At 39.9% G+C, this 55,333-nt stretch overlaps 4 protein-coding genes across 6 annotated transcripts; 3 read left to right on the top strand and 1 right to left on the bottom strand.

The window, feature by feature from the left end:
- Positions 1-29,590: 29,590 nt before the first annotated feature.
- Positions 29,591-32,794, top strand: LOC147328423 (transcription factor JunB-like). 2 transcript variants are annotated; one of them, XM_086296783.1, is made up of 2 exons: positions 29,592-30,059; positions 30,320-32,794. In XM_086296783.1, the coding sequence occupies exon 2, from the start codon at positions 30,358-30,360 to the stop codon at positions 31,246-31,248; it is 891 nt and encodes a 296-aa protein (XP_086152909.1). In that variant the 5' UTR covers positions 29,592-30,059; positions 30,320-30,357; the 3' UTR covers positions 31,249-32,794. The 2 variants fall into 2 exon arrangements, with proteins under 2 accessions (XP_086152908.1, XP_086152909.1); XM_086296782.1 differs by having other exon boundaries at positions 29,591-32,794.
- prdx2 (peroxiredoxin 2) lies at positions 32,611-39,656 on the bottom strand. Its single transcript, XM_086296784.1, has 6 exons — positions 39,510-39,656; positions 38,468-38,588; positions 38,194-38,347; positions 36,039-36,161; positions 35,781-35,911; positions 32,611-33,016 (listed from the first exon to the last, which is right to left on the bottom strand). Exons 2-6 carry the CDS (start codon positions 38,568-38,570, stop codon positions 32,934-32,936), a joined length of 594 nt encoding a protein of 197 aa, XP_086152910.1. The 5' UTR covers positions 38,571-38,588; positions 39,510-39,656; the 3' UTR covers positions 32,611-32,933.
- LOC147328422 (uncharacterized) lies at positions 33,566-35,695 on the top strand. Its single transcript, XM_086296785.1, has 3 exons — positions 33,566-33,880; positions 34,137-34,413; positions 34,556-35,695. The coding sequence occupies exons 1-3, from the start codon at positions 33,675-33,677 to the stop codon at positions 34,919-34,921; spliced, it is 849 nt and encodes a 282-aa protein (XP_086152911.1). The 5' UTR covers positions 33,566-33,674; the 3' UTR covers positions 34,922-35,695.
- A 4,027-nt stretch (positions 39,657-43,683) lies between the features above and the next one.
- wiza (WIZ zinc finger a) lies at positions 43,684-51,924 on the top strand. 2 transcript variants are annotated; one of them, XM_086296779.1, is made up of 9 exons: positions 43,684-43,823; positions 44,348-44,441; positions 44,600-45,088; positions 45,691-46,500; positions 46,672-47,028; positions 48,631-48,845; positions 48,924-49,065; positions 49,164-49,323; positions 51,098-51,924. In XM_086296779.1, the coding sequence occupies exons 2-9, from the start codon at positions 44,429-44,431 to the stop codon at positions 51,252-51,254; spliced, it is 2,343 nt and encodes a 780-aa protein (XP_086152905.1). In that variant the 5' UTR covers positions 43,684-43,823; positions 44,348-44,428; the 3' UTR covers positions 51,255-51,924. The 2 variants fall into 2 exon arrangements, with proteins under 2 accessions (XP_086152905.1, XP_086152906.1); XM_086296780.1 differs by lacking the exon at positions 43,684-43,823 and adding an exon at positions 43,942-44,184.
- Positions 51,925-55,333: the final 3,409 nt, after the last annotated feature.

Raw genomic sequence — 55,333 nt, 5'->3', positions numbered from 1 at the left:
TGTTTCTACAAAGAGCTGGCACTTACTACGGTTACACAGACAAACATGTTTGTTTGTCTGTGTAACTGAAGTTTCAGTGACCCAAAAATTCTGTAATTCCCCTCATTATCACTTGACCAGCATCAAAGGCCAGCAGTATCTGCATATCAGGGAACATCAAGAAACACAGAAACTGTCCGGCCACATGTGGCTATACTTTTGTACTGAAGCCCTCTTTTGTCAGTCTCCCAGAGTCAGTTTTTACAAAGGTCAACCCATTCCAGTCTTTGTGCTGGCTTCAGGGGAAATGTGGTTGATGCTTCTGTCATTAAGTGTGAAAACATGAGTGTGGGGGAGGATTTCAAAGAAGTGTGCATTTCTCTGGAACCAGGAGAACTGAGGTCAGCAAGCAGGCTTACTGAAACTATCTCAGTAAGCCTAAGACTCAGAGCTGCTCTGCCGTCCAACAATCAGCCCATATTTACCACATAGTAGTGTGTGTTTGCACACTTCAGTACTCACACTGTTTATATGTGTTTGACACTGTGTAGTTTCAGTTTATGGACTTTGTGGAAAAAGAAGCGTGTTCCTGAAACAGAAAAAAGCAAAAGAAACAAAAAATGTGGGAAGAAAGGAAACTTTCACAAGATAAGCTTCTTGGAATATGAAACCTGTGAATGTTTACTTTGTTATGACAGATGTGGATCACAAGACCACAACAGACACAAGAAATGCTGCAGATTCCTGTTAGTTAGCATTGCTTGAACATCAGTTGTGAAAGCTTCCTCCTACTTACTTCAATTTCTGCTTCATCACAGTCAGTTTCCTCGCATCAGCTTACCCATACCAAAACCTATAAATATAAAAACACTCAAGTTAACGGAAATTCTTATTTATTCCATCTATATTTATAGCTTTCACTATAACTCGATCGGGAATGATACACCGATACACTTTAGTCCTGGGAACACAACACACAAGTCCAGCAGGTGTATTAAATATGAGTGGGTGGATGATCAGTGAGGCCAACCACAAGAAGACGGAGCTCCTAAACCGCTTTATTTCAAACTAAAACTGAAAGTGAGCACGCCCAAAATGTCAGTAATACGTTTACATTGCTCAGGAAAACGGTGTGTGTGAGCAAATATACTGTAAGTACAGTAGAGCAACTCTGGATCAGGAAATGTGGCAGCTTACAACAGACACTCATTGTCTGTGTTTTGTTTTCAAGTACTTGGGAAACCTGTCTGTCCACCGGACTGCTTGTGTTTCCTGTCCTGTTAGACTTTCCTGTAATTTTGGCAAAATCTCGGGGAGGAAATCGCTTTTGTGTTAAATGAAAACAACACAAGACAACACTAATAAAAAAAACTGTTTAAATACAAAGAGAATATTAAATACACGTTATTGCCACTGAAAGAACTTAGAGCTGCAGTGTCTTCATGATTATAATAGATAGTAAAACACACACACACAGACACGTGAATGCATGCACACATTAAAAACAAGTTGTTAATATGGCAGCAACAATATTTTTATTGATTTGATTTTCCAGTGAACTGTGCAGACACTCCGTTTACTACCTCAGCAAAGTCTAACGTCCTCTTTCAACTGCGTAAACACACATGTGACTGCAGTCAGTGTTTGTTGTACCGTTTCTACCCTGTACTTTCACATTTGTTTTTGTCTGGTGTGCATGTGTGTGTGTGTGTGTTTCGGGGCACTCCCTGTCTTACACGCCCTGCCTCGTGAAGCGGTAGCTTCTGTGCTTAAGGACTCGTCTGTCTCGTTCTCCCTGTGTGTGTCTGTCTATCAGCCCTGTCTGTTACAGACTGGTTGTCTCTCTCGTATCTTTTTGCTCTGTACCAACTTTGTTTAAACAGAACCACTCTATCAGTATCGTCTGTCAGAACAGAATGAACCTACTGTTTCTGAATGGTCTCCTTGACAGTGTGATGTTATCAAGATGAATGGCAGAACAAAGACTTGATTTAAGACAAAGACTTAAAGCTTTGCTAAGTGTGTCTACAGGAATCTTAAGTGTGTATTAAACCCAGCATGTAGCTTATTTCCTTATTGCGCTTTTTTCAGCTGGTCAACAGTCTTCTTATCTTTCAAAGGTAATATTTGATGCAACGTATTAATTAAAGTGCCTCGCTCGTGGGTGGATCTTGTTACCTTCAGACACAATCAAGCTTCTCGTTTCCAATATTTATGCAAAGCTAAGCAAACCAGCTTAGCTCCTGTTTGAAAACATACACTGATTATCTGGTCACCCACATACGCTGACAAATATTTCATCACAGCAGGGTGCAGGAGACCCCAGGGGGCCCAGGGTTGAATATCAGGATTCCAGATTCAGTATAAGCATGTCTTAATGCCTAAGCAAAATATGTAAATATGTGGACTATTCTCTTGATGGTGCTTGTTCTTCAGTCTGCTGGCATCAGATGACACTTATATAATTCTCTGCCAATTTATATTTAACAACAACAACAACCTTCTCAGATGTACTTCCAAAGGATCATTTTTAAAAAATCTAATTAAACAGGGTCCATGGTATAATCCGAATCAGTTTTTTTTCCCTTTTGGCAAAGGGTGAGCTGTGGGTGGAGGTGAAGAGACTTTGATATGAAAAGGTTTGAAATCCCTACACCCAGTGTGCTCGCTACAGATTCACTTTTCAAGTGTTGGCATGCCAAATGACAGCTCCCCAACAAAATGACTCTGTTTCCAGAGCGTGTTTTAAATTTGGTGAGTTTGCACCTGAGTGTCTCCGTCTGGCTGCCAACCTTCATCCGCAGCAGCAGCGGCGGCCTCAGAGCTTCCTCTGCCCGGCCACATCGATGTTTATGTCTGGGCTGCAGCCCTTCAGAAGTGGCCAGAAGCAACAAAACATGTTTTTTCCCCTTTAGGGTCTGAAAATTGGGCAGACAATGTCTCCACAGTCGGACTGCAGCTTATTATCCAAGTCAACCTGAGCATGCACCTGACATTAAATAACCAGTCATGCAGGGGTTTCCCTTTAAAATCTACTGGTGGCAGTTCTTAAAAATATTCCATTTTATAAAAGTACTTTGCTTTTTTCTCAAAAAAACTGACAGTACTGGTTTTAACTCCCCAAAAATAACTAACAGAGCTTAATTTGAGGTAGAATTTAACCTAAAGATTTTGGACGCAGAGATTAGATTTAGGAACTGGCAGTTTAAACCTTAAAAAAATCACCTAAAAGTCTGCTGACTGCTGTCAACAGTAAAAAACAAGACAAAAAACTTTCCTTAAACACTCCATCATCAAGTACAGTTGTCCAAATCACAGACAAGAGTTTATTCTATTTTTAAAGAAGTGAAAACCAAAAACTGGTGTCCATTCAATGGTTTATTAATCATGTAGTGACAGCATATCTTTATCAGGACTGGTTTAAATAGCTTATCTTTTGTTTTCACTGGTGAATACCTATCTAAATCAGCCCTCTGAGCCGTTATGCACCTGAAGGGGTTATGCTGAGTCCTCTGTTTTCACTATACACATTGCTTCTTCTGTCTATTTTTAAAACACACAACACGTCTCTGACGACACTCATGTTTGCTGAATCCGGCCACTTGCTCTCACTTTTTGTCAGTTTTCTAGCATTTAAGCTGATCGCGGTTCTGTGAGGTAGTATTGCAGAAATCATGGAAGGGATCTAGTCGTTCTTTCTTCTATTCTGTTTAAAATGAAAATGAAATCTATCCTTAACTGTTTGTCAGGCACATAAAGCCAATCAGGCGTTCTCCCTGTGAGCCCTGAGAGTTTGAAATAACCTTCAGATCAGGCTTTATTACTATTAATTAGTTTTAATTTCTGAACTGAATAGCCTAAGTTGTGTTGTTTTTTTTTAAATGTGCACCACTGTATTTGTTGTGTGTTACATGTACAGTAAGTGTATTATCTAGATTCTAGATAATATTACTAGTAAGACTGATCTGATTTGTTTAGTGGGCTTGTTAAGTATTTACCGTCACAATATTTGAGTCATAAAGTGACCAACAGATAATGTCTTCTTTAATCTAGATATTAATGAGCGGTTAATACAAATATGCTTATCTCACTGACACTTGCATGAGAAAGTTGATACCATGGGAGACTGAAAAAATCCTTAAATAAGGGAGAAATCTTCAGCAGCAAAGATGGTGGTGCAAATATAACTTGTAGGGGGAAAAGATCACGTGATATCAAAACAATCTGAAAACAATGATTGCTGGAATGTTTGGCGCAGATAGTGTTAAAAATCAGTCTGGTTTTTATACTCATTAAGCAATCAGCCCAGCTATTGCATGTCTCCCACAAAATCGCCTGAATTGGTTGCTTTATTTTTCACTTATTCTGATTTTCTACTCTCCCAACTATAAATGGTATGTTGCCAGTTAACATCAGTAGCGTGTCTGAATTATTTCTAGTTAAATGCATTTGGATGCGAAACAAAACTATCATGGCCCTGTGAAGAATATCTTGATAAATCCAGCAGCTGGAGGGCTGCACATCTGCACTGTGAACAGATGGTAAGGGCAGAACAAACAAGGCTGCTCCAAGAGCTGAGGGATGACTAGTCGAAGGCCGACTCCCTGCCCCGACCTCTACCCCCCTCCTCCTCCTCCTCCGTTTATTCTTCCTCTTTTGCCTGCTCCCATGTCACCCCTTGGCTCCCTGATGGATGCTGACAGTAACGGCTGTCCTCCGTTCCCTAACCCATCACCCCAACCCTTCCACTCCCATCTCTCCCACCCCCTTTCCTCATCCCTCCTTCACTCTTCCCTTTTTCCTCTTGCCCATTCTGGTCTGACCATGGTGACCTCGCTTTTTGAAGATGTCATCCTGTGGCTTGGCTTTGAGCTTCTCGAGGGACAATAATGCCTGAGCTCGGCTGTCAAAAGCACATCGAGAGCAGGATGTGCTGCCCATCCATGACTATTAATCTCTGGTGTTCAGTTAGATTTGCTAAGACTGCAAGCAAATCACTGCATACGTCTCTGAAATACCAAAAATGTAGTTTTACAGCAGGTATCAACACTTGTCTCAACTCAAATGAAACACAGAAATATTTTTTGAGGTGAGTCATTTTGACATCTGTGTTAAGACGAAACGGTTACTCAACGTGTCACAAGTGAGCTGATCACCATATGTCAATTGTTTCTTAAAACTAGGGTGTGGCATAGCCTTAAAAAAAACCCTCGCACTCAGTCAGACACATGCACGCGTTCTTCTTCACTTCCTGTTGTGCAATTTCATAAACCTCCGACAGCAAACTTGTTGAACTGGATAAAAGATGGCAAGATAATGGGCACAGAAGCCCGAAATAAAAGTGGGGCAAACTTACACACAAACACTCCACATTTCCCGCTGACATGGGTCAGTAATGATGAAGTAAACTTTATGAAACAGCACATGAGAGGGAGGGGAAAGTGGGAGATGTCATCTTTCGGTGAGGACATGCATTATTCATGCTGTCAGAGGAGACGTTGGTGAAATCACAAGAGTGTAAGTAACAGCGTGTGTCACATATATCAACAGCAATGATGACCTCATTTTTAGCGCATAACTATGCCCGCCCACACAATCTTTAAGGAGCCCCAGATGCACGAGGGTGCACACACCTTAAAAACACGTGTGTGCTGTTTTTTTCTTTTCTTTTTTTAATCATTAAATTATAATAAGTCTAAAATAATAACATTAACTTGTGTTGATAACAGGGAGTAGACATTCTGTAGACTTTCTTAAAATGTAATTACTCTGAAGCATTTTTATCTTTCTCTCGCCTGCATATAGATACACACACTCTTATAGGCACAGCCAGCGGTGCAAGAAGAACCCTTACTCTTTGCAGCACCACAGCTACATAAAATAGCACTCTTTTATTTAGTATGCCAGTTAATATGTCCCAATACTTATGGTATGATAACAGTAACTGGTCACATTTTGCAGGATGAAAGCCAGCACGCTTTTCTGCCTAATCTGACCTCCTGTGCAGGAAACTACAAGACATATATCAAGAGGGAGCACAGATGCTTTAAGTTATATATCACATGGTCATGTTGCGTACCTTTTATTTCAGTTATTATGCTATATTATATTTAACATAATATTTAGGCAGACAAATGTATACCCACACTCATTTAAGGTTCACAGCTGGAGCGTTTTCCTCCATTGGGATATATGTTTTCTATCGCTGCATGCCAGGCAGCATATGACTTACAGCTGTGCAGAAAAAATGCACATATACTTTATAAGTAAAGTCATGTGAAAAGAAAGTTTTCATGCACTAAGTACTCTCTTATTTCTTCAGTGGGAAATTAGAGAGTAAGTAGCAGCCAGGTGCTGATAATCAAATCCATTTGATCAACTGATCATTGACAAGTGTGAAAAGCTCTATAAAAGCAGTTTGCTGGTCTAGAGGATTCAGGTGTGTGTTAACACAATGCCACAGCCTCAGGACTGGGGTGAAAAAAAAAAAAACCCTCAAGAGCTACATCTCAGACTCTAAGTTAAATCTTAAAGTTCATGACAGTTGGAAAGACTGAAGCCGGGCGCGGCAGCAAATCTGCAACACAATGACAGGAAAAGAAAAGAAACAAGGTGTTGCAAAGTTTAGACCTCAGCTTAATAGAAGTAGTGTGGTGAGATATTATGACTTTTGCATAAACAAATGACTGCAAACCTCAATGAAGTGAATCAACATTATAAAGAAGAGTGAGCCTAAATTACTCCCCAATGATGTGGGAGACTGATAAAGTCATACAGAAAACAGTTACTTTGAGCTATTGCTGCTGAAGGTGCAGCAACTGAATCTTGGAGTGTATTTTGGTTTTTCTGCTCATAAATTGGTGGTTCATGATGATAAATGAACTTCTGAACTGGTTTAACCATAAGTGCAGTGGCTGTTACATTCTTTGACGTATATGTCAAAGTTCAAAATGATTAAGACGGTCACATTGGTACAATTCAATTTTATAAAGAAATCCTTGTCTCATTCTGCGCTTTCATAGTATGACATGCACTTTCTTTCTTTGCCGCACTCGTGGGCGTATTAAATGCGATAATCTTCCCAGGAGTGGACCGTTGTGGGCACAGCCACACTTTGGGAGTCCATGATTTAGAGCCACCAATTAACTGAGCAAACATGGAGAAAACACACCCTTTGTTTAGAGGCCAACAGAAAAAATATCTGAGAGTAATTACATGATTAAGAAAGGAAAGAAAATGGAGAACTCCTCTATCACTTGGTACTTTCCTTGGTCTGTGACATAATAATGTCTTCTTTCTTTTTACTAGGGAAAGTGGGCGGCTTTCTAGAATCTTTTGTAATGTAATGTAATGAAAACACACACACACACACACACACACACACACACACACACACACACACACACTAAACTGTGTTCAGCTGTTTTTGTCCACATAGGTGTAGTACCTGACAGCAAAGCTAAACACCCGTCCGTCTACTGCCACACCTGGCTGGAACCGCAGACAACCACTTGGCAATAAACTCTCTTTCATACAAGCAGACATGAGTGTACATAACAACACACACCCACACACCACCACACTCTCATTTGTAGCCATGATGAGATGATATCTGGGGCACAAGTCATTGCCATTGTCACAACACAGACATGCTCACAGACAGACAGACAGTGAGGCCGCACGAAACATTTCTGCAAACACGAAGCAGACTTCAGTACACTCCCACCTTCTCAAGGGGAAAGAAACTCCTCTAAAGTAGTGAGCAGTATTTTCCCATGGCCCTCAAAGCCACACACACACAAACTACTCACATAACAAAATATAGTCATCAGCTTTGTGGTAAAGACCTTAAAATATTGTCGACACCTATCAAACACATCTCCCTCTCTTTAGTTTCACAAAGCAATATGTTCAGTGATTGCAAATACTTCTTCAATGACTTCTTCAGTGAGGAGACTGCGGGGCAGGTTCTTTCCCGATTCCTCACCTCAGGCAAACCTGAAGCCAGGAGGGGATGTCAATAATTTCCCAAGCCTTCATTTTCCACTTCTGTTCTTGTCTTGTCTTGCTGCCTGTTGTTTTGCTGTTCAGGAGTCTTGAGAGGTGATCTCATCTGTGCCATGCTCCTCAGCCCCTGCTCCCAAAACAACAGTGTATTTATCTGACCAAAATAGCCACCTCAGGCTGGAAAAACCCTAGACAAACAGAAATAGTCCAAGAGTTTCCAAGAAAGCTGGTCTGGACTGGAGGTGATGCTTTTGACTGACAGCAGCCACGGGGCAACAGAACAAGACTCTACATTTCCAACACTTAAAGTGGTGTTTAAACGCAGATAAATAAAAGCTCCTCTCATTACAACTACTTCTTAGAACCACAACAGCTCTAAAGTGCAGTTCAAGGGAGGAAAAACAAAGCAATTTAAACTCATTTATATGAATTATTATTATATGAATGATTCTTTTATTACATGCAACTTTTATTATGAGTCCCTTAGAAGCAATGTTATTCAACGTACTAAAGGCTAGACATGAAACAATCCAAACTATGATAGATTTATCTGTATTTATGTAGTATTCATATCGGCAGCTTAAAGCATTGGATTGGAGGTACCTACCGAGAAACAGCTGCTCCATTTTCACCTGCATTTTTGATTTAATGAACACTAATGAGTCTATTCATGAATTCCATCAAATGTACTTAATAACCAAGAAGTTCTTAAACTGTGGGTCATGGGGCCACTGCAGGTGAGGTGTGGAGGACCAGGGGAAAAACTCTGAGTGTAACTAAACTGAACAATGGAAGTACAAGACTTTGTTGATGTTACATTGCTGACTTTGGAGGGTTTTTCCTTCATTTTCTATGACTGATAAAAAATGTGGGGTGCTGAGTGTGAAGTTTTTCAGTCTGAAGTAGGGTAGGGCAAACAAAAGCCTGCGAACCACTGACCTAGCTCAACTGAACAACTTCCCCTATATATCTGTAGACCTTTGAAGAAGTTGTTTACAGCAGCATGTTTAGACTGTCTTGTGTTTGAATCCAGGTGAGGCCCCCGCATGTTCTTCCCATGCTTGAGTAGGTTTTTTCCCAGAGCTCTGGTTAATCCCACCATGTTGTAAAAGACACTCGCGAGAGTGTTTCTTAACCTGTGGAGTTTCACTTCCAGATTGACAAAAAAAAGTTCACTTTCTAGAAAAGTCACATAGGTAGCAACAGTTAGTAAATTGTTCCAAAATAATAGCCTTTTGTAATAATTTTGAGGCGAGTGTAAGACAATTATAATATATTCCATCATATTCATCAGTTTAGAAAGTTCAGATTACTCTGAAAAATGCAATGGAAAATACTGGTGTATTTTAGGCTATTTTAAACCGCTGAGAGGAAAATTAACAAAACAACAAAAAATGTTCTGGGACTGAAAAGGTTAACAGGAAAAAAGGAGACAAACCTCATGATTTTCACTTCTGTTTTTAACTTGTGCTGTGGTTTTAAACCTGTGTTCACCCCCCGGTACTGCCTTGAAGAAATTGTTTAACCTATCTTCCTGTCATTATAAGGTTATAAGGCAGGAAACCAGCGAAAACTTCAGGAAGTCACTGCATCCAGCCAAGAAATAATGGCATCAATAGAAACCAAGCTGCAACTTCCTTGCTGTAAAATAAAGTCAACATGACGTGGTAAAAACTGCAGTTAATGAAGTCGCTGCTTGAGTCTGTCTTCCAAGTTACAATGCCCAACTTTCCATTAGAAATAAACATGTTTATGGCTATTTTGCATGACAGGTTGGTAGCTGTCCGCTAGGCTTTACCTTAACTAATTCAAGTCACTGAATCAATGTTGATGCCTCCAAAAATTAGTCAAAATTGATTTGCTGTGTGTTGGTATTTAAACTCATTTTATCCAATACATTTCTGTTCCAGTTTCAGTGAGAGAAATTCTAGTATTTCATATGTGTCACTTAGTAGTAATTAGCAGGTATCTATGTGTATGCAATGCACCCATGCAGTCTATGGATACACCTCGCAAACCAAGATTTCTAGTTAAGCCTCTATTACACAGGTCTAGAGACTTGTTACCCAACCCCTGGCAACCTGTTGGTCTCTAGAGAAAAATGTGTAATTGGTGTAGCTGAAAACCTCTTTGTTATTTTTTTGTTTGCTAGAGGTTGCCTTGGTCACTAGTGGTTTCAGTTCAGTTCAATTCAATTCATTTTAGCTGTATGTATATAGCACTGAATCCCAGCAACACGGATGATCTGATATCATCGTGTTGGTGTTGATCAACATTGCAAGTGACCAATCACATTGTTGTGACGTTATTCTTTGGCGCGCCAAGCCATTCGTGCATTTATGAAATTCCAAAGTTGCAAGGACAATATCAATTCTGCTTAGCGTTTATTAAAGGGTTAGGGTTAGGGTCAGGGTCCGTTGATCGGCGGACAGAGGCAGTTTCTCGCAGCTTAAGTACAGTTCTTTGTTTTACGGCGGTTTTTCCTGAAGTCGCAAAAGTATGACGTCACAACATTCTGATTGGTCACTTGCAATGTTGATCCTGGAACAACATTTACTATGTTGATCTGGGAACAACACCAACACGACGATATCAGATCGTGCCCAACAACATATTGTAAGGTAAAGACTACAATGATACAGAAAAAATCACAACAAATAGACAATACCCTATGAGCAAGCACTCGGCGACAGTGGGAAGGAAGAACTCCCTTTAAACAGGAAGAACCCTCCAGCAGGAGCAAGCTCCTATCGCCAAGTGCTTGCTCAAAGGGGTTTGTTGTTGGATTGTTGTTTTTTTCTGTATTATTGTAGGGTCTTTACTATAAAAAAACCTTCCGGTGACTATAAATAAAATTGAAATTGAAGGGAATTAACTTGAAGTGAAATGTTCTCTGCTTCTGGTTTGCATCACACTTTTTAAACTTTTACTACCACTTAGCATATAGCTGGCAAGTGTTTGCAGACAACTGAGTATCTTCCATGCAACTTGCTAGCTACCAGAGCGATCACAAAAAGGTTTTCACCACGCACCGCTTTGTGATGAGTTTCACCTAGCAACAACCAGCAAGTACTTACAACTGTGAAATTACAACCAGTGGGGAATTTTGTGTTTTTCGCTACCGACCGGTGGTCCCTGAACAGGCCTTGGCCAGTAACTTAGCAATCGTCTAAATAATAATAATTGTCTAAAATTATGTCACTTATGGCTCCACAAAACCAATAGCTGGTCACATAGTGGCTTTTAAACGTCATAATAGAAACATGACAGCTAGTGAGAGTAACCTAACACGTCAGTTTTACATTTCAGTATTTGTACAAAATAAACTAAAAAGATGTTCGTGTAATTGGTGAAGCTTACAGATGTTGGCAAGTCTATTAAAATTACTACGGAAAGAGGAAAGCTAGTTCCTTCCCCATATTCTCATTGGTAAGCTAAGCTGTACCCAGTATGACATTTAAAAGTTATTTTTGTTGGAAGCATAACCTTTATTATAGTTTCATTTCAGTTTCAGTTTGACAGTTTAACAATGTATTGATTTGTTATTTTTTTGTTACTTTCAGTTTTAGCTGGGAATATTTTTCAAGGGAACTAATATGGGATTAGATGTTATAGATTATATTACAAACAACAATTTCAGAGGAAAGTTGACTCAATGTTACCTTCAAGTCCTGATAACACCCCCCTCGTGTTTACCATGTAAAACATTTAACCCAACTAACAGAAACTAAAACTCAGTAATCTACTCTTTAGATTTATTTTTAGTTTAGTTTCTTGTTTGGGTTTTAATTTAAGCTGATCAGAATAGCTATATGTACTTATGATTTGTGCTTTAACTTCAATTATTTACTTGATTCCAAAGCAGGTCTTATTCTCCCACAGAAGCACTTTCAACATTTCAACTTTCTCTAGACACCTGTGAAACAATTTGGGTTATCTGCCCTGAGCTATAGACTTGAGACACACAGACGAACAAGCAGACACACCACAGCATTCACACAGACAGACAAACATTAAACCACAGTCTGACGCTCCTCTGCTCCACCTGAGCATGCAGCAGGAAAAAAAAAAAGGCGAAGAATTAAAAACACATCCCGTTCCCGTAAAGCCGGGAGAAGGAGCAGTGAGTCACTGGAGCAGTTAGAAACTGGCCCTTTTTTTTGTCTTTGAACATCTCCACAAGGCGCTTTCAACCTCCGTGGGTCGTCTCAGACGGATGTTGTTGATTTTGTCGCTCCTTCCATCGTCACGCCTCCTGCCATTTGTCCAGTCTGAACCGAAACAACTCATTTGCTGACTGCGGTTCCTTACAGCTGAAAGTTATCGTTGATCTCATCTACTCAGTTCATCTGGGGGTCATAAAGGTACCGCATATTCTGGGAAGAGCTATTTAACTCTAAAAAAGCTACACATTCATCACAGTTTAATATGTTTTTAATCTTTCAGAAGACTTAAACATCTAACACACATATACAACCACAAAATTACACACATAAGCACACATGATGTAAACTCCCAGCAAGAAAACCGCACATTTAATCACAGCTGAGTGTTTGTAAGAGGCTACGGTTTCTTTTTCCACCCTTGATGATGCCAGGAAAAAGAGTTTTACAGTAAAGTCATACTACAATCATGAGAATATACCCTCCTCTTTTCTCTCTTTTCATCTTTTACATCTATTCCCCCAGTTCAGACAGAGACACCCCCCAAAAAACAGACAAAACCCCCCAAAAATTCTGGTTTTCCATTTGGTTCACAGGCATCATCCTGAGTCACAGACTGCTGGTCCCGATACAATCACACACACATGCTGACAGCTTAATTGACTCCACTAAGGAAGAGACCATGGTATATGTTCTCTACCAGCTCTCCTGCTGGTGGGACTGACTCAGACGCTGAAGCTCAGGTGGAGCAGCTCTCAGCCGAATCTGTTCACTCTTAACAGGCGGTCTGATTAATGACCAATCACACGATTAAGACCAGCTGGATGAGGGCTTCTTGCTGTCGTTAAGTCATCATCGTGTCCATGCTGTTCTCCAAATTTTCAGTTCTTGCTATAATGACTTACTATCTCACATACTTGCTATCATTGTGAATTCAAAAGGGAATGAAAAAATGGCATTCACATCAAGTTTATTCTTTCAATAAGACATAAATCTTTAAATGTTAGACAGCTGTTGTATAACGTTTGTATAGAGGTATTGGGCTTTTTTCCAGTGTCAATCTAATACACTAGACTTGTTTATGGACTGAGAGTTCACTGGTGATTTTGGACTATTAATATGATTTCTTACTGCTAAAGTAAGACTACTATTTATACCTCACTATTCTTATTTTATTCACATCATTTGTGATTCATCATCCTACTCAGTGTTGGGGCAGTTTTAGCTACTTTTCCCTTTACTTTAAGAACACTTTCTCCTGATTCGCTGCCCCTCACGAGCAGAAACTTTTAACGCCAAGTGGGTGGAGTTTCTGTGCTCACAGCCCCGGCTTTGTGCCTGAGATGACCGTATTAGGAATATCTGCTCCCTATGACATCATGCAGTGACAAGAACTGAAAAAATCTTCAGCTTTTGTCTCATACGTCTTGGTTTAATAATCTCATTTCCTGAACCTTTGGTCGTGTTTGATATGAACACCACTGTGACATTATGACAGATAATGTATTAAATCACTTGAAGAAAACTAAAAAATTTAAAATGATGAACTTTAATGTGAACTGTGTGTGGGAGAAACTTAAACCAGGCAGTAAAACTCTCTTGAAAGAATATAGATTTGAACAGATTCAGGACTGGATGCACTCAGTCTTGACTCATCCGAGGAGAGTGCTCAGGTCTGGGCAGCTCCACAGGACAAATAAACACACAAACACACCAATATATGGATGCTATTATCCACACATGTGCATACAAACATGTGCATTCTCCTCACTCTCACTAACCCACACTCGCACATAAACCCGTGTTCATTGCCCTGGCTGTGCACCCAGAAGGGCAGCGGTGACTCAGAGCGAGTCATATGCACACACACGCAGCACAAACTCTCACATACACGCAAACAAAATGCCAAACTTTATTGGTTGTGGTCCTCTGAGCTCCCGTAGATGCGAGCTGATTATGACGAGTGACGTTATATTTAGTCTGGGAGTTAAATAAGCTGGACTCATATAAGTTGAAACAAAGAGTTTCCTAACCTCACTTCGAACAGAAAGGTGGAAGATCCGATGGCATATGACTATATGATGTGTCATCACATGTGCTCACTTCTGTTTGTGATTATAAATGAAAACAGGAACGAATAAACATCTTTAATATATATGTTCAGAAGCTATAAAAGTGTGAACACAAACATTTAATTTACTTATCAGTAGTGAAGGATGGATTTGATGGTGGATTAAGGATTAGTCTTTAAAAATAGCTATTGTTGTCATGTCAGAATTAATCCATATTAGGTGGCACAGCCTTAAAAAATGCCAAAAGTGTTATACAAGATCTTGGAGCTGCTCAGATTTCTTATTTACGGGGATAATTATCAGATCAGCAACAATAAAATCCATGTCATGTGGAAAGTGACAGCTGGGCAGCCTTTCACTCAACAGTCAGATATGAAAATAAGATTTATGTTTGCCACCAGATCATCGTTGTTGTTGTATAAATGTAGGTTGTAGATGCCTTGAAGGGACAGAGGAGAAGGGATTCTGGCTGAGCTTTCCATCCTCCCCCCATCCTCATGTCGAACCATTAATCAGAGACAATATGAAGTCATCACTCCCTCATGGGATTTTACTGCCTGTAAAAATAAACCTTACATGGCTCATAAGCAGAGTTGCTAACACTGATCTCACGAACTAACAAGCTTTGGCAGCCTGTGGTGCATTCTTCTCTTTTCCCGGTGAAATATTCTGGTTTTTGTAAACTTTTTTCAATAGACATTAGACTTGGATTGATCAGTAGTGTTTCTGCTGAGCCAATAAGATGTTATGACTGAAAAGAACAGTAATCGATCAAGGAGATAAAGAGAGCGTTGGATACGATGAAAGGAAAGGAGGAAAGACAGATGAGAAGTAAGAGACCACCAGAGCGAGAGGGAGAAAAGAGAGAAAGACTGAAGCATGAAGAGGAGAAAGAAAAGAAATGGAAAAGGAAAAGATCAGAGGACAGATGGATGTATGTTGTAACAGAATGGGGAGGTGAAAGAGGGCGGTTAGCTGGCATGGTGCGAGCAAATGTATGCGTCACTGAAGCTATTCCAAGATTTACTAATGTGCACACACACACACACACACAAACACAAACACACACACGCAAACACAAACACAATCACACACACAGAATAAGCTTTGGCTGTTTCCTTGACAACAGTATAGTATTTTCAGGGATCAGAAGTAGCAGCTCTGTGTGTGTGTGTGTGTGTGTGTGTGTGTGTGCGTGTTTGTGCGTGTGTGTGTGTGTGTGCGTGTTTGTGCGTGTGTGTGTGTGTGTGCGGGCATGTGCTCCATGCACCTTGTTAGTCAAGAGGGATGTGGCCGCAACTGCAAAACAAGGTCATGTATTCTGGTGAATTCGACTGTTTACATCACTAACAGAAGGTCTACTTCTCCATCTTAAAGTCATTACAGGTGTAAAAGTTTATCAAACACAAGTCGATAAAATGTAGGAAAAGTGCGATGTATATGTAAAGGGCCTCAGGCAACAGGTTTGAGTTTTTATTTAGCAGCACAGACACCTAATCTTATCGGTGCGTCAAATCTCTTATGTCAGATGACCTAATTTCTTAGAAATTTACTGACATCATTTAAGGCAATAAGAAAACAAAGTAATGACAACAAAGCCGGATTGATTCTACAGTATCAGGTGCTCTTGATTAAATGACTGATGGAGGTGATAAGAAAGATTTTCACACTTAAGTGATGCTAATGCATCTATGGCAATCTAATAATCACCCAGAAGAGCCCTGCCCTTATCCCATGTTTTAATGTTTGAATGTGTTTATCAAGTTGCCTTTCTAAGAGGATCTTTCTAGCAAAAAAAAAAAGAAAGAAAAAAAAGATAGTGGGTGACAGATTTCCAGATAAAATGTAGATTCTAACAGACAATCATACACTCTAATGTGTCAAATATACACAGCGAGCAAATATGTAATAGCCCCCACCTACACTTCACTACAGGAAATTAAGCATTTCCTGCTGCTTTTACACAGGATGTGAGGTTAGTGCCTTGCCGTGTTTCAGTCTCTTATGAATGAGAGCTACTCTCACTGTGTACCACAGTCTCACTCACAGTACTTTTGAAGTACTATAATCAGTGGTAATCATATTTATATGAGGTCCTCGTTCCCACATGTTTAATGAATGAAGATCTGTGTCTTTTAAAATGCCACAATGGTATGAGTGTGAGAGATGGTAAATTAAAAACAAGATGCATGCTGAGAGAACCAACTGAGTATTTTCAAAGACAGGAATTAGATTTAGCTCATTACATCAATTTATTTCAAAGATTTTTCAAAGGTTTTTTTCATGCAGGGCTGCAGTTGTTTTCTTGAAATAAGCCCCAAATCCCTCCTTATGTGTAGTTCTTTTAGAGTAGAGTTTAAATGCAATTTAAAACTAAATTATGCACACTAGGTCACCATGATTTAGTACTTTACTTCATCAAACTGTCTGTGAGAAGCATCGTCCTTCATTTAGGAAAGTAAAAGTCTGTAAAATAACACCCAAGATGGTGAGCTTCATTCGACAAAGAGGTGCTGCACATCTGAAGTGTTCAGCCAGATCATTACTGATTATAATTAGTTAGATTAACAGGTTCTCATTGTGGCTTTGGTCATTAACACTTATCATTGTGGGCAGCTAATTAGCATAGCTGGCTAATTAGCTGACCACATACAGAAGCAAACTAATCCTGGCTTTTAATGAACTTATTCACCACATGTTACTTTTATTACTCACCATTTAAAACGTGTTTTTAAAGCTCAGCCTGTAGTGGAGTATACCTACATTATAATCCAACACAACACTGGTATATGAACAGTGGTAGCTAGCTACACATTTCTACATTTTAACTCTTTTCTTTTAAAACAGTGTTTTAGGAAAAACTGGGGTAAATTCCAGCTTCTTTATTTTCATTTCATCTCATGTAGTATGAACTGATTACGACTTTGTTTTCTTTTAATTCTGGGGCAATCAGATTTAGCATCAGTGTCTCAGGTTTGGGCTATGGGCATGACAATGGTAATCCATCCGCTTGGCTGCAGACTTAGCTTTTTGTCATGCAGATAGCTTATAAAATAAGATTACGTTATTCTCTATGATAGAGAAGAAAATCTTCTTAGATTAGGCAACTCTTGCACAGCAAACCAGACAATATCAAAACCCTTAAAAAGGCACACTTAGGGAAGAACTTAGCAAGTAACAAATTCAATCGTCAACTTGAGATTTCATTTTCAGTCAAGGTACAAAGTCAGTGCAGTAAAACAGATTTTTTTTTTCAAATAAAAAGCATATGTTCAACAACATTTGTACAAACTTAAAGGCTTGCTTAAAGAACTATAATGATCTCTGTGCCATGCTGGGGCAGAAGGCGAGGCATCAGTTAGTCGAGCGTCTGCATGTGCACACTTGCAATCCTGTTTAGTTTTATAAAGTTAAGTAACAACATGACAAGAAGACTTAATCTCATCATTATTGTGGATGCACCTGTGCTGTAAACAAGGGTCAAGTGTTGCCCTGGGCAGAATTTTAAGTACTATGCTTGTGCCAAGAATGTCTGCATTAAAAAAAACACCCAAAGGGCACACACCATGCTCAGCAAAGCACGCATAATGTATGCATGCCCACAAGAAGAAAGAGGAAGACAAACAGGTAGAAGTATGGATAGATAAGAAGAGAAGACAGACAGCAAGAAACAAAGGGAAACAGTTTTCCCGAGAAAAATCTCAAAGACTGTTTTTTCACGCATTGCCTAATGGTTACTATCATACCCATCTGATTGATAACACCCTCCACCTCATTTCTGGGCATCAGGCTCCACCAGTAATACCAGACAGCTGGGAGGCAGAAAAAGCAAAAGTGCAGTTTAACCGTTTCACTGCCAGACAGAATTGAGCTGGCTGTGGTTATCTGACTAAAAGCTTTCTCTCTCAGTCTCTCTATATTAGTAGTTTCATTCTAGTGAGTATTGATGAAAGTGTCCCTAGCCCTCTCCCAGTCACGCCCGTCTCTACTGCTACCTGATACCCAGCTGAACGCTATGAGGACGCATTTTTAAGCCTTGCGCCTCATCGCTAACGGCTGGGTGTTTGCTCTATAATTTGCACCTTTCTGAAATGAATCCAAATGTTTTGATAAACTCAAGAGTTCTCAAGGCAAGCGCATTTCCTTCACGTCTTGTGAAATGCTGATAAAGTGTTCACCACTTATGTATTTCAGTGCTTGTGCAGGAGGGTGTTTTTTTATGACTACAAATGACTCTGCATTTCCCCCTTGCTCTATTTCTGTTTCCCTTTGCTCTCATGGGAGTCTAAGGGGGTAAATATGAGGGGTGAAACTATGTAATGAAAAACAGATGAGGATAGAGAGTAGACAAATTAGTTTTGCTAGCATTTACAAATAAATGTGAATAAGGAATAAGCAAATTGGTACATTAACTGGCATGTACATTGCACTTTCCTTGAAGCACTCTAACTCTTCAAACCACATTCAAACAGTCATACAGCTCGTATTTTACATGTACACCACATTAACTGTCACATTCACACTCATACACTGATCGATGCATCAGGTGCAATCTGAAGTTCAGTACCTTGCTCAAATGCACTTGGACTCCTTTTTTCTTTTAATTTGTGGAGCAAACTGTGCTAACCGATTGATTAAATGTCGTGCTATCTGAATGAGGAGGCTTGATTTCACAAAATCTTTGCTGTACTGAACATTTTTGCCCGTGCACTGGCCAATGGAATCAGGAAATTATGCTATCAACACTGCTCGGTTTTGCAATAGTTGTGCAAACTGAAATTATAACACCAAACAGAGTCGTGGTTAATGATGAAGATGTTTATGAAATCAAAGTTAATGCAGGCTTTCGGTAAGTTCTGCCTTACTTCTGTTTTAAAGTGAGTCTCTGGAACTTTGGCTAACAACCACAGTATGTGGTCAGAAGTGACATTTCTGAGGAATTCTGAGCTGTTAGAAAAGAGCAGATCAGCAACACGGTGAACTTACTCAGTAACAGCAGTCAACGACAGAATCCCACTCACGGTTCACCATAAACTACTTGTCATAACAGAAAAAGTGGGTCTGTGAGGGTGATTTACTTGAAAAAAGAAAGATATGGTGGAGTTTTTAAAAAAAAATTATTTCTAGGATGAGCATGCTAATTAGCGCTAACTTGCTCATTCATAATATGCAGAAGATTGTTTAAAAAGTAATCAGACCGCAGAAAGCTAACCACAGTGGAATCCACAAAAACTGAAAACAAGTAAAACCAAAACACTTCACACCTATGTAGTTGCACATGTATTTTTTTGAGGTGACGCAGCTGAAAGAGTTTTGCAATCCCACGGCCTTGAAAACCAAGTTTAAATTCATCATGTAAAGTTACATGCAAATGCAGATTCAATCTACATTTGCTCGGTTTAACAAATCTGCTGCACAGGGATAAAAAGTTTTCATTCACATTAACACTTGTTTCCAATTGTAGACCACTTCAGTGCAATCAAGTTAGTGAAACTACTTTTTCTCTTGACTCTCTTTATCTTGACTCTATAAATGACAAAAGTTTCCTTATGTCTGTTTTGCAGGACTTGTTTCAAAACTGTAGTGCTTCGGAATCAGTGCAATGAGTTGGCAGCTATTAACTGAAAAAAGACAACACGATCACCTTTGCTTTTCCCACTGATGGTATATTAACAGTTACTTTAAAAAACAGACTCTTAGTTATTCGGAAAATGTTTTAACTTTTCCCCCATAAAGACAGCATGTGACCTCCTGTGTACCCTTGATGACGAATTTTGACACCACAGTATATACATCAATAAAGACGTGGTTTGACAACCATTAGAATAGGTTCTGGGTTTTTCCAAGGGTACCCCTAGTACGCTGTATAGGCAGAGATCACCCTTACTAACTTCTGATGCACACCCAGCCACTTTGTTCTGAAAGCAGGCCTGAAATATGACAGAAACTTCTCATTTCAGAAAAGAGAAACAAGGAATTCAAGGGGGAAAGAGTTAGAGTCACGTTATCAATAGCAGCCTCCCCTGGAGAGCCGTCCGCTCTGTCATATTGCAAAACCTGGTCAGAAATGGTTCAACAAGCCAGGAAGCTTCCACCTCCTCTGAACCCAAAAGAGCTTCTGCGGGATGTGCTGGAACAAACTCGATTCACGTGGGTCTGCAACCCACAGAACCCAAAGGATCAGCTGCAGACGTCATACGCAAACGCCCACAGTGGACTCATACCCACGCCCCAAAAGGGTCGGGGTCGTTTAAGTGGCACAGGGGCAATCCACGGAAGATTAGGCAGGTGGTTTTAATGTTGTGGCTGGTCAGTATTCCTTGTGGCTAGGCAGAATTTTACAGCGGTACAAATATGTCTTAGATTTGGTTAAATACTGGGTGCTAAAATGGCTTTCTGATATGTGTCACATGATAATTAGCATATCTTTCCCTGCACACTGTGTGGCGGATCAAGGCAGCCACCTATACACCTTTACATATGTATTACACTACAAGATCTGTAGGCTGCAATATGATGGTGAGTAATTTATCAGGAAATTCTTTTTACATCAGAGAGCTGTCAGATAACAGGCATCCCAGATTCACACTCACACACACACAAACGTCAGTAAAAAGACTTGAAAACAGCAGATCCAGTAAATGATGGAGCAGGCTGCTCATTTAAGGACTGAAATGCCTCTTTTCACAGTTTGATTCGTTTACAGGTTGGCCCAAATTATTGCGGAAGCCAGTTATAGCGCTGCGTGAAGGCATTCAGTGCATGTAGATATAAAAAGCAATCCCCTTTGACCGCCTTTGTACTCTCTCACTTGGCTTTCTTAGTATGAGAACAACTATCCTTTGACAGGAAAGTTCCTGTCGGCGTGTGTGAGTGTGTGTGTGAGTGCGCGCACATATATGCGACTGTGTGTGAAAACCCAAGCTGGTGAACCACTTCTGGTAAGTTAAATAGAAGTGGGCTTCACTTGCTGGTGTCATCGCTACATTGCTGTGAAACAGACAGTAAATAATGAGGTTGAGTGAAACGCTTCTTACTCCTGAATTCAGATGAAAGTTTGAGGGGCTTGAATGACTAATTAGGAGATTAACTTAGCATGTATTATGACTGTAACCCCTCTCACTGTAAGAAATTTGAATACGAAAATAATATTATCTTAGTTTTGTGTTAAGTATTTGATATTGTTGGTTGGTACGCTGTAATGAAATTGCTTTAGAAATCGAAACAGTAACTTCGAAGTTGCACATGCTTATTTAAAAGTTTAACAACATCAATAATCTGATTTTGAGTCTCTTTAAGAAGCGGTCATCTGGAACAGAGTGGCCATCAGGATTCAGCACTGTTATCAAAATGTACATGGCTGCATTGAGTACAGCATGATGAACTTGCTGTTCTGATGAATGAATCAATGGGTGGGGAACCACCGTTGAACCACTGAACCCACTGAACGTAAATTAGCAAGTCGTCTAGATTCCCTCTCTCTGTATATATAGCTCCCGTTTGCTGGTGCACAACATTCAGACTTTGATGATAATGGCAACAGCTATATTATTATACCATGGCATCTGTTTCTATGCACGTCTCTTTCTTTTCCAGGAAGCAATGGAGTTCAGAAGTGCTGAGTTCAATGATCATCAGTGACAGTGAGTGCATCAAAAATGCGCTTTTGGCGCCTACACAGTTTCACCAAGACTCGCAACATTGATCTCTAGTAAACACGCAATTAGATAGACTGTCCTCCCCCTTTGTGTGTCTCTTTGGTAAACATTTCTCATAATGAAGGTGCTCTCGGTTGCATGGCAGTTAAACTTCTGAGGTCTAAGTCATCATCGGTGATGACCTCAAGCCTTTACTCTAACCCTAACTCTCACCACTACTCAGAATATTTCATTTTTGTTTTTATTAAATTGTTCCCTCACGTTTTAGAAATCAGGGAACAATGAAAATCACACACAAATCAAAAACTTTTAAAGTTGCATTTATGTAAATACAACACACGAACAGATTTCCAAGATATCCTGGAAATCTGTTTCCTGGGTATGCTGTTTGGGTTTCAAACTTTTTTCTATATCAGTAACATAATCTAACATTAGCAACACTAACTCTGCCCTGAAAGATAAACATAGCTACCATTTCTCATTTAAATTACCTGCTGGGAAATTGTGTAGGCTGAAGTGAGGCTCTCACCTCAAACCAATACCACAGCTTCTCATTTGACATTCCGAGAGTAAATAACCAAGTCATTTACCCGCTACTGTGATTAATGTTATGATCAACCATCATGTGAATGAGTTCTCTTTCTCACAGGTCAACATATATTTTAGCTCTTTCTTAATTTCACAGGAGCGATTTGCTCCTGTGAAATCGCATGCGCACAAATCCAAAAGGCACAGATAAATTCATGCCCACAGATGAAGCCTTAACATGATGAAAATAAATCACAGCCCTGCTCCTGCTCTCAATAATAATGTTAATTACAGTAATCTAAAATCCAAGATAGACATGCAACAGCATACTGTGTCACGAGTACATGAAGTAAGTTACTCACTACAAAGGAAAGCTATGTGAGAGCTTATTGATAGAAAGACATACCGTCTGCATTGAAACATTTTTGGAAATGGTTGATTTTCTGCCAGAAGCTGTGACTGTATTCCCAGATATGCAACAGAGCTTTTAAATGGAAAACACAGATATGTAGCTTTCCTTAGTCTTCTGGTCATCTTGGAGGTTTGTGTCTGCAGAGAGAAAAATTATTCCTCTCCCAAATTATTATATAATTATTATTATATTATATTATATTATATTATAATAGAGCTATTGCATGAATTGTCAGACAGGCTGTTCAGATGCTTGTAGTGATGGACTATTTATGCACAGAGTCACTTCCTTTTTTGAGTTTTAGGTGGGTTCCCTTGCAATTAAAATAAAACACTCTCTCAGCAAAGAAGTTTACATCACTCAGATCCTGTTGGATAAAAAACAATCAATAGTAAGCCTGCCTTAGCATAAAGACTGAAAACAGGAGGGAAAACCGCCATGCAACTACACTGAGTTGCAGTAAGACATCAAATCATATATCCACGGCAACTAAGACATGGCAAGCAGTTACAGCACTGCAATAAGGACTACTGCGTTATGACTTTGTTTATGACTTTTGAAAGTCATTTGTGACTTTTAAAGGTCAATAAAGTCCATAAAGCACCTGGAGTTTCTCATTGAATCATTAATATTTGTTCTCAAATGTATTTTGGGCTTGCGCGTCCTTTTGCTTGATTCCTGACCTGAACCCTTCCTTCAAAGCTTGCTGCTGCCACACTGGTACCACAGCTGACCCATTACTGCAACTTACTGGGGAAATGAAAATGTGGTGTACCCAAATCCTCCACACCCTGGCCCCCTGCCAGCTCACATTCACTTCTCCAAATTTCACACAAAGAGGAACTCTCGGTTGGTGTCAGACAGGAATCAAACATCCGCAATACACAGCATCTCTTCTCCCTGATCCAGCAGTTTAAAGAAAGCCTGAATCCCACTATAATCTCAGTTCAAATTTTATCTGACGATTGTATTGCCTTGTATTCACAATGACATGGGCGTATGTACTAAAGGTTAAGCCACTCTTTATGTCACAACAGTCTGAGTCTTTTAGTCATTTACAGTATGTCAGCCCTCCCTCATAGTTTCACAACAAAGGTTTGACGTGTCTTGTTTGGATGAGTTTGCGGAAAATGGAGTGTTTGACTTTTTGCTCACCTTTTTCATTTTAGCACTATTTTTAAAAAATCATTAATACAAGTCACGGACCATTTTGAGACAGTCTGTGTGTTTTGTTTTAATTGTTGCCATGTTTACTGCAGGAACAGGAACAGGGGTTATAAAGTCAGGGTTTTGTAATTAATCAAAAAGTCACAATTTTCCTTTAATGTTTGAGTCAATGACAGGGGAAATTTGCAGCTTTGCAAACAGAACCATGTTTGCAAAGCTGCCGAAGGACTGAAAATGAATAAGATAAGATAAGATAAGATAAGATAAGATAACCTTTATTAGTCCCACACGTGGGAAATTTGTTTTGTCACAGCAGGAAGTGGACAGTGCAAAAGTTATGAGGCAAAAATTAGAATACAATAAGAATAAATACAGTACACAGCTGTACAGAATAGAATAAAATAATATACTATATACAGTAGAATAAAATAGAATAAAAATATACAATAAGATAAAAATAGAATACGAATGCTATATACAACTGAGTAAAAATACAACGATGCCAGAAAGGATTATTGCACTTAGTGTTATTGCACATGTGTGGATGTGTGTGTTTGTTCAGTTAAAGTCTTTGTTGTGGAGTCTGACAGCAGTGGGGAGGAAAGACCTGCGAAATCTCTCCGTCCCACACCGTGGGTGCCGCAGTCTCCCACTGAAGGAGCTGCTCAGTGCTGTCACAGTCTGCTGCATGGGGTGGGAGATGTTGTCCAACAGTGATGACAGCTTAGCCGCCATTCTCCTGTCACTCACCACCTCCACTGGGTCCAGAGGGCATCCTAGAACAGAGCTGGAATGACATTTGTGATCATTATAGGATGTGTTTTATTGATTTTTGGCTAATTTCTCCCAAATTCCAGTATAAAGCTGATATTTGTGGTTTTGAATAAAATTTCTTTTAAATTGTTGAAGGAATTTTCATGTTAAAAAAAAGAAGAAAAAGAGCTGTTTGTGTTTCCTTTCACACTTGTGGCACAAAACAAGAAATGGACTTTATATTATGAAACTAGAGCGTTAAAACATTTTCATAACTGATCCACTGATTGTGCCAGACATTCGTCCTCTCACTACACCTCAATCAGGAAATCTCTAGAAAACTTCAAAGCTGCAGTCCGAAAATGACTTTTGGTTTATTTCTCTATTTGTGACAAAACTCCTGAACTTTATGTTAGAGCTAATTAGAAAACATTAGCATGTTCCCACTAAAAGTTAGATTGTGAACATTAACGAGTTAACACGTAACACTGTCATTGTTCATGTTGTTATGTAGCATTTAGGACACACTCCGCGTAGCGCCTCAAGAAGCTGCCAGCAAGGCAATATACTCGAGTTCTGGTATTAGGTAACAGATCAGTAAGCAATCATTAATAATGGATTGACATTGATATTGCAGTCTCCAACTGCTTTGATTGAAAAGTGACGCATCAAACGATTCTGAAGCTCGTGGTTAACGTCACTGCACTCACAGTTCTCTTCCTACTGATGATAATTATGATATTTTCATCTTTTTGAAACAAAAAAGCAACAAGGAGCCAGCTCAATTAATAACCAAATGAGCATGTAAAATCAGATTAGATCTAATTGCCCCACTTCCTGCTGTTTGCCTTTTTTCTTTGAGACTGGCAGAGTGACATGGAGTTAAAGCATCCGTGTAGATGGAAAGGAAGTGGGAAAGACAGCTCCATATGTGTTACGTCAGCCTGCGGGGACAGCTGGGTCTGACTGTCTTTTCCTGCCACGCTCATTTGGCCCCAGCAGTCATCATGCCTTGTGCTAAAGGTCTCTCGTTGCTACAAGGCTACTTGGCACTATCTGGGAGCTAAAGATGAAAAATATGCTGATTAAACATGCATTCATTAAAGCGATTACATGCACAGGGCGGCTCAATTTCCCACAGGCAGCCAAATAATAATGAAGGGGAGGAAGAAGGAAAGTAAGGGGCTGTTGGTGTATGGAGGGGTTTAGTGCGGAGGGAAGGGTAGGGGGGTGGCAGAGAAATTGATTTAAAATGCGTTGATTTAAAATGACCCTCACAGTCTTTAAGGACTGACTAACAGTCCTTTGACTTATTATGCTGCGCGGGGCAGTGAGCTGTCCACTCCTTAAGGGGACAGCCAGCTTTTTTGCCCTGATGAACACCCCCACCTTACTCACCACACCTACAGGCCCCTTCCAGGTCATTGAGCTTCCAGCATGGAGGACCTTGCCAAAAACACAGGAGAGATGTTAGTTCTAGTTCATTTGCTTAAGCAAGGAAGTGTTTTAGTGCCTGAATAAGCTGTGTAGGAGAGAAGGACAGGAGGGAGTTAAAGTTGAGATCAAGGCCAAATGAACATCAGCAGCTTACAGGCATTTTTTCACTTTTGTCCTTTTTAAAGTTTTGTTTAAAGTCAAACAGACGCATAAAAGAAAATGGTTAGAAAAGACGCAATCAAACAGCATTTTCCTTCTGGCGAGAGAACATTTACACAAAAGAAAGGAATTCAAGCCATCACTTTTCCTGTTAATTCTTCCAAACAACCTGAATTTTGCAAATCAGACTCTCTAATTTCCTGTAAACTCATATTGGCTCTAATGCTTCAATTATTGCACTTCATCTCATACTGTGGTTAAATGTCAGCAGTGCAGGCAATATCCAGATCGCTCAATTCTCAGTAAAAAAAATGTTTTGGAAGTCTGACTCAGAATTAAACTAATACAGGTGTCTCACTGACATTATAGACTTTCTTCTAAATGACACACTTTACAGCTGTGACAAATTTAATTACTTTCTCTTATGTGCTGTTAAGGACTCCTACCTCACTTCAGTGTCTCTGCTGGGTTCAGTCAGTGATGTGCTAATAGCCACTGACAAACCAAACAATCAGAAAAACCAGAAACTATCTTTATACAGTTTAGCCACAGCTTCTGTCGACGCTGATGTGGTTTATATCACCTATATGCTTCTTGGATGCTTTCATCCTTTACTGTTCTTAATTTTTCTGGCTGCTGCTTTTGTTCTTTGCCGTCCTATCTGTCAACCTGAATCATACCAGTGTTCAAAGAAAGTGACAGAATTGCATGTATGAGGTGTTTGCTCAGTAATTCTGTGAATTTCTGTCTATTGCCATACATAATCATGTGCACGGGAGCAAGAAATGTTTCGGAACAGAACAACGATGCAATTAGGGATGCCAAATAAGAAGCTTTATATGCTGTAAATATCCCAGCCAGAGAAAGCATTTTCATTTCCTTGATTAGAACAGGTATGAGATTCTCAGTCTCCTAATCTGCCAAAAAAAGAAAAGACAAAAAAACTCAACACAATAATATACATTAGATTATATCATATACAAAAATATTACCAGAAATAATCGCACTATTTACCATCTTATCTGAGGCAAACAGCTGTAGCAGTATCAAGCCATGAGTGAGAAGAGGTCACAATTTTGTGCTATCTCAAAGCAGTGACTATCGTGACTTTTAGTAAGTGGATGAGATCACTCTGAAAGTGGAACTGACCACTGACTGATACCTTGCCCTGTTTCCCTGAACTACTTCTGTTTCTCTGTTTCCCCTGGTGTTGTCCACACTGACAGGCTGACCGCTGCATGATAGCTGACCAAACTTCAACTTAGACTCACATCATTTAAAAAAAAGTAAAGTATTGAGGATAATAAAACAGTAAAAGTAACAGCAACACCTAGAATGTGGTAAGAGGCACAGCTGAATCAAGGTAACTTAGAGCTGTTTTCAAGTAACTACTGCAATTTTCAACCGAGCCTGTCGCTGATGTGGACGCCGCATTCAGTGAATGCAATCTCATGAAATTTGTGTGGCCGCTAATCAGTACTAGGCATCCTTCAATCAGGAGGTGTGTGTTTTGGGTCCATTTAAAAAACAGAATCGGTAGCATTTTTGGATGGCTACAAACTTGGATCTTGAAATGAAACATTAAAATGGATATATTGTTTATTTTCCTTAATTTCTGCAGCAGTTTTAGGTCTTAAAATAGCCTCAGTAATATCAGTGTCTCTGTAGTCTGTAATTTGGCTTCGATCAAGTGGAAATAAAAATGCAAGTGCACTCTGGAGTTTTACCACTCTTCCACTGGCCTCGTAATGGGGACTGGGAGGTTTATTGTATTCATTGTATCCAAATTCCCCCAAAAGTCTCTCAGCCATGGAGATCAAGGTTGTTCATTTTATTGCTGTGGAGATATTTCAGACTGAATTTGAGTATGTTCATTTTTCTTCTTGGAGGGTTTAAGGTTCACTAAACCAATTTTCCACATGAAGATCAGTTTTTTTCACCAGTATCTTCATGCATTGCTGTATTTGTGTATTTTGAGGAGCTCACAAAAGTCTGACAAATAACCCTGACAAATAACTGTGATAACATCAGGTTATCTCACAAGAGACTTAAAATAATAATCAGGTATTTTCAAACATGGTGTGTGTGGCTTGAATTGCAGAGGCAAAGAAAGATGTAGAAAATGTAGGATTCAGAAGTAGAGTTGTTCAGATTTATGGAGTTCTGTGAATTTCATTTCCAATAATTCCATTCTTGGAAATAAAAGTCAAAATATCTCACCTTGTGTTTTCTGTGCTTTCTACATTGAGTTTTCTTATTTAATCTGCCTTTTGTGATCAAATTACAGCACTAAAATGCTGAAGTAATTCTTTGAAACCACAAATGCAGACAAAATTGCTCAAATTGCCATCCAAAAGACCTGCAATTACCCAGCTATCACCCACATTTTCCTTACTCACATGGCGCAGCCTGGCAGAAGTCTCTAATATTATACAAGATACCGAAAAAAAAACCGTTTTAAACGATTAAAGAATGCAGCTAGACTTCTTCTGGTTCCGCCATAACGGAAACACATGTACACTCATGATCAAAACAGAATGTGACCTAAGGACAAGTGTAAGCAGAAGACAGAAGAAACTGAAGAAAAAATATGGATGTGCGTGTGCGCATGGCCTTCTGGGTCGTGATTCAGAAGTCATTACCATACGGGGGAGACAAAGACGTCTTTCTATCAAACAGGTGTTGGGGGCACGTGACGTGTCTTTAGACTGAAATACCTGAGAGGTTGTGTCATGTTTTCATGCTGCCATAGGAACACAGTAGGTTCAGAAGGCTACACTTACACTGTTAATTAAACATAAATAACACATGAGCAAGTAAACATGGTAAATTCAAAGTACCGAGCACTGAATTCAAGTTGGCTGACTATTATCTCCCTCAATCTTATGAGTATAAGCCTTAAAGGTTGTTTATTACATTTTTTTGCTTTTTTTAATGCACTAATAGTTTGCTCTGATTCACCGAACATGTCCTCCCTTGCCAGACACCCGTTAGGCTTCGTGCGTTTTTGAAGACATCTCGCCCAAGAGTTACCCATCCTCTCCCTGCCTGCGGGGTAAAGCGGGGCAGCGACGAACCTCCTCCCCTTCTCCTCCCACATCCCCCAGAGATGGAGCTGGAAGTGCGCCAGGATGGGATTGGCTTCCTGCTCCTGTCATTGAGGAACCGGTGCGCCAGGATAGCCAAATATGGACCGGCTGATATCAGTTTGTAGCACATGACTCAGCACCAGATTATATATCTTCACTGGTGGGATTACTGTTAAGGATGAAAGGCAAAGTGGCAGCGGTTTAGGTGTCCGAACAGAGCTGGAAAGCGCTCGTTGCCGTTTGTGGTTGGCTTTGAGTCGCTTTTGGGCTGTTGGTAACATTTCAAGGGACTTGTTAAAAATGACTATGAGTGTGAATGCTTGAGGGAGCCTATTTTATGTGTTTATGCTTACCTGGACTCAGTTTCCCCCGCGCCGAATACGTCTTGTCGTGTTTACAGTCCGTTTTTCCTGGAAGCTGCGTCAAGTCAAGATCAGACGGAGACAATACAGAAACAGCCAATCAGAGCGTCTTCTGGAGGGCTTATATAAATACAGCAGAGCGCGTCAGCCGCCTGTCATTAACAAGGAAACACAAGTGGAGCGCACACTTGTAGAAGAACAGACTCTCCTTCTCACGAGTGGAATGAAAACATCTGAGTTAGTCACTGGACTCCGCTTTGATTCCAACTAAAGGTACAAATCGACGACTTGGTACAGTACAGTTCCACTATTTGGAAGTTTTGCTCTGTTTTGATAGCTTTGGTCTTCAGTATAGTAATACAGCGGGACTTTTGTGCTGGAGATTGACTCATTTTGGGACACTGAAGCCTCGGTGTCCGAGCAACATCTTTTGCAGCGCACTCTTGTATTTGACTGTCTGATTTGAAATATGTCCACAATAATGGAACAGCCTTTTTATGACGACTCGTTTCTCTCTGCTTATGGCCATCCAGGCGCAGCCCTGCAGGACTACAAGCTGCTTAAGCAGAATATGAACTTGAACTTCTCCGATACATATCGGAACTCAAACTTCAAGTCACAGCACCTGCGCGCCGACAGTGATTTCTATCCAGCGGGGACGGCAGAAGTGGGCTCTCTGAAGCTCGCCTCTCCTGAATTAGAGCGACTGATCGTCCAGAGCAGCAACGGGGTCATCACTACGCCGACACCTGCTCAGTACCTGTACAACCGCGGGATCACGGAGGAGCAGGAGGGCTTTGCCGAAGGTTTTGTTAAAGCGTTGGACGACCTACACAAGATGAACCAGATGGCTCCTCCAAACGTGTCCATCGGCACAGGCGGGATTGGCTGCTCGGCTCCAGTCTCGGTGTTCGGCTCATCCATGCAACCGGAGCCGCTTGAGTATACAACCCTGAGCAGCTGCACCACGAACCCCAGCCTGACCTCTGCTGCCAGCTATCCCTCCACCACCATCAGCTACCTGCCTCATCACCAGTACCACCAGCATCCTCAAGCCGTTGCGCACGGATCACACCACTTCCAGCACTCACTGTCCGGGGCCGGCATCCACCCTCAGCGGTTCGGAGGGATGAAAGAGGAGCCCCAGACAGTCCCCGACATGCAGAGCAGCGACAACAGCTCTCCGCCCATGTCCCCTGTCGACATGGAGAATCAGGAGCGGGTAAAAGCGGAGCGCAAGCGGCTGAGGAACCGGCTCGCAGCCTCAAAGTGTCGGAGGCGCAAATTGGAGCGCATCGCCCGTCTCGAAGACAAGGTTAAAGTGTTGAAAAATGACAACGCTGGGCTGTCAAGCACGGCTTCTCTACTGCGGGAACAGGTGGCCCAACTCAAACAGAAAGTCATGACGCATGTGAGCAGTGGCTGCCAGCTCATGCTAGCACCCAAAGTAAAGTCTTATTGAAGAAATAATGCACTTATTAAAACACTGGACAGTACCTGGACTGACAACCCAACCTGGTCTTTATACGTTTTTAGTATGAAAACTGGATTATTGTGATTTCTGCCGTCTAAAGAAACATCACCCATACACAGAAATAATACAAGACTAAAACACTTAGGGCATTTTTGAATAAGTTTTTGAAAGTGTCGTCTTGGCGTTTCCTGTTTACATTTTCTTTAATTGCTATTTGTGATGCTTTTTATGTAAGTTATTTGTGTTAGAGTTAACCTCATGGACCATTCTTGTTTTTTTTGTTTTTTGACCTGTACAGTAAATATTTAAGTAAATGACATTATGAAATTAAGAAATGTGTTGCTTTGTTTTTGAGGTCGTGTATTTTTTAAGTGCCACTTCAAAAATTATTGTATTTCTCGTGAGCATTAAACCACACCGCTGTCTCTGATCAGCAGTGAAGTTTACAACACCAGAAGTTGGTTGACGTTGGAGACGTCCCAGCGTAGGATTTTTCCTTACTGACGCACAAGCGTCAGTCCATATATGGTGCATGTTGCTGTCAAACGTCACATCACGATAGGTTTCCGGGAACTCCCTCCCACATTGCCCGTCAGAAGGGCTGCGCGCTCCCCTTTACACCACAGTGTGTGTGTAATTGAAAAGGTTTGTCAATGAGTGGTTTATTCGCGTTAAGGGAGTTTCCCCATTCTGCTTTCATTTTCCCAAAACAAGCCGTGAGAACACTAGGTGAGGAAAAATGGTTAAAAAAAAAGTTCCAGATAAACATGTTAGACTGATTACTGAGAGCTAGTTTGAGTTACAAGAATCGGCTCGCGTAAAACTGAGAAAATGTTCCAGTAAGCCGAGAACATTCGGTAAAACAAGCAGGATTGTGTACTGGAGCGTTGTTCTCTGAATTAGTAAATAAGACAAATGTTATCAGGAAATCGGAAATATTAAACAGTGAGATATCAAAAATGTTTGTGGAACTGTGAAATACAGGTTGTGTTTAGGACGGTCATTATCATATAATCACATCCAGTAATCTTTCCCAATGTGCTTCAGTACCATTTGGCAATAACAGGCTGTTGTGCTGAGTCAAACACAGCAACTCCAATATTAACCAACTCTTGGCAGCTTTGTGACGCACTCAGATCTTCTGCCAGGTACAGGAGCCAAGAATGATACACCACAATAAAAAACACAAATAAAAAGGTTTATTCCAAGAACTAAGTTCTCAGTCACAAAGAAAAAGAGCCAAGAGTAGCTTTAGAAGAGTTCTGCCGCCACCTAGTGGTTGCAAGTGGACAGGCATTCACATTTTGATTTAAAAAAAAAAAAAAAAAAAAAGCCACACACACTTGATCATAACTTTCCTCCATGTTTTAATAAAGATGGTAGCAAATTATTATCAACAGCCAGGAAACAAATTTCAGTGCTTTCTTTGAAAGCACAGGAACAACAAAACTATACTTTCAGTGATCAAGACGATGAGGTTACCCAAAAGTTTGTACACTGGACATGAAAGAAAAAACAAAAAAAAAAAAACAAACATTTCCTCCCCCCTACATGAAGCTGAGGTGTGTTTTAACAGGTTAGTCTGGACGTGATGATACTGCTTTATAGGCATCCCTCTCATCTGAGGTCAAGTGCTATGTTGAAGAAAACAGCAGAGTAGGAGACGTTCACATTTACTGCTTGGAGAAGAATGCTTTGCTCTTCTCGACGTCGGGGACGATTGTGTCGCTCCCGGGTTTCCAGCCAGCAGGACACACTGCGTGAAGTGGCAGGAGGGACAAAGTTTACTTTAAGCTGACATTTATACACACTGAACTTGGTATAATCTAAAGGACAAAGTACATATGTGACTGGTTGGGAAACACAGGAAGGACTAAACCGCCAAATCTAGCCACAGCTTCGCAGTCAATTTTACCAATCAGCTATTTCCATTTTAAGTGTGTGATGTGCAGTTTAGAGCATCTGAAGTTACAGGTAAAATTAATGACATGTATTTGGGTTATTTTTATGACAAATGCATGATTACAGTTTTTGCTCGTTGCTTGAACACTATAAACCCATGCTTAGACTAAAGTAACACAACTTGAAGCTTTTGTTACCATACCTCAAACACCATACCCATACCTTAAACAAAAGTGCTGCTTTGCACTCTGGTTGCAATTATGCAACACACTTACTCCTTTATGCAACACACATGGTCCTGCATAGTACACTCTATTTCATACATAAGACACTTCGTTCAAAAATGAAATTTCAGGATGCCATTTGGAAAACACATGTATCCAAAATACAAAACACATTGGGTAATTGCAACCACTCAAATATACACCTGAAGGCACTTACTTGCAAAACTGAACACCAATTAGCCAACCACAAAAAGCCCTCAGTTTAGCCATTTCAAGAACTTTGCAAGCATGGATGGAGGGAGAGCAAGAGGAAGAGGAGGAGGTGGTCAAAGAGGCCATGCACGGACCCATATTTCTGATGATATAAGAGCAACTTTGGTGGACCATGTCATCAACCACGGCCTGACTATGAGGGAAGCTGGGCAGAGAGTCCACCCACATCTAAGCCGCTTCACAGTGGCATCTGTAATAAGAAAATTCCGACTAGAAAACAGGTCTGTCTTCATCTCACTGTCTTCTACTCTACTCAGATGGTTTTTATAGTACTGTTCTACAGTTACCATATCAAGTGTACAGGGTATTGCAGGGTGCTAATGCTCCTTTTGCAGCCAAAGTGGTAGTTTCTGTGAAACATACCATGATTACTTATATTGAAGTACAGTGTTGTACAGTGGATGATACAGTATATACAGTAAAGTACTGTAAGAAAAATAAGCAAACCGATGACAATATGTGGTTGTATTTCTCTAGAATGACTCGAAGACCTTCTGGGGGAGGACGCCAACGCCTGCTCACACAACGGCAGGAACTTGCCGTTGTGGACCTAGTGAGGGCAGACAATGCTATCCGTCTCCACCAGCTACGAAAGCAAATACTTGCAGACAGGCAAGTGTTCAACAACATAAACCATGTGAGCATCACCACCATCAGACGCATCTTGGGAAAACACAGCATCACCATGAAGCAGCTCTACAGAGTCCCATTTGAGAGGAACAGTGACAGGGTCAAAGGACTTCGAGCTGAATATGTACCATATCAGTACCACATGAATACATTCTGAGAGCTACACAGGTACCCGTGTGATGGGGTGAGGGTTCTGTATGTGTAGCACTGTAGTACAGTAATATGTTCTTTTTTTTTTCTTTTTTTTTTTTTTTTAAAAAAAACAGAGAATCTTGGCCATGGATGGAGCTGCACAGCCTCATGAATTCATTTTCATTGATGAAGCTGGATTCGACCTGTGCAAAACAAGACGACGGGGTCGTAATGTAATTGGCCAAAGGGCAATTGTGCACGTTCCAGGGCAGCGCAGGGGAAATATCACATTGTGTGCCGCCATAAGCCTTCGAGGGCTTCTGCATCATCATGCAAAACTAGGTCCATACAATAGGCAACATATACTCACATTTCTAGATGCTCTCCATGATATAGTTGTACAGAACAGACCAGATCAGCCCAGGTTTGTGGTGATATGGGATAATGTCAGTTTCCATCGGGCTGCTCTGGTCCTGGTTCTCCAACCACAGTCAACTTGAAGTGGTATGCTTGCCCCCTTACTCACCATTTTTAAACCCTATAGAGGAATTTTTTTCGGCTTGGAGATGGCATGTATATGACCGCCAACTACATGCCTGCATGCCTCTTCTGCAGGCAATGGAACAGGCCTGCGGCGACATTCAGGTGACAGCAATCCATGGATGGTTTTGACATGGAAGAGGATATTTTCCCCGGTGCCTAGCAGGAGGAGACATTGCTTGCGATGTTGATGAGGTCCTGTGGCCAGACCCCAACAGACGGCGGGATCCATGAGCCCACGTATGCACAATTGTCATGATTTTTTGTTTACAGTATAGTGTTTTTTCTATTACTGTATTATGGGTTTTTTGTTTTTTATTTTTGCTTTATCTGAATTCATGGTACTGCAATGTACAGTGCTGCAATGTACAATATTGAGTAGGCCTATTTGCTTTTTTGGTTGTTTGCAAATGTGTCTCCTGAAAATATGCCTTCTGAATGAACAATGGAAATCAAAGACTGCAGTGCTTTATATAAAGTAGACTAGTGTGTTCCCCCTGCTCTGTAAGTGTTTGCATATGATGCAAGTATGTGTCATTTTGTCAACAGAGTTACATTTTGACAAAGGAATGTCAGGTTTTGATAGCAGAGTTTAGGTTTTGAGAGTAGAGTTTCAATTTGGTGCAGATGTGAATGGTATATTTCCCAGTGTTGTGTCATGTTTACTTGTGTTTAGGGTTTTGGCACAATGAGCAAAGTTTTGCAAAATGTGTTCAGGCAACGGGCAAAAACTGTAATAAGTTATACCACTAAACCTGAGCACCAGTGTATGCTGAGTAAACACGGATGAACTGAGGGAAGGTACGGCAGTTTACTCACCCTCTCCATATTTGTCTGTGTGCTTGAAGGCTTGAACCAGGCGCAGAGTCTCGTCCACAGAACGACCCACAGGCAAGTCGTTAATGGTGATCTGCCTCAAGACGCCCTTGTCGTCAATCACAAAGAGACCCCTGAAATTCACAAGATGTTGCAGTTTTTACAAATACTTTAAAGTATCAGTAGACCAAGCTGCTTTTTAACAATAACCAGTGGGTTTTTATTAAAATAATTTTATATTAAAAAGGGCATTTAACTGACCTGAATGAGATGCCCTCATCTTCCTTCAGCACACCATACTCTTTGGAGATTGACTTGCTGAGGTCCGATACCAGGGGGATTTTCATGTTACCCAGACCTCCCTGTTTTCTTGGTGTGTTGACCCTGAAGAGAGAGAGGGGAAAAAAAAAAAACCCAAAAACAAACAAACAAACATTTTTTTTATATTATTAACAAGTACAAAACACGTAATGTCCACAGGGAAGGTCTCCTGGTTGATAAACCTTGCGTTTGCCCCGCCACCCCTTCGACCTTGTAGTTCTCTGAAATGGGAGAGTCATTTAACACGCCGTTAGAGATAAGATACAGGCGGTGTCTGAGAGGATAACATATCAGTTGTTCAACTTTATGAGGACACACTGCATTCAGAGGTTCTCCACAATGCTTCAAAAGACAGTCTGACAAACACCAAGTAGCAAAATAATAATGTGGTGAAAACTCTCCTCATACTGCAGTTTTATGTAGTTTACAGATATCTCACTTCTGGTCTCTGCTGCCTGTTGTGAGATTCAACACTCTGAGGTTAACTAAACCATCTTCAGCGAAGATACCACTTTCCTCTGCTACTGGTTAGCTTTGACCCTGAAATATCTTTCTAACCTTAACTAGCCAATCAAACAGAGTAGCACAGGGCCTAATAGAGCAGGCAAAGATGACGGTGAGGAGTCAGGTTGGGTTTAAATTCAATATCACCTAAAGTTTTGAAACGCAAATCAATATTTGTCAGTCTGCATATATCCACTTATGTAATATTAGTTGGCTACACCCATTCCTTACAGGTAGTAATACAGCTTTTCTTGCACGTGCTCTGGTTACGTGCCAGATTACCTATTGTAATTTTATCCTCTCTGGTATACGGCACAAACTTCTCCAGACTTCATCTTGTTCATGCAGCTGCTGTGTCATTACCAGAGCATGCGCCAACATATTACTCCCATCCTATAACAACTTCATTGGCTTTCTGTACAATGCCACATTATTTCAAGATTCTGCTTGTCTCCATAACCTCATACCTCATCTGTCTCTGATCTACATACGTTCCCATACTCAGTTCCTCCTCCTTCATTGCTCTCACCACCTGCTTCAGAACTTTCACCCAAATTGCTTCTCATTTTTAGAACTTGCCTGCACCACAGTCACAATATCGATTCTCCCCATCTTTAAAAGACGTTTTTATTAAAGCCTGTCCATTGTTGACTTTTTAAAAATCTATGACACATTGATTTTAATGTCTTGAAAGGCATCTACGGTATTAAATTCAATAAAATGATAAAGTGTCTGACAGACTGACAAAACTAATCGTTCAGTATATTTAATAGCAAATATGTTGTGTAGAATTTTAACTATGAGCTTTAGCAGTTAACTGTTGGTTATAATATATACTCATTTTGCTTCAGATTGATGAATGGAGGTTTTACAGCTTATTCAATCTCTTCTCATTGAAAAAAACAAACAAAAAAAAACAAAAAAAAAAACCAAACCCCAAAAATATTATATACACTTATTTTAAAGTAATGAATCCGATCAGGTGAGTGAGGAAACATACCGACTGATCTTCCTAATCAAATATAATGCATTTAAACTTTAACACAACATTCCAAATGAAGACCTGTGCAGGTTGTGTAATGCCGCATGTCTTCTTATGCCTTCTAGAAGCTGCTGTATGCCGCCCTTATCAACACGTTGCAGATAAACTGGGCTGGGCACTCCTTCACAGCAGCCAAAATCCTTCACCCTTAACTGTCTAAACAGAAACGGCCAACCGAGGATAGTTTGATGGACCTTGTATAAACGTCTGATAAGTTCAGCCTAAGACGGCCTCGCTATAAAAACAGCAAGACAGACAAGTGCATAGAACAGCTTTCACTTAACTGTTTTGTTAAGTAGATTTTCAAATGCACATGTGAAGATTCACTAAGGTCACCTCTTCCCAGTTAGTTTAAAATTACAAGAGTCAGCAATACAGTTCACCTGCGAAGATAATCACTGTAATACAGGTAAGAAGTCTTTTGTTGAAGTTCTGCTTAATCCACCTGCTAACATGTGAGCAGTGTGGATGTTATTATTGGTAAAGAGCTCAGGAAGTAGTCAAATTCCCACAAATGCTCATTATGTTTCATTATCCGTGAGTTCTTACCATGCCAAGTGAGAGAAGTGAGAGTCCACGGAGCAGCCAATAACCTCACAGCCGATGTTGCGGAACTCCTCTACCCTGTCGCTGAAGGCCACAATTTCAGTGGGGCACACAAATGTGAAATCCAGGGGGTAGAAAAAGAAAACTACATATTTCCCTGCAGCACAACAGGAGGAAATAAAAACAATGTTAAGTATTAATTCTAGTCGAATAAGCTGTTAGTGTATAGGCTTATAAAAGCCAGAATGAGCCAATTAGAACAGATGTAGCTACAAACCTTTGTAGTCTGACAGCTGGATGTCCTTGAACTGTCCATCAACTACAGCTGTGGCTTTGAAGTTTGGGGCAGGGAAGCCAATCTTAGCGTTTCCAGCAGACATGGTGTTTGAGACAAATGACTGAAAGAGAAACAGCACAAACAGTTACCAGAAAACTCCTAATGCTTGCAGACCACCACAGATAAATTCAGCTGGGTGGTGCCTGAGATGAAGCTCTGATAAACAAAAAATATGAGATTTAGACTGGAAAAATAAAAATGCGGTGAGGTTCAATCCAAGAGCCATGTTTTACAGCTCTTAGGAGGCCCAGAGGTTCAAAGACTTGGTAACTTAAGCAGACCCAGATAGTGTCACATGCAAGTCATGTTCAGCCTGCAGGGAACAATGGCCTATTAGCAAGGTTACATAACCATGATACGCACAAACCAACGGCAGGGTTCTCGCTGTGCCTATAAAGACTATTTCCGAGGATTATTGCGCGGTCAGTTACTTTGGATAGTTATTGCCTGTATGCAAAATTAATGTGCAAATAAACGATAAACTTGCAAATAAGATACGCTGTACTAAACAAATAGCAGTCGGTATTAATCCAAAGGCCTATGCTTTTCAGTGATGTATGAATAAATCTGGATTATTTCTCCCTCGTCACAATTTATACGAAAAAACGCTAACAATCGTCAAGGAACTGTGCTTGGTTTTAAAGAGATAAATGCACGTAATGGGTCAAAGTTCAGTCATAAAAGTTAAGCTTTTAATGTTTAAATTTCGTTTTCGAAATGAAACAGAAAAAGCTGTAGTAGAACAGAGCGGAGAGGAAGTGAGTAGTGCATTCTGCAAGCTGCAGCACAGGGACAAAGAAAGAAAACATGGCCAAACACTTCATGAAGGAGCCAGCCGCTCACCCGCCTGACAGGCTAGCTTAATGTTAGCTTTACGTACGAAACTGCTTTCTTTAGTTTCGGTTTGTTTCAGAGGAAATACAAAGTCGATTTTACAGACACGCTGTAAACTTCTGACGAATCCCATAAACATCCTACTTACCTGTCTTGACGTAAAGCGCGAAAGAAGTTGGAAGCTGCAGGCTGCAAGAGAATAGAGGAGTCAAAGTGGGAAAGCGAGCGTGCGATAAGTACGCAGAGACGGCTGAGGCCACCCGGAAGTAAAAATCAATCCCTTCAGAGTAAAAGTTAAGATAAAAACGATTAAAAGTTAAGATTAGCTGTTTCTAAATATGTATATCTCTGATATAAGATCATATTTTCTAAGTACACCGTGTAAACACTGTCATATGAACAAAAATGCAGGGATGTCGTAGTGAGGGAAAAGTGTGACTGGCTTCTTGGGGCCCCAGTGTTAATGTCAGGGTCAATGACAATGTCAGTTTTATATATAGAGCTCAATTATTACTTGTAAATTCAATGTTCTTAAAATAAAGATAAAAACAAAAACGATGTATGTCTACGACACCTTAGGGCCGGAGTGTCAAGGCTTTGGAAAATGTGAAGATGGAAAAACATTTTGGTTTTTTAACTGTATTTTCACAAGTTTTACAGCTTTTTCTATTTCATGGCCATTTTTACTTGAGACATTAAATATAGATTTATGAATTATGAACTTTTTAAAAATATTCAATATAAATAACAAAGATCACAATGGTTTTTCAGCCTAACCACCAACCGGCAATACTGTTTTGATTAAAAAGTCCGAGAAACTAACAATAATTCAGACTTCTGGCTTGGATGAAAATAATCCATTCGTAAAACCAAAAACAAAAGTCCAAAACAATCCTTGTTTACAAGATTCACTTTACAAAGTAATCCAGTACCCTTTAGCAAGCTAGTTCTGGCACCTCTAGATTAAACTGATGTGCATGTATATGCGCATGTAAGTACATGTAATTTAGGAATTAAGAAAATGTTAAATATTTAAAATCATTTTTAGCTCCTTGGCTACCAAAATACTTTCTGTGTAGTCACATTTTTTTAAATTGAATTAGATTTTTGTTTCCCTTTTTCTAATAAAACTTATTCATTTGAATTATAATGAAAGTCAGTGGAAGATGTCCTTGTAGCAACTATTCTATATTGTATTAATGGCTGCCTGATCCAAAAAGAACCCCTACCTTCTTCAAGGCCTCTAAAGAAGTGAGACAAATAAATCTAGTGTCGCTATGGTGGTGCCCAGTTTCTTTGTAAAAGTCTATAAAGAAGTAGTGGTTAAGTTAGACAAGTTAGTTGTAGGTAGGTAGGCAGGCAGGAAAGGAGGTAGGGACCTTTAATCTCCAGGTCTCCTGGTTACATCTGTTTTCAAGGTGAATGAACCTTGGGCTTTTTTGTCCACTGTTCAACAGATTTCCCACGTGAGGGACTAATAAAGGTTATCTTATCTTATCTTAACTGATAATCTGGTGGCTGACTCAGACTGTCCACAATGAACCTCATCTGGAAAAAGCATAAAGATTTGATTAAGTAGCGCTTATTTCCCTTCTGTGCAGAAGATATCTACTACAGCATATTCATTGTTCCCAGGAAAAAGCGGGAAACCACTGAGTTCTCTTACACATATCTAGAACTGTAAATAGGTTTTAATGTATCGAAGAGGTTGAAGTGAAGAACAATATCTCAAATCCACTGTTTTAAGTTCACTTTGCAAAGTGAAGCAGTTGCATATGAGGGCATTCATTATTCAAAACTTAAAAATGCAGTTTTCAGCTTTCTGTGCATATTTTTAACATTATTTGTTAGGTTAACCAGGTTGCATGTACCACATGGACTGCACACATGATCTTTGCACAACATCGGAGACATGGTGAGCCAGGCCAAAATCAATGAGCATGACTTGCAGTGGCTGTTGTCTGCAATCCAAAACCATAATATTTTGAGGGTTTATATGAGCATGGATGATTTTCAGGGTCTCGAGCAGGAACAACGCTGTGGTCAGCTGGAATCACACAAATGTGTTCTAACTAAACACATCTGTGCAAATTAGTATTTTTTTTTAAAGTTTGTATTTACACAGTGAAATAGGTAAAGATGGCAAACCTGATGTGAAACTGGGTGAGAGTCTCTCTTGCATATACACCTTCAGACTAAGATCAAGGAGCTCAAATTCAAGACAAATGAATCCTTCATGGAAGAATGATCTAGTCCCCCTTACAAAATCACGGGGCTTGAGATCACGGGCTTGTCTTCAATTTTTTTTGATAGGAACCTCTGTGTTGGATACAGTGTGGACACACTTGACGACTTTTCCAAAGCTTCCTTCCCCGAGAAAGGTTTGCACCTCATCGCTGGAACTCAGTAGGTTTAATTTAGAGTCTGAGAAACAAACTGTTACAAAGAGCATGTCAAAGCCAACATATAATTATGTTGTCAACACATAAATCCACATACACAAATTCCCCAGGGATTAATAAAGTTTTCAGATTCTGATACATAGATTGATAGAAACATACATTCTGATACATATATATGATTTCAATTTCATATGTCAAAATTATGTTAATTGCTTGCAGCAAACTGATCACACTTTGGCACTCTCAGTTTTCAACAGAAACATTACAAGATACTAAATCATGTTTCCATTTCTGATAGAATAGCCCGGAAATCACAAAGTTCTGTGTTTGTTGAGATGATTATCTGCCACAGAACCTAATCCTTATTTCATAACCATCTAGACTTGAGCTTTGTTCAGTACTATATTTTAGTTTTCCAAGTTTACTGTTCAAAAATGTTATTTTTTTTGGCGTAACCTGATAGGCTAGTTGATGCCATGTTTGAAGACAAATGTTGAAACATGGATGAAAAAGATGACTGTGTGGGTTTTCAGTTGCTGTGAGGACTGATGGCTTTTCTCAGTACTGTCTGTGATTCCATCACGTCACCCTGTTCTACATCTTTCAGGTCACATAATGTCCCCACTGGTCAGAATGGAGTTCTCCACCTTTTACACCAATTTAAAAAAAAAGTACAAATACTGAATGTTTATTCAATTGTGAGACATACGCCTCAGATTTACCATTTTATTTTAAAAAAAAAAGAAGAAATATATATTTTACATAACAATTAGTAACCTTGTAACATTTAGGCAAATGACACGAATCATAAGTACAAAAGCCAAACTCTAGGCATGTTCATTTTAATTTACCTGAATGATTGACTGCATTCATATTATCAACCTAAAATTATCATCATTTAATTATGTGAACACAAAAACACATATTCTTTACAGATGTCAAGAGTATTACACCGTACTTCCCATCTTAACACTCAGTTTGAACACAGGCTATCTTGACTATATCTATATGCCACAATGGAGTTGTGGTTGCGCAGTTAGAAATGTTTTGGTTGTCTAGACTGTATTCTGAACAGCCACGTTACAAAACACCTAGCCTACCAAAAAATGTCTGATGTGTGCTGATGCTGATGAGAAATTCAAATTTTAAAAATAGACCTTAAATGTGATGCTAGCAACTTAACAGTCTGCAATTTACCGTCACAGACACACAAGTTTCTTCTCTTCTTGTGATACATTTGGGTCAAAACTAGTTTGATTTATTTCTTTAAATTCACTTTACTGGAGAGTTTAAATAAATACAAAAATACATTCAATCAAACTATAAAAAAAGTTGTGATATTAAAGTTAACCCTTTAACTTGCTAAATCTGCCTAAGAGGTGAAAGTTAAAGGGTTGAACACTTTGCAGTAAATCGGATTCACCACTAGATGGTGACAAACATTGTGACATTCTAACTGAACTTAAAGGTACAGGCAACACCCTGCTAGCAACAAAGTGTCTGAAGACACTACTTAAAGTTGGTTCTTTGGTAAGCTGTCGTGTGTAGACACAACGCTGATTCATTGGTTGATTTAGGTCTCTTTTTGTGCTTTGATAATTTATAGGTCAATATCTGAAAATGGTCAGGTACAAAAACTAGTCTGACAATGAATGAAAAAGCAGCCAATGAACAAAGTAAATGAAACTTTGAAAGACCTCCAGAAAGGCTGGGGAACTATTTCTTAAGACCACTTTACCTGAAAGTTTAGCTGCTTATAAACAAAATGTAAAGAAATAAAGGGTAGCTCAAAATTCTTTCCAAGTACACTATGCATGTGGCATATTCAGCTTAAAAATGTTCAATCAAATCATAAGGGGAGGATTAAAATCACATTTTTATTCAAATATGTTCACATGTCTGTCAGTTTTGTATTGTATTTGTTTGACATGACAAATACCACCCATATAATTCAAAAGACATTATTCCACCACTTTTATTTTGGAAAAACATACAGCCAGGAATGTATGGAACACTACTTCCGCTGAGCTTGTTACTATAAGGAAAACAGATGCACACAGGTAATATTTTGGGTTTTTTGGCAAAATTTGCTATACTTTAAAGAGAGGATTTATGATTTGTTTCCATTTAAGGCTTTGGCATTTGTAGCTTGTCTTCTCTAAGCTTGAATAAGATTATTTTAAGGCTAGCACAACAGCTAAAGTTAGCATTATAGAGCAAAACAAAGGCTGTAACAGGGTTAGCCCGAGTTAGCTTAAAGTTACAATGTCTTTCAACTGCTTACAGATGGTTTTGTTAAAGTGTGTACAGTAACATTTATAGTAGATGAGTTTATTTAACTGTAAGCTGTGTTAAGAGATGCAGTCCGGTTTTCATCCACGGCTGTGAAGACGTTTGTGAACAGGGCTTTCTTCATGCTAGGTGTCAGTCGAATCGTGTTGTTTAAGCAGCTAGTTTGGATGTTTTTGTTATAAACTGTAGGATTTCAGGGAAATTGCATTGCACGTTTATTTAATGAGCTATAAAAATGACCTGCAAATTGTTGTCAACACTAATACAGCTCCTCTGCCTTTAAAAATTTCAGCTTTCATTCAGTATTAACAGGATCCAGTGGAAGACGACACTTTCATCTCTCAGAATAAACCAGCAGCATTTTTCAGCATCAATGGATTCACAAGGTAAAAAGACAAAGGATGCTTTTAGGTGAATTACCAAAAATTGCATTATTCCAGGTAATTGGGTTTAGAGTGTCATTTAGAGTCTGCTTGTGCGGTTTCTGCCCATTCTTGTTAATTTCATTTCACTGGTCATCATTAACTTCTAACTCCCCCCACAGCAACCCCACAGCCAGTAATGTGTGAAGTCTGTGGAACGTACTTTGAGACACGGCGAGGACTTTCCAGTCATGCCCGACTCCATCTGCGCCAGCTTGGTGTGACGTTGTCAGAAAGCAGCGGGGCTCCCATAGAGCTCCTCTACCAGATCATCCAGGAGAGAGATGGCTGCCTTCCAGATTTCAAATCAAACTCATCTGCACCTGGGCCAGTGCCTCAAAAAAATACAATGCAGCAGGAATCAAAGACCCCTTCAGAAGAAGAAGACACTAATACCTCTTACAAGGCCGGGGTTAGACTCACGACAACCCCACAAAAGGTAGATCATCAGGGATCTCCAGCAAAACTGAATGAATCTTCAACAACTGTCCCCCCATCATCTCCTTCTCCTGTTAAGCCAGCTGAAGGCGGCAGCTCATCTTCCTCAGAGCACACAGCCCCAGCAAAGCCACTGTGGGCACCACGGGAAACTGACGCTCCTATCACGTTAGGTATGGCTGAACAGAGCTGTTTTCTTTAACATAATATAGAGATTTCTTTTACAAAATATCTAAACTTATACATAGAAGATGTGTGTGTCAGTGTATTTATCTGCAAAGACCGTGCCCTGTACTTTGAATCTCTTTCTTTCTTCTTATTTCAATGTGTTTTGGAGAATCCACAGATATGCAAACATAAGACAGGAACTTTACGCTTACAAACCTCTGTTTCCTGTAATCTATCTCCCAGTCCTTCTGCCCATGTGAGACTCACATTAATTATTCAAATTAATAGTCGTGATAGCAGGCTTCCAGGTTATCACCAACTCACTTCTCAAAAATGACAAACTGAAAATGATTCTCATTCTGTACTGAAATGAAACCAGGACACACAAACTGGGTAAACAAAAATTAAATATGATTGACTTACAACCTCAAGACGGTTGTAAGGGAAGCCATGCAAATGTTTTATAAGAAACATAAAATTTTGAAGGAGAGTAGCTGCAGGTGCAAGGCACAACTTAATAAAGGGTATTTAAATTTGTAATGTTGATCTTACATTAGTCTCCTGCTAACTTTGTATATTTCTCTCACCAATTTCCTCATTCTTTTAGCTTCAGACCCCCACGATGAGGTCTACGTTTGTGAACTTTGTGGCTGCTGGTATGAGACACGCAAGGGCTTGGCTAGTCATGCTCGGGCACATTTGCGGCAGATTGGAATCTCTGACAGTGACATCAAGGGTAGTCCTATTGATCTTCTTTATCAGGTCATGGAAGAGGAGGACCTCAAGCCTATTGATTTAGAGAAAAATGAAGAGTTTACTTCAAATAGTCCACCTAGAACTTCATCCAAACGCCTTTCTACTCCACCCGAGTCATCCTCGAGCAAACGGCCTAAAGTATCTGAGGAGTGCATCTGCATTCTCTGCGGGGAGGAATTTGAGAATAGAAAAGGCCTGGCAAGCCATGCACGCTCTCACCTGCGTCACATAGGGATGAGTGAATTAGTGGGGAAAAACTCCGCAATCAATGCCGTTGAGGATCTGGTATCCAGTGGCATGCTAGAAGCTGTACACCCCCCCAAAACAAACAATACAGCCAGCTCATCTGCAGCACCATCTCCAGCCCCACCCTCTCCTGCAACTCAGTCTTCAGGTCCAAGCCAGTCTTGGACCTCTCTTTCCTCTACACCCCTGTCTACAACCCCTGAAAAGGTCTCTCAGGCTTCTCACCCTCCCGTTTACAGGGCACCAAAAGCTAAGAAAGGTTTTCGGCTAGCAGTGGACCCCCTTCATAGAAAACCCAAGCCTGAGCCTATAGAGACGGAGGTTTCTGTTCAGCTGAAGACATCCACCAATGAGAGCAGCTCCCCTGTGCAGAATTTGTCTGCTGGTGCCATTTCTGCAAAACCTTCTGAGTCAGGTAAAGCAAAAAACGTTTAATCAAGTGCTTTATGTTTGGTACCATGTTATACTATAACAGGCTTAAGTTGTTATTTTCTTAATCACACTCTTTGCTTTAGCATTTTTCCATCTGTTTGTGTGTGTACAGTGAGATCAGATGTATAAAGTTGTAATATATAATTTTCCCCAGCTTGTACAGATGTGCAGTCCCCACCAACAGTCCTTTGTGATTTCTGTGGCCAGCTATTTGACACCCGCAAAGCCCTGTCTTGCCACGCCCGTGCCCATCTACGGCAGCTCGGTCTCTCTTGGTCTATTAAAACATCACCAATTGATCTTCTAAAACAAGTCATGATGCATGGTGAAGAAGGCAGGAAAGAGTTGGGGCCCAGTGGGTCTGCAGCATTGGGTAAAGTCTCATGGGGTTCTCAAAGCTCCAGAAGGTCCCTAGACAGCCTCACATCTGGGGAGACAGCTTCGAACTCGCCTCTTGATTATTCCATGAAAGAGAAATCACCATCTAGCAAGGGTGGAGTCATACACCTTGGTAAGTAAAGTTTGTTACTTTACTTACCAATATTTTGTCATTTGTTATCATAGCATTTTTCCCAGACGCTTTAGTGAATTATTGAAATGATCTAATTATTGAAACTTTTTGGTGAAACTATTTCCTTGTGTCACTTTTATGTACTCAACATTTGAATAGTGTATAGTGTTGGCCTATTACTGCTTTCAAATATGAAGTGTGGTTAGAATAATGTCCTGACTGGACCCTTACTTGGGGACTATAGACTCTTAAATTGACAGAAAGAACAGTGCTCTTAACTTCCAGAAAAAAGTAGAAAAGCGTATTTTAACTAAGTACAGAACTTAACCACCTACATAAAAGGAAACGTTTTGGGTGTTTACTGATCTGGAGCATTGAGATCAGACTGTACAGACCTAAGTTAACGATAAAAGATAAAGTTGATAACAGTAAAGTTAGAAAGCAAAAACAAGTATGGCTTGTTTGGAAGGTTCATCAGGAGAAAGGCTCTTCTTTCTTAAAAGAACATAATGGGGTTGGGCGATTGGACAAATATATCGACTATTGATAGTTTTTACAAGGGCGATTTATTTCTTTATTTCCCCATGAGTAAGTTTGTTAATAATGATGGAGCTAATTGAGGCAGTCAACAAAAAATAAATAGATAAATAATAACGCTGTTTTAACAGCACCCTCTTTCATCTGCGAACAAATGCACCCTTCTCAGAGTGCGCCCAAATGCTTGTTGATGGAGCTGCAGAAGCTGGTGATAGCCCAGCATACTCAGCCAGATGGTAGACACGTACATGCTCTAGCAAGTTAGTAGTGTACTTTGCTCGCATTATATGTCTGCACAGGTGGCACACCCCTTTGGTTACATCCATAGGTTTACCTCTTTCGTCTGGTTTAAAGCCAAAGAAATCCCAAATTTTGCACCGTCATCACGACTAACGCAATTACAAATGAACCCATCTGGAGCGCAGACTGAGTCAAAATCCCTGAAATGTCTCTGTCAACGCATTTTGGGCAGTTTGTCAAAAGTTTGTTCATTCTGCGCTTCAGATGGGTTGAGCGCATTAAAAATTGTAACCGCATTAATCGTAATGACTGCGTTAGCGCTGCATTAACTCTGACAGCCCTAATTTTTTTTGTAAATTAGTTCGTCCATGTTTGGACTTCTTCTGTGTTGTAAACATGCAACTCAGTCCATGTGTGATTACATTGTTCCGCCCATCAAAAAGTCTGTGCATGCGCGACTATATCGCCCATCGTCGATTATTGGACTGACAATTGTCAGTTGGAAACTTAGCTTTGCATCGTTGCATCCGAACAAATCACAAGACTTCTGGAACAATGCCCTCCTCTTTCCTCTGAAATGTGAACTCCTCTGCATACCAGAGTATTCTAGAGTCAAATGTGAAGCCTCCCCATGAGCTAAAGCTTGGCCAAAATTGGCTCATGCAACAGGACAATAATCCCAAGCACAACAGTTAGTCTCCAAGAGAGTGCCTGAAAGATAAAATAAGTAGGGTATCGCGATGGCTCAGATATATTTCACACCTCAACTTGATTGAAATAGTGTGGCAGCAGAAGTTTACATGTGTGCCATCTCGTTTGTGTCAGACACATCCTGTGAGCTTTGTGGGTTCGACTTTGAGAACCGTAAGGCCTTGGCCAGTCACGCGAGGGCCCACCTCCGACAGCTGGGCATCATCGAATGGAAGGCAGATGGAGCGACTTCACCAATTGAACTCCTTAGTGAGCTGATCAGGAGAGATCCGGCCAAGGTGTCGGAAATTACCAAGCGTTATCGCATGGGAGACCTTTACATCAAGAAGGTTGGCTGTGCTCTGAGATATTCAGATAAACATCAGTGTATTACATTCATTCTAATTTACTGTAATTTTCTTTTTCAGTCCCACAAAACTCCTACATCCCCATCGCCATCCACAGAATCTGAGTGTGTGGCTGGCGGTAGTCTGAAGTCTTCCATGCAGCGCTATGAATACAAAGTAAACAGGAAGGACTACAGCAACCACAGCGTGCGCTCCTCAAGAGGTGAAGTAACGGGACTAAAGGGCTGTGGAAGATAGCTGGATACAGATGCAGTGTAATAGATTAAAAAGCAATACTAAAACTTATCTGTGGGATTTCAGGGGTGCATTCACAAAAGCACGGGGCCTCTGCAGGTAGAGAAAATCAGAACGGCAACTCCCAGCAACCACCGCGGTCTGGCAATATCCCTGCTCTGGTGCCAAAGCCCCCACTAACTCCACTGGTCAAACTGGTGGGTAAAATGTATTCCCTCAAGTGCAGGTGAGTCTCTATTTGACAGCTGTAGAAATGCTTTATAAAATTTTAGGTTGTCTAAATCTTAAATTTGATGGAGAGGTAAGCTACATTTGAACAATATTTAAACATATTGTCAAAATGTCTGAATGTCAGATGCATTATTATACATTTACTAACCCCTTAATGAGATACACCTTTGTTCTACTGGATTGGATTGGATTCCTTTTGCCTTTCCAGTGGCACACATTCATCTCCGATGGAATCATTCTTTAGACATTTTTGTCCAATGTGACATGATGTCAATCTCCTGTGTCAACACATCCCTGTTGGATTGAGATCTGGTGACTGTGGAGGCCATTTGATTACAATGAAATCATCGTCATGCTCAAGAATTCAGTTTGAGAGGACTTTAGCTTTAAAACATGGAGTATTATCCAGCTGGAAGCAGGCATCACAACAAGGATAGGGAGCAGCAATACCCAAATAGGCTGTGGCATTTAAATGATGCTAATTTGGAACCAAGAAAATACACTACACTGTATTCACTTACCCATCCAAATAATTGAATTTAAGTGCTCAGTCATTTCCATGGACACGTGTATAAAATCAAGCATCTGGGCATGCAGACTGCTTCTACAAACATTTGGCAAAGAATTGGTCGCTCTCAAGAGCCCAGTGAATTCCAGCATGGTATCGTAATAGGATACCACCAAATCCAGTTGTAAAACTTCCTCCCTTCTAAATATTTCCACAGTCTACAGTGGTGTTATAACAACGCATTAAGCGTTCCAGTGAAAGGAACTCATAATGCTTCAGCATACCAAGACATTTTGGACAATTTCATGCTCCCAACTTTGTGGGAACAGTTTGGGGATAGCCCCTTCCTGTTCCAACATAACTGCACACCAGTGCATGAACCAAAGTGCATAAAGACGTGGATGAGCGATTTTGGTCTGGAAGAACTTGACTGGCCTGCACAGAGTCCTGAACTCAGCCTGACAGAACACCTTTGGGGTGAATTGGATAGGAGACTGTGAGCCAGGTCTTCTCGTCCAACATCAGTGTCTAATCTTATAAATGTGCTTCTGGAATATTGTTCAGAAATTCCCATAAACACTCAAACTTTGTGGAAAGCCTTCCTAGAAGAGTTGAAGCAAAAAAATTATCCAAAAAAAAATCACGTTAAAGCCTCTGGATTAAGAATGGGATGTCACTTGGACTCATATGCATGTGGAGGCAGACAAGCAAATTCTTTAAGCACTGTAGTGTGTCTCACACCACCATCACCTCGAACCATCGATACTGAATGGATCATTTTTCTAATAATTAGTTATCCAATTTTGGCGAGCCTGTGTGAACTGTAGCTTCAGTTTCCTGTTCGTTGCTGGAAAAGCGTTGCACCCGCTGTGGTCTTCTGCTGCAACTCATCTGCTTCAAGGTTAAACATGTTGTGCATTTGGAGAGGTTCAAATGCAGTGAGTTACTGTTGCCTTCTCATCAGCTCAAAGCAGTCTGGCCATTTTTCTCTGGTCTCTGGCAGCCCATTGGATATTTTCTGCATAAATGCTGTTTGTGCTGGTAGAACAGCACACATGCCACACTTCAACTTCAGCAGGTTGTGTTGACCATGTCGACATGGTTAAATGCACTGGCCTAATGAGGAGCTGTACAAGTGTCTCGAATGAAGTGGCCAGTGAGTGTAGACTGAGTTAATATCAATGTTTGTTTTTGTGGGGGGGGGGGTCTTTTTCAGCTTCATATGATGCAGTTAATAAAACTTCTCTATCCTGCTGTTCAGGTTCTGTGAGGAAGTATTTCATGGACCTCTGTCTGTTCAGGAGCAGTGGATCACACACCTGCAGAAACACATTCTGTCGCTGGGCTATAAAGACAAAGTGTCTCCTCCCGCTACACCTGTGACAACTCCAGCGCTGGTCCATCCAGTAGCTGTCTAGACATGTATTTATTCAGTTTTTCTTCTCAGTCTTTTAAATGTCAAAGTGCAAGAAGTTGTGTTATCCTAATGTCTACTTGATGTCAGCAAATTGTCAAAAAATTAGTTCCTTCCTTGTCCTAAAGAGGGCAACCATGAGCCATATGAGAAACACAGCACAACCTAATACACTCAGGTTAAATCCATTAGATATCATAGATCAAAGTAATGTGGATGTGGGTTTTTTTTGACAGACAGAGCTTTTCTACGTGGGCTCTAAAATTTCTTCCATTTGAACAGATGTTAAATGTATTTTAATGGTATTCAGCCTTTGATGTTAAGAAACTAGAGAGACTGACATGAATTTCACTTTTTTTTCTTTTTTTTACAGTGTGTGTAAACTGCTGTGGTGGTCATTTCATTTCAAAATAGCTTTTTTCTTTTAATTACCTTTGAACTTTGTTTTATACATAAATGTTTACGGCATTTTACCTTAAATATGTAGGGCCAATGTTTTTCATTGTGTGTTCTGTACACAACAACACTGTTACCACAAAGCTTAATGCCATTGTTGTAGAAGGTAGTTAAGTGTTTCCATTCTTTTTCTTTACAAAATGCAAAACAAGCTGACAGTGGATGGAGATTTTACATTTTTTTTAACACTTGTATAAAATAAATTATATCTTGTATATAATTAATATCGTGTGTGATATGCTTTTTTCTAATCTCTATAGGAATGAACTTCAGGAACATTGACTTAACCAGATATTCTGAATGGTATTTCCTCCGTTTCCAATACTACAGCAAGAAAAGTGAATATATTTTAAAATTAGGATTTAGCATTTAATCCATACTCTAAACCAGGGATCACCAACCTTTCAATTGAAACAGCCATTTGTGCGCAAACCAAAAACATTTGAACCATATGAGTGTCTCACGGCACATAGTCATTATTTTCTACTTTAACTTTGCACTTTTCATTATAATAATATTTTCTGGGTTTTTTTTTTTTTTTGTTGTTGTTGTATTTATGAACTTTTAAAAGTAACATAAATGGCTTACTCATTTTTATTACCAACACAAAAAACTGTAAAGCTGTAGAAGTTACTTTTTCATACTTTTTTTGTATGATATAAAACATAAACCGCCTGAGAGTTTTAAAAAAAAAAAGTTTCAGTTTAACTCTAAAAGTTCAGCAGGTTTTGCTGTAAAGGATCACACAAATATATCCCCACACAATTTTCCTACTGCAACTTTTATTTATTTATTTATTTATTTCAATTTTTGATTTGGAGAGAAATCCCAAAGCCCAGTACTGAGGCTTATCAAAAGTAAGAGTATAAGAAACTATACCTCATAAAATATTCTTTTGTTTTAATTGGTTGTGTAAGCTAAAAATTTTAACTTTTGGACTGGAATAATTTAATCCATTTCTATCATGTTGTCCCAAAAACTCTTTGAAAAGTCTTCTGTAGATCCAAAATGAAGCAGATTTTATACAGTGGCCTTTAAAATCCAGAATTGATTGATTTAGAAATTACTGCCATGTGCAAAAGTGACAGTCAGAGTCTCATGCTGTGAGATCCCTTTTCTCTTGAACTGGCTTCTTGTTTGGGTTCAGCCACCTTCTCTACTTTTGAGATTGAGCTTCAAACGTTCCTTTTTGATAATACCTAGAGTTCTCTCACAAACTCAGGCTGCTGGGTAATTCCCCGTGATGCTTCTTCTCCATTCCCCTCATTCCCTGTGCTTTCATAAGCCACTACTGCACGCGATTAATGTTTTCTTTTGTCTCTCACATAGTTTGCACTTGGTTCTGTGTTGTTATCTCTTTTTTTTTTGTCTCTTTCAGTTAGCATAGAAAGATGCTGCCAGTTTCTGGACCAAGAAAGGCCTTTTTTAGAGCCATGTGATTGCTCATAGAGGATGGTTGACTCACTGGATTTCTATCTATGACTTTGTGGTTTCTTTACATTATAATATAAAGTGCCTTGAGATCACTTGTGATGTGGTGATATATCACTGCTTCTCCTCCGTTTTGCACCCCACTTTCCTTTTGTTGTGTTAGCTTGCCGGTATTGATGGTTATTTAAAAGAGCTGTTTGGGAACTCACTTCAGCTGATTTTGCTTTATCTACTAATTAATCACATCTTTGTTTAATGATAATTTTCAAGGCATTTTTAGTGCTTATTACAGACTATGGGAATGACGTGAGTCTCCTGCTGGATATAAACCTGGGACACCACAGGTAATGAACACCTAACAAGGGTTTCCTGTCATACTGTGGTTTTGAGGTCTTGTTTGCCCTTGCAGTTGCACGTGTTTCAGCATTAATCATCACCCCAGCATAATCAAACTAATTTATAAGAAGATGTTAATTTAACTTCTGAGGACATGAAAAAAGGTGCATCTTCATCCAAGCTCCTCTAAACTCCTCTTCCCTGTGACCAACCTGTTCCAAACATGGCTTTATATTTAATTTCCTCCACTTTCCAGGCTGTAGCCACCATTGTCTTGATGATGGAGTTTATGAATCTTACTACCTTTACAACCTCTGCAGCAGTAATTCATCCTTTAGTGATGAACTGTGGATGAAACTCTACACTGTCCCAAAGTAATAACAGTAATCATCTGCCCCTCTTTATCTGCTCAAATTCGCATAAACTGTGGTGGATTTTTTTTTTCCATCAACATAAGCTGAGAATGAATTTTAAATAAATATAATTATTTAATTGTGCTTGTGTTCAGAGAGGAAAATTTGTTTTTTAATTGAAAAAAAGTATTGAATTGTTGATGATGGGACCCTCTTCTGTGCAGTGATTGAACTGAGAGGAAGATCCATTAGAAGTTTCCAGGCAGCATAATATTACTCCTGTTTTCTGCCGGTGCAATAGACGGGATATGATCATCACTCTCCGCTGTCTCTCTGTTTCTGTCTCTGTTATATTTTTTGCAGCAATGGTCCCTGGAGTGTCATTTTCTGTGATTTACTACAAGCAAAATTCTGCCTCCAACCACAGATGGATTAATCTGATCTGCACTCCTCTGCTGCTGTGCCAACCTTTAAGGCATTTACAAAGCGAGCAAGTTATCCTACCTGACAGGAACTAACCAGGCTGTTGCTCACAGCTGTCAACACCTGACGGTTCAAAGGCAGGCATAAGCATCTCACTTTCAAGGGACAGAAGTTTCAAAGTGCTTATTGAATTGGGAGCCCAAATTAGGAGCACATCTGTCTTCCATGGGCTGTGGGATTTGGAAGACGTGGCCAACAATTTTAGGTTTCCTGACTGTGGTTCATGGGTTTTAAAACCAACATGGCTTCAGTATGACTGCTTTTCACAATGAAGCTGGTCAGTACAGTTCGATCATTTACGTCTTTTTGTCAGGCATCATCCTTATGAGGCTTTCCTAACAAATGTACACCTGAATATGGACTAGTAATACAGGAGTGATCATCAAAACAAAATCCTTGTTTTTTTATATCCTTATAAGAGCAATAATTAATTAATAAGGATTTTATTAAGTTAAAGATAAAAGGCTTTCAATGGACTTTTAAATTAACGTTGCATTCAAGGCAGCTGTTGCGGTCTTTGTAGTTTAAATTAGATTATCAGCTACATATGATCAGCTGCAGGCAATACAAGTCATGATGCCTCTAGCGTCATCTGGGCTAACTTTAACATGACATGCTTTTTGAAAAATTTAATTATATATATTTTAGCCTCACTGTGCATTATGACATTTGTCAACCTAAAGATACAATATTTTTCGCAGTGATTTATTGAAGTAAACCTGCTGTGAGACTAAATGGGTGCCAAAACATGGCTCCATATTAATGCAAAAAAATGTTGGTCTTCAATATGACAATAGCCAGAGCATCTATGTCCCCTCTTTGCATTCAGTGCAGACATGCTCGTTCCTCTCTGTTTCTTCTCTCCCCTCCCTCGTTCTCTGTCAGTTTGTCTGCATCCTTGTACAATAGGTTTGGTTACTCATCAGTTCCTGTTAAATACTGGCCGGGACAGCTGACTGTAGAATCAATTAATCACCCACCTGCTTATGTAAAGACCAACTGAAAATCTTCTGGGCTGAAAAAT

The sequence above is a fragment of the Aulonocara sp. 'chitande type north' Nkhata Bay genome, linkage group LG6 (genome assembly GCF_057382095.1).
Source record: "Aulonocara sp. 'chitande type north' Nkhata Bay isolate Kocher_YH1m ecotype deep benthic linkage group LG6, A_spYH_male_GT1.1, whole genome shotgun sequence".
NCBI classification, from domain to species: Eukaryota; Metazoa; Chordata; class Actinopteri; order Cichliformes; family Cichlidae; genus Aulonocara; species Aulonocara sp. 'chitande type north' Nkhata Bay.
This window is presented reverse-complemented; position numbering and strand designations above follow the sequence as displayed.

Bases quoted from the DNA above. Each gene is read 5' to 3' on its own strand.
- LOC147328423 (XM_086296782.1), top strand. From the start codon at position 30,256: ATGTCCACAATAATGGAACAGCCTTTTTATGACGACTCGTTTCTCTCT.
- LOC147328422 (XM_086296785.1), top strand. From the start codon at position 33,675: ATGGATGGAGGGAGAGCAAGAGGAAGAGGAGGAGGTGGTCAAAGAGGC. The intron at 33,881-34,136 runs GTCTGTCTTCAT...GTATTTCTCTAG, and splicing joins AAATTCCGACTAGAAAACAG to AATGACTCGAAGACCTTCTG. The intron at 34,414-34,555 runs GTACCATATCAG...TAAAAAAAACAG, and splicing joins AAGGACTTCGAGCTGAATAT to AGAATCTTGGCCATGGATGG.
- prdx2 (XM_086296784.1), bottom strand. From the start codon at position 38,570: ATGTCTGCTGGAAACGCTAAGATTGGCTTCCCTGCCCCAAACTTCAAA. The intron at 38,348-38,467 runs GTTTGTAGCTAC...GTTGTGCTGCAG, and splicing joins CCAGCTGTCAGACTACAAAG to GGAAATATGTAGTTTTCTTT. The intron at 33,017-35,780 runs GTGAGTAAACTG...CACTTCACGCAG, and splicing joins CACAGACAAATATGGAGAGG to TGTGTCCTGCTGGCTGGAAA.
- wiza (XM_086296779.1), top strand. The intron at 45,089-45,690 runs GTATGGCTGAAC...TCATTCTTTTAG, and splicing joins TGACGCTCCTATCACGTTAG to CTTCAGACCCCCACGATGAG. The intron at 48,846-48,923 runs GTTGGCTGTGCT...TTTCTTTTTCAG, and splicing joins GAGACCTTTACATCAAGAAG to TCCCACAAAACTCCTACATC.